At 44.8% G+C, this 72089-nt stretch overlaps 3 protein-coding genes across 9 annotated transcripts in view; 1 reads left to right on the forward strand and 2 right to left on the reverse strand.

Annotated features, from left to right (window-relative positions):
- The first annotated feature begins 4514 nt into the window (after positions 1-4514).
- On the forward strand, positions 4515-17636 carry RAD1 (RAD1 checkpoint DNA exonuclease). Of its 2 annotated transcripts, none has more exons than XM_078594557.1 (8): positions 4515-4611; positions 7126-7303; positions 10179-10329; positions 13054-13165; positions 14104-14301; positions 15169-15267; positions 15773-15893; positions 16802-17636. In XM_078594557.1, exons 1-8 carry the CDS (start codon positions 4529-4531, stop codon positions 16889-16891), a joined length of 1032 nt encoding a protein of 343 aa, XP_078450683.1. In that variant the 5' UTR covers positions 4515-4528; the 3' UTR covers positions 16892-17636. The 2 variants fall into 2 exon arrangements, with proteins under 2 accessions (XP_078450683.1, XP_078450684.1); XM_078594558.1 differs by lacking the exon at positions 4515-4611 and adding an exon at positions 4646-4733.
- Positions 17637-19520: 1884 nt separating this feature from the next.
- LOC144718930 (gamma-sarcoglycan-like) lies at positions 19521-51944 on the reverse strand. 2 transcript variants are annotated; one of them, XM_078594560.1, is made up of 10 exons: positions 50983-51944; positions 45951-46079; positions 40006-40047; positions 33639-33830; positions 31533-31634; positions 30913-31000; positions 29788-29907; positions 25370-25442; positions 24809-24932; positions 19521-23727 (listed from the first exon to the last, which is right to left on the reverse strand). In XM_078594560.1, exons 4-10 carry the CDS (start codon positions 33828-33830, stop codon positions 23542-23544), a joined length of 885 nt encoding a protein of 294 aa, XP_078450686.1. In that variant the 5' UTR covers positions 40006-40047; positions 45951-46079; positions 50983-51944; the 3' UTR covers positions 19521-23541. The 2 variants fall into 2 exon arrangements, with proteins under 2 accessions (XP_078450686.1, XP_078450685.1); XM_078594559.1 differs by lacking the exon at positions 40006-40047.
- A 6183-nt stretch (positions 51945-58127) lies between these two features.
- CLN3 (CLN3 lysosomal/endosomal transmembrane protein, battenin) overlaps positions 58128-72089 on the reverse strand; it is a 24820-nt gene continuing 10858 nt past the window's right edge. For 4 of the 5 annotated variants that reach the window (XM_078594564.1, XM_078594562.1, XM_078594565.1 and 1 more), the window contains 8 exons: positions 70562-70705; positions 68437-68585; positions 66782-66831; positions 66063-66131; positions 65140-65195; positions 63404-63497; positions 62644-62814; positions 58128-62236 (listed from right to left, as the gene is read on the reverse strand). In XM_078594564.1, coding sequence (XP_078450690.1) covers positions 62120-62236; positions 62644-62814; positions 63404-63497; positions 65140-65195; positions 66063-66131; positions 66782-66831; positions 68437-68585; positions 70562-70705 — 850 coding nt within the window. In that variant the 3' untranslated portion in view covers positions 58128-62119. The remainder of the gene's footprint in view (positions 62237-62643; positions 62815-63403; positions 63498-65139; positions 65196-66062; positions 66132-66781; positions 66832-68436; positions 68586-70561; positions 70706-72089) is intronic. The other variant, XM_078594563.1, reaches the window with a different exon arrangement.

Genomic DNA, 72089 nt, shown 5'->3' on the forward strand with positions numbered 1-72089 from the left:
GCATCGTTCACGCAATTACAAAAATAATCCTTCACCGCATCATTCATGACCCACAGGATGGGAGTTACAATTTGTCAAGGGCGGTAGGTGGCGCATTGGGTGGGAATTCTATAACTAAAAAAATACCCCAGGTAAACGGAACAAGGCCATATATTTGGACCTTTATAATTCAAATAAGGATCCTAAAGTTAATCCGGAACTACACATGTGACCAATGTTAATAGCGCTTGAATAGAAGTGATGTGTTCAGATGTATTTGTTCTTGTTAGAACTGGCAGCAGCGTTTTGTACAAACTGTAATAGACAAAACACAACTAGCAGTACCGTACAAGAGAAAATAACATTTCAATCGTCAATCTTTGATGTTATAGGAAAATATCCGTCTTCAGCATCTGGCAGAGACAGAATCAAACTCGGTGAGGAAATATTTATTCAGTGAAACAAATATTTTAGTTAAATTCCTAATATACGGCTCTGGGTCAAACAATGTCGCCTAAAATCCTCATCGTAGCCCTGAAATCAGAAGGAAAAACACCCAAAGACAGATTTTAGACAGATTTGATCTATTTCAGCAGGAAGGACCCGATAAGCTGTTCAGCTCAATTTCATAGGCGCTTTGCGACTGTACAGATATTATACAGTACAGATCTTTTTGTCTGAGTTTAACATTAAGACTAAGTACATTTTGGGTCAACGACTCCTTGCGTGGAGTTGTTTTTCTCTTACCCTACCTTGCATTTGGCGAAATTCAAACGCGTGTGAGTTTGGTTGCTGGGTTTGGTGAGATTTGACGAGCGCAGACGCCGGTAACCTGCGGATCAGGAGCCGCATGCGGCTTTTGAGGAACTGCTTCGTGGCGTTATTTATTAAGTAGCGTCTCATATTCACATGCATTGCGGCTCTTCAAATATTGCGTTTTTTTTGTTATACAGAATTCGATATAAATAGTCCTTCTTGTTATTTTAGTTACTGACCCCTGGGCCGAGCGGCAGCATGACGCGGACCAACTCTGACAAGGTAGTAAGGGGTGGCGATTCACTGTCCACTATTCACTACATGAAAAGTATATATTATTGTCCACCATACTCTCTGCGATGTACCCTCTGATCTAGAAATCAAGAACTTATATCATATTCCAAGCCAACCTCGATTCAGTGGATGATCAATCGTTTTCAACCGCTGTCCCTGATATCTGCAATTTGCTCTTTCTAATGGCTGTCTGCACTGCTCACTCGAGTCCGGGCTTAAGACTTTCCTATTTCTCATCCATCAATTTCCAGATGAAATGGCTTGATCATCAATGGAATTACATCCACAGCACATTGATATCCATGCATTTTCTACTACAAAATGAAATCGTATTTTCTACGACAAAATAAAATCGTCTTTTTCCACGATTGTATTCACATCTTTTTTTTTGGACATTCAAATTTCATTATGTTGTATTGAGTGTACACACCACTGACACTGCCACCGTGAGATCAAGATGTCACTTCAAAACCCAAAAGCAAACAATATGACAGTTTATTCTTAAATAATTGCGGATGTGACATACACAATCAGACCCGAGCATCTGCGCACACAAAACAAAACACGCACACCTCGTGCATTCACTGCCTTCTTTGTCGTTGCCATGCTCACACACGCGTCACTCACGCACACGTCACTCACGCACGCGTCACTAAAACAAGCGGACAGCTTCTTCACAGGCCCCCAATAGGGGCTAGAGTGAAACGACCAGCTCACACATTCACATGCTCTCAACGTCACATCCATGAAAATTTTACAAATAATTTGAGATCGTATGATGTGGATACCAGCGTTGGCGGAATGATTGACAAAAATGTTTAATTCTGTTTTGTTTCATTGTTTTCGTTCCATTACATTGAAGGGTCAAAAGACCATCTGACATATGAAAATGACTTCGGACGAGGAAAGTATAGCTCAACTTTATGGTCTATTTGCATCTTGACTTAAAGCTTTTGTGACCGAAGGAATTCGCATTCTTTGGGTCTTTCGGTAAAGTCACGTAGATAGGTTAAAAGAAAACAACAAAAAACTACGTTTCGATCGCAGCACAAGCGTTCGTCATCAGGAAGCTAACCCTTTCAGAACAGGGGTCCCCAACCCCCGGGCCGTGGACAAAGCATCGGTCCGTGGCCTGTTAGGAACGGGGCCGCACAGCAGCAGCAGGTGAGAGCGGTGAGTCCGCGCGTGGAACCCGCCCCCATCGTTTTATTATTCACCACTTCCATCCCCGCCTCTTTCCCGCACTGCGCGCTTGGCTCAGTCACAGTGTTGGTAAGCCCACAAGCTGCTAACTCCTAGCCAAAATGAGTAAAAAACAAACGTGACTGGAGAGCTTCTTTGAAAAGGGGAAAAGAACCAATGATGACCCCCCCCCCCGTCCGTCCGTGAAAAAAATGTCTTCCACGAAACCAGTCCCTGGTGCCAAAAAGGTTGGGGACCGCTGCTTTAGAAGCTAACCCTTTAGAAGTAAACTGAGTTTACCTTTAGAAGATAAACGTTGAGTTGTATAAGGGCACCACGGGGTGACCAGCCCCTCCCCACCCAGCCCCACCCCTCCCCACCCCACACCAAGCCCCACTCTCCTCACCCAGCCCCTTCCCACCCTCCCCACCCAGCCCCTCCCCACCCAGCCCCTCCCTGCACGATAGACGGACGGACACAATAATCCCCTGTGGGCTGGTGTAACCAGGAAGTTCCAACCAGTATTATTTTAATCTTCTGGCCTCTTCCCTTTGCACCAATCTGATTTTAATGCTTCGATGCCTTCTAATCAGAGGGGTGTGGTGGCGTCGCCGACCAAGTCGGTTATCAGTGGCTCTGCTACTTTTGAACTTGGCCTGTCTGTGAAGTCGTTAAGACTTCTGGCAGTCTACCCCCCCCCCCCACACAGACATAGGGTTAGCCGTCAGGCCTAACCCTGACACATGTGCAGTGAGCGACTTCACACACATGTCTAGTAGAAGGCTTCTCATTTATTAAGAGCACACAGGGATGTTCTAACACGCAGCTCATCTCCGTCCTGCGCTACGCTGGCTGGTTGACGAGCGTAGCAGCGGTAACGGAGCTGGTCTTGCAGAAGAACAACCACGTGGTCGAAGACGAAGGGATGCCTTGAATAAAGGTGTCAGTTTTGTACCAGTTTAAAAGGGTAAAACCCTACTACTAAACAAATTACAGTTACATGTACTATTACTTAGCAAGTGATGCTTGCCTATGTGCAGTAACAACACATATCTTACTAATGATGGCTTTTACATGCATTGTTTACTGTGATTTAGACTTCCTGCACTGCAACCCGATGTAAAAAAAAATGTGTTTACATTTTAATAAATCGCGGTATCTCACAGAATGTTCTGTACGAAGAACATTACAAAGGTGTAAATGGGATTGCTCATTGCAGCCATACATTCTATAAATTAATATCACTGTACATTTTACACCATTAGAGATTCTAGGCATTCACAGCACTATCAATTAAATTTCTTAAAGTCACAGTAATCTCTCCTTGTATTCATCTATTAAATCCACTGTGTACAGATTCATAACCTCTATACATTGTAAAGGTGCAATGGGATTGCTATTCCGTAAAATAGATCCACAGTACTATAAAATTTATATACTATATATATTTTATATATTCACATTTCCGTGGAGTCTACAGTTCAATACCACGATAGATCACATACACACCACTATATATTCAATAATTAAAATAACTTGTTACTGTAGATTAAATGTTCTATAGATCGACACCACAATCAATTGAATGGAATTACATACTAAATATTATATTCACATCCTTTGGGTCTTTCGTTAATATATTCACACTCCAAAGCGTACGGCATCAACACTGGAATCTGCTGTGCTGCCCGTTTCTGTTGTCCAACACGTAGCCCTATCACAGCCCATAGCACCTGGTATGCATGGTGGTTGCCCATACGAGCACTTATCCTATCTCCAATAAATTTTGCCGGAGCCAATTTTTGCTACTGGAGGTGCGTTTTAATTAAATATTATGTTTGTGCAGTTTTCGATTTATTCTTTATTAATTTGGGAGGGGGGGGGGTGCTGATTTCCATTTCCTTGACTTGCCCCACTTGTTGACTTTGTCTTATTGCTTTTGTCATTTTCGTAACCTAGCAGAGTCGGGTCCTGAAATAAAAAAGGGGCTCCCCCACCCGCTCCTATTTGAACAACAACAAAAACCCCCAATTCAATGTGTTTCATCGTCATCTTCTTTTGGACGGCAAGGTTCAAATCTGCAACAGCATCCGTGTACATCGAAGTTATAAATAGCCCTCGCGGTGTGGACATCCAAGTTATTAATAGCCCAGCGGTGCGTAGATTAACCGATACATATCAACGGCATGTCCCAATACTCTGGGTCTCAACGGGGGCACTGGGTGAGTGGCTGGGAGATAGGAAACCTCGACCCCACGGGGGGGAGGAGGGGGGCGGGGGGAGGTTCCAGATGCGGGGTCTCGTGACCCACGGCGTTATGACGTCACGCGGCTATGTCGTCATGTCTCTTGTGCAACTTCCCGCCAAAAAAAAAGTTCAACCCTCGGCCCTCCCCTGCAGGTATTCCGGCATTCATTTGCGTTACAAACACATTCCGGTGGAGCGTTTCGGCGGTTAAGTTCGCCTCGCTTGAAATCGCCTTCCCCCATACAGGAGATCTCCTCGCTCTGCGGCGGCCCGGGGTTAGTAACGCGCGGCGGCTCTTGACGCCGCGATGCGAGGCGAGGCCAGGGCACCCCCACCCCGTAGGCTCCAGAGTGGAGAGAAACCAAAACAACAACATTCGTGTCCAGGGTGGTGGTGGTGGTGGGGGGGTGGTGGTGGTGGTGGGGGGGGTGGTGGTGGGGGGGGGGGGTGGTGGTGGGGGGGGGGGGTGGTGGTGGGGGGGGGGGGTGGTGGTGGGGGGGGGGGTGGTGGTGGTGGGGGGGGGGGTGGTGGTGGGGGGGGGGGTGGTGGTGGGGGGGGGGGGTGGTGGGGGGGGGGTGGTGGTGGTGGGGGGGTGGTGGTGGGGGGGGGTGGTGGTGGGGGGGTGGGTGGTGGTGGGGGGGGGGTGGTGGGGAGGGGGTGGGGTAGTGGTGGTGGGGGGGGTAGTGGTGGGGGGGTTTGAGGTTGGAGGGGGGGTTTAGGGTGGGCGGTGGTGGTGGGGGGGGGCGGTGGTGGTGGGGGGGGGCGGTGGTGGTGGGGGGGGCGGTGGTGGGGGGGGGGGCGGTGGTGGGGGGGGGGGGCGGTGGTGGGGGGGGGGGGCGATGGTGGTGGGGGGGGGCGGTGGTGGTGGGGGGGGGCGGTGGTGGTGGGGGGGGGGCGGTGGTGGTGGGGGGGGGGCGGTGGTGGTGGGGGGCGGTGGTGGTGGGGGGGGGGTGGTGGTGGGGGGGGGTGGAAATTCCTCGTTGCGAACAAAGAATGCGTCGTCGTTGTGCACTCTTCGTGAGAGTTGTATCCGTAAGGCGGCCACTGATGTGTGCTGCCACGATTTAGTACCAATTTTATCCCTATCGAGGGAAAGGGGATATCGATTTGTCTGTGTCAATCCCCTTGGCCCAGCTTTCAACTACAGTACTTGTTTTCATTTCTCTGTATTATGTACGTGCGTTTGTTTACGTTTAAGAACAATACGTTTGCTAAACTTTACTGGACTTACTATGTAACATTACGTTAAGTCATTACAATATTTGAGGTGTCGGCATCTCGCGTGTAGACAAAGAGGCTTGGGATTAAGCATCGTTCATTGCCGTGTACCTGGCATGCATTGCAATGCAAAACAATCACGCGGGATATACCGCCTCCACATATCTGTTACTTCCACGTAAAAAAATATAGATATTTAATCCTAGATTTGAAGCTTTCGTGACTGCAAGGATTCATATTCTTAGGTTATTTCGGTAAAGTCACGTAGGTAAAACATTAAAATTAATAAAAATAAAATAAAAATCACGACGTTTCGGAGGCAACACAAGCTTCCGTCTTATTAATTTTAATGTTTTACCTACGTGACTTTACCGAAAAAAACCTAAGAATATATTTAATCCTGTGCATAAGCCATCAGCCGCACGGCATTCAAAGAACGCATTTTTCACTCGATCAATTTCGCCATGCAAGAGCCTCATCAGCAGTCAGGCTCTGACTATATTTGAACACAACACAGCGACGTGGCTTATACTGCAGTAATAATAGAGCACGCCTGAAAGTCATATTGAATGTCTATTTGACACACGTAGGCTTTCGCGACCAATATCCATAATATAGTTTTTTTTTGGTCAGATCGCGTAAATGTGTCACGTAAACAGAACATGACAATTCGTTACTCGTATAGCACACCGGTGTGTTGAAGAGCAAATCCACATGTACAATCTGGTTTAACGACACTTTTATAATTACGCGATTTCTAACCCAAAAAATAACGTATGGATCACATTGAATGTGTTGTTTCTCCTAGAAATGTAGATCACATACTGAATCTGTCCACGCATAATCGGAATTCTTGCGGAAGTGTGGATGTTCAGAGTATCGAATAATCTCTTTCGTTCATGATTCAATTGAGCAACTATAATTTTACATATTGCGTTAGGAGTAGTGGAGTGTATCGCTGTGATATTTGGCTGATGTGCATTTCCAGGTGATAAGCTACTTTATTGAGCTCTTATTTGTGGCCAGGTCGCTTCTGAAAATGAGCTGTGTTGCTCAGTGGCGCTTGCCCGGTAAAATAACAACAGTTTGCTTTTCATCGTGTTTTTTGTATTTCTGGATCAGGCGATTGTTTGTTCTGGGTGACCAGAATAAGGCCACTTATAATCAAAGAAAAGGGCCACGGAAAAGAGCCAGAGTATAACCATACCTGTTAACCACTTATCAGTGCCTACATTATTATTACAGACCAATTCACACCTTATTGGTCTTATAAATCACCACGTTCATCCTACAAAGTCCCGTCACGAGGGAGAAACACAAACAAATAGACATTTTGAAACGGCTGTACAACCGTATGGACCTGAAATCTCTATTTCCCTGTATAAGAATACGGGTTGACCGGAATATGTATATCGACCATATAATGAATGGCTTGCTTCCTATCGGCAGGGCGATGACGTCCGGAGGGAGCGCGGTGCTGTCGGCGACGATGGACAGCGCCCGCACGCTCGTGTCGCTGTTGCGCGCCGTGCATTTCCGCGACCACGCCACCTTCCTCGCCACGCAGCACGGCCTCAAGGCCACGGTGGAGGACACGCGCACCCTGCAGGCCAACGCCTTCGTGCAGGTAAGGTGCCTCTACTTCTTCTTCTTCTTCTTTCCCAAGGCAGCCTGGGCGGTTCTGAGCAGTCATTAATATTTCAGTCCTAAGTGGTCGTTTCTTTTTGATCGCATGTTTTTTTTCTCCCATAGGATTCCTATCGGAATTGGTACTCGTGCAGAGAAGTGCATCATCACTGAATGTTATAAAAGCAGAAATCAGACCTACTCGGTGGCTGAAAAATGGGTCTAATGTACAAACACTGATTTATAAAGTACACGCATCAATAAGAATCGCCTTATTAAATATAGTCACCTTTCACAATCACATTTTCATATAATTCCAGAACCTTTTTGATTCCTTCCAGAAAGCAATTATCTTTCAACTCATTCAAATACCTTAACACATACTTCATCCTAAAAGCACTTTCCAACCAAAGAGTATGCTCCTCATTGTATTGGAAAACTGCTGAACTTCCCTGGGTGTCAGGTCTGGAGAATAGGCAGGATGTGGCAGTTCCTCACTGGTGGCATTGCTTAACAAAGCTGCCTTTGCAACATTTGAAGTGTGTACTGGGACATTATCATGCACAAGCAAGGGTGTGGTTCACATCTTTCCATGGAACTTTAATGGCCCTCATGCAGTCGATAGGACAAGTCTGTATAATATTTACCTCGCCACTGTGGTGACATTCTAATTACCTCACCTGGTATACAGGAGGTTGTGGGTTCGATCCTGACCCTGATGCCTGTATATATGCCTGTACATTTGGAGTTTGCATGTTCTCCCCGTGGTCGTGTGGATTTTTCTCCAGGTTCCCCGGTTTTTATCACCACATTTGTAAACATGCATTTAAAGTATTAGGCTGCTATAAATTTCGACATGATAAGCGACTTCGTTGAGCTATCATTTGTGGGCAGATTACTTCTGAAAAAGAGCTGTATAGCTCAGTATAATTTAAGTTGTAAAATAAAAAATACAGGCAGTCTCCGGGTTACGGAATGGTTAGGTTCCCGAGAACAATCCGTAACATGATTTTTCCATACATTTCAGAAATGAACAATTTTCCCCCAAAATCAGGATAAGTTTCCATATTCAGAAATATTTATGCCTCCCCGACCCGATTACTAGTTCGTTTTCTCTCAGTACTGTATCGTGTTGTTGTCCATTCTCTATTGCTACCTGTATCCTATCGCGATACATACTCTTTTCACTTCCTATTATACTTTCATTTCATCGAATATTTACCCGAACACTACCCGTAATGAAACTAATGGAGCATACACTGTTTCCAATTGTTTATGAATGCCACAAAACATGTTAATATTAATTGTTAACAGAAAGCAGTCACTTACAAATGTTAATTTGCCGTGCATTTGACTAGGCCTAGACGTCTCTGATCGCTGTTGGTATTCCAGAACAAGAACCTTGGCCTACATCCTAAAACATCTGCTTACCAGGCAGTGGTCATCACAACACATCTCTACAGCTGCGAGACGTGGACCTTGTACAGTTGCCACATCAGGATGCTTGAGGCCTTCCATATTAGGTGTCTTCAATGCATCCTGGGGATAACCTGGCGTGACCGAGTGTCCCATACTGAAATACTCTGCAAAACCCACTGCATGAGTATGGAGGCTACCATCATGCAGTACTAACTTCACTGGCTCGGTCACGTCATCAGGATGCCAAAGGCGGTCCTGTATGGCAAGCTGCACCTAGGCCACCGGCCTACAGAGGGCCAGAAAAGGCGCTACAAGGACCAACTGAAGATGGCCATGAAAAATTTCAGTCTGAGCCCTACCCAGCTGGAGGACACTGCCGCAGAATGCTCCGTCTGGTGCCAGTTCTGCCAGCAGGGAGTGTTGAAGCTCGAAGAGGACCGAAGTGAACTATGGAAAAGGCAGAGACATGATGCCAGAACCATACCTACACCTCCAATCAGCGACTTCACCTACTCTGTCTATAGCAGACGCTGTGGGTCGAGGATTGGACTTTACAGTCACACAAAATCCCACAAATAGAGGCAGAGGAGGAAGGTCATCGTCAGATACGATGGACAACTTGAAGAAGAAGAAGCAATCGAAGTGTAATTGTGTTAAATAAAGTATATACAGTAAATAACTCATGAAATAAACTTAAAATATAGAAAACTTGCAATAGAAAGTTACGAGACGATGTGGTGCGTATACGCACGGTAACAGCGTGACGGTATTCATCCGCAACCTCGCACGCTGCACTACTACTTGCGCTTAAGTAAATAACGAAAAACTTTCCGCATTTGATTTTTTTACATTATTTATGGGAGTATTTCCATAAGGTCAGATTTCCGTAAGTCGAGTCTTCCGCAACCCGGGGACTTACTGTAGTTTATAGTTCAGTTTATAGCGTCATATGCACCACACTTCCCAAAAAACCGGTACACATGATCCTCTTGCCTGTAGAATGGTCTAACTTAAGTTTCTTGGGTGTTGGAGAAGTTGGATGTTTAGACTGTATGACCTGCCATTTAGCCTCGGGTTCATAATGGTAAATCCAGGTCTCATCACCTGTTAAGCTTGTCCCAATCTGCCTTGATTATAAGGAAAAGTTATCAGATGCTCCCTATTGATGTCACGTCATTCTGAGCACTCAGTGTGCACACATCTTGTTTATTCTCACATGATCATGTAACATTTGTTTCTACTGATTCCACACTAATGCACAAGCTGTCAGCTAACTGCAACAGTAAGAGCAGTCTTCAAAAACTACGTCATGCATAGGCTTGATGTTTTCCTCATGTCCTGCAATTGCAAGCCCCGTCATGTTTGCATGCCCTAGTTTCCTGCATGTAATCCCTTTTTTCGCATTAATATGTATCCAGTACGTACCCATGTATATCTATCCCCCACCCCCCCCGCAGACTTCACTTTTCCACACGTATTCCCTGCTTGAGAACCCAGTGTCGTTTCGCGTGAACCTCACGGCATTGCTCAGCTGCCTGACCATGTTTGGTGGCTCCTCTTCGTCCACTGCGTCGTCCTCATCTGCATCATCGTCATCAGCTGTGAGGGGTACAACATTACCCTTAGAGGCACAACTTACATTACAGCTTCACAGTGCATGGAGACTCACAGTTCTGCCATGGAGACTCAATCAGAGTCCACATGGACTCATACTGTGTGCAGTCAAGTGGTTCACTGGTCACAGAACTCAGCTGTAATTGCTGAGGTCCTGGGATTGAATCCAGGTTTCTGCCACCTATGATTAAATTGGGTTCTCAATTATAGCTAGCTGATCTCAGTCTGGACTCAATTGACTGCACGCAAATCACATTATTTTAACTTAATTTAGCTGAATTCCAGATCTGAGACTGAGAAAATTGCAGTTATAGCAGGCCCTGAGGGAAAGTGCAACAGTGTGTAAATATCACCACTGGGGAGACAAAGGCGGCCGGGCGTGGTGTTGGCCACCCACCCCCTCATGTGCCGTGCCGACCTTCATAGGTGCTCGGTAACAGCACTTGCCCCAACAGTCTGTTCAGGCTATACAAGGGATCTTTGTCTTGTGTGTTTGCCAAAAAAAACAACCCCTTATCTCCTCAGTGGTGCCTCACGGTAACGCTGTAGTGGATGTGAGCAATGCTATGGGGGGGGGGAGGCCAATTCCAATTTTCTGTTCCCCTCATGGTGCTCTTAGCCACTACAGGGGCCAATGAGGGCTGTGGATGGGTGTGAGGGGCTGGTAATCATTTAAGTGCAGTGCTTCTTTAACATGTTTAATCTCACTCCTCAGACTTTCATCATCTGAGACTTTTTTAGCCCGATCTATGAGCATCTTAATGAGAGAGGATTTCTGTGCGGGGAGATATGACTGCTTTCAAATAAGCATCAAAATGCGTTTTCTTTCGGTAAACACAGTGTGTTATTTAACAAACCTTATTAATTGGCTATGTCCGGTGGAAGTGGGTTAACGATACGTTTATATTTACGATTTATATTCCATTAAACCTTTATTATGAATGACATAATTAAAACAAAATCTTTTATTAGTTAAGGCCCACTGAGCAAAAAAATATATTTTTCACAAGTGAGCTGGCCACAAATGATAACTCAATGAAGTGGCTTATGGTGTGGGAATTTCTAGCAGCCAAATACTCTAAACTAATGTTTTTAAATGTGGAGGGAAGAACTGGAGGGCCCGGATAAAAATACACGCGACCATCGGGAGACCATGCAAACTCCAAATATACAGTCATCAGGGTTGGGATAAAACCCACGTCTTCCTGTATACCAGGTGAGGCAGTTAACGAAGGGGCGGACCGCACAGACTGTAATAACTACAGGGGCATCTCCCTCCTCAGTGTGCCGGCACACATGATGATGGGCAGGCCTGAGTAAAGCTACGTGGCCAGGAGTCGGAGCCATTCCTTGTTCACATTGGAGTGCGACAGGGATGTCGCCTCTGGCTCCCACATTATTTAACATAATCTTTGACTACGTAGTTCCATCTGGTACAGATACAATGGGAGGCTGATCGATGCCTGGGTGCAGTCAAGGGATGGCTCCCTATTAGTTAGCCATGTTATGTATACTGATGATCTGGTGATTGCTGCTCACTCAGAGGAGGAGTTGGAAGCGCTGATGCTGAACCTGGAGCATGCCACTAAGAGGTGGGGTCTTACTATCAGCCCTACCAAAACTATGCACCTGCCTGGGTATTTTGTGCCATCAAACACACCATCCCTCAACTCACTATTGGTGATGGAGTGGTTGTGGAGAGATTTCCATACCTGTGCAGTGTGCTTATGACCAGCTCCGGTTTAACAGCAGAGGTCTCGCTCTGAGTTAGTCGGGCGGCATTATCTTTTCATCATGTACATAATGCTGTGTGGAACCTACGTGATCTGTCACTCCACACAAAGCTTCGGGTCTTCTCGGCCACGGTCATGCCCTCCCTTTATGCTTGTCAGATGTGGACCCCTCGAATGAAACATCTGCACCAGTTATAAATATTCAGTCTGGCCTGCCTACGATCCATCCTGGGTTTAACCAGGCTGGATTGTGTGAGCAGCACACAAATCCTTGAAAGATCTGCACACGTTCCCATCAGTGACCCCCGGCAGGGATGGCTGTGTTGGCTAGGTCATGTAGCCCACATGCCCACCCACTGCATGCTCAAGCAGCTTTTCTTTGGCCGGATAGAGGGGGCTAAATGGGCACAAAACGGGCTGGAAAAGAGATGAACTGATGCAGTAAAGGATGTGGAACTGAGTGGACTTATTGAAGACTGGTACCAACGGTGTCAAGATCGGCCTCCATGGAGGAGGCTCATGAAGGACACTGCTGAGCAGTTGGAGGCAGTCGCCCTCCAACAACAACGGACGGCAGAGGAGTGACGCTTACAACAGCGTGTGATGCGCTGGGCCACTAAAATGCAGCAAGTTGGCACAGTAGGGGGCACAGCTGGTGCATCTGCCAGTTATCTAAGTAATTTAAACCATGGCACCTGGGTCTGTCCCGTGACCTGTCAGCGAGCCTCCATCACTTCTCGTGGCCTCAAAGGGCACCTAGCCTGGCACAGGCGTAGTGGTGATGTCACCACCACTTTGTGGTGAATGGCAGCTGTTGTTGTTGGTGACAGTGCCTGCCTGTGTACCTATACAATCTTCTTGTGTTTTTGAAGTGTCCATTTCAGTCATGTTACTGCTCAGTTATGCTCGATAGGGTGTGGCCGCGATGGTCACCCATGAGGGAGTGTTTCCTTCCCAATGCATGTACATGTGTCGCGCTGTGCAGGTGGGGCCGCACGCACAGTGGCACCTCCTGTGGCTCTGAGCCTGCGCTACGGGGGGTACGGATCTCCCCTCATCCTGTGCCTCGAGGAGGGGGGTGTTGTCACTGACTGCAGGTCATGCTTGGCACAACACGTGCTTGTGTGTGAATGAATGTGCGTGTGTGAATGCATGCCTGTAAGCGTGGGGAGCCATAGTATTGCGGTTAGAGCGATGAATCAAGTTAAGTTCCTGCTCACGGCCAACACCAGGGACGATTATCTGAACCGGTCTTCGGCCTCCCCTAGGTCGACTCGTCCTTAAATGTGTACCCTGGTGCAGTGTGTAAACATTGTCACTGGGGAGACAAAGGCGGTTGATCGGGTCTGTGGTTGGCCTTGTGTGCTGCACCGGCCTTAATAGGTGCTCACTAACAGCAATTGCCCCAAATGTCTGTTGAGGCTACAAGGGGGATCTTTATTGTATAGGGCTAGTGCAGTAACAGGTTCACATACAACACTGATCTTAGTGATGGGTTTGATTCCCAGCTTTGCACATCATAAATGGAAAGTGGTATCTGAACTGAACCCGAGTCTCCCCTGGTTTGACTCATCCTTATATGAGTACCTGGTACAATGTGTTAAATATTTGGTCTACCCATAGCTCTGACCACCAAACCCTCCAATCCACCGTGTCGCCCTTAATATCTGCTTGCCAACAGCACTTGCCACGGCAGTTATTTGGGACACTTTCTGTATGCCTGTGTATTAGATGTGTAATTATTCACTCCCCCAACAACAAATCAATGTATTGTAATTTTTGGAAGTCACCATTTTATATATTTTTTAAAATACCATATATATTATATTAATTGTTTTATTCTGTCTCACGTAGTTTTCTTTTCAAATAACATAAATGCAACAGTACAGTATTTTGAATCTGACTTATTTGACCCATTGCGTGTATCATGAGCATAAGAATCGCTGACATTATGCATCATGACATACCTATTCGTGTATGTCTGTGATTGTCTATACATTCATGTGTTGATACTGTACTTGCCTGCCGGTGCCAGCCTGAGGACGCAGGAGCCAGAGGACCCCCTGGATTTTGAGTTTGGGGTGTCCAACGCAGACGAGGACCAGCAGACCCCCAACAAGGTTATCTTGAAGGCAGAGGGGCTGAAGGAGGCATTCGCCGACCTAGAGCTGAGCTCGTCCGGCGCTGAGGTGTCTGTCCACATCACCATGTCCCTCGCTCGGCCACACTTCCGGTAAGCTGCCTCTCCACACTCTGCGGTTGGTTACCTCCTTGCACAAGCCAGACACTTACTGCAGGAATGTGCCAAACGTCAAAATGAAGGATCCACTTGAAAAAGACCCTTACAATTCACCGAGGCTTTCATGGCTTAAGGGCATTATCAGAATCTTTATTTATACTGGAGGAATCTGATGACCTATGAAGTTATGTTTCCACATGTCCAGTAGGGGCGGATCAGCAAGTTTATATGGGACATGACAGAAACCGTCCTCTGCGACAACAGGACTGTTGATGTTTCTATTACCATGGGCAATGCAGACTCCGCCAGTGCAGTACTGGACTAGGAGGCGTGTGATAACACCTGTCTTTATTCGATGATTTGGGGTCACAGTTCAATTCATTGATTATTTTGCCGTCCCTTGTGTTAAAATCTCTAGTGGCTGTAGGTTTGACATGAACCAATTACATTGTTACAAGCATGATGGATTGTGTATTGTGAGTATAAGAATCGATTTTAATGGATGAATCGATGCATCGGTTCATGCTTTGTAACCAGAGGGATTCAGCACTCCACTGATGCAATGAATTGTCATTATTCCATCCCATTTTAGTCTTGTTTTACAATCTGTGTATATTTTAGCTGTCTTCGCAAGATGCATAAGAATTTCGTTTAATAATTAAATCCTACATCGTTACGTGCCTAGATAGCGAGCACTGACCAAGAGCAGCATCAGGGCCCATATCTGTGTCCCCCGAGCTCTTTGGCCATGAAGCTCCATGGGCTGTGCTTGTATCCGTAAATTAATATATGTCCTTGCTTGTCCCTGTGTGCATCCATGTACATCTGTGTGTCCACCCTTATTTGTTCTTTCTGTCTCAGGCTGTCCACGTTCGGACCGCTGGGAAGTACGCACTGCGACTTCCCCAGAAACTCAGACATGGTGGAGTCGTTCCACTGCACCAAGGCACAGACGAACCGGTACACTACCATTCATGCTCATAATACGTACATACTCATGACTAACCTTTAACACACTACCAATCCCAATTCTGTTTGTCTATCATCCTGTCTGACCTCTGCTGGCGGCTGGACAATAGGAATCTGTGGGCCAGTCATTACTCTTAACTACTCTTATACGACCAACTCGTATCACACCAGAAACAAGTACCTATTATCTTCACATTACCAAACCCCAGGCATTCACTTCAGTAGTTATATTAAATAAATTTAACAACACACAAAGGTGCCCTCACAAACAACAGGAAGGCACATCTGCCATCTGTTTCCAGCCTGCATTTCACCGTCGTAATGAGTTTTTCTCACAATTTAAACAAAAGTATTCGATTTGAGTTATAGTAAATGTTTTATGGGTTATTTTTCAAGTAGCTTTTTTCAGATGTCATCAACTACATTATGGAGCGTGCAATTTTTTGTTCTCATTTGTTGTGCTTTAAAAAAAAACACGGTTTCTTTGTATTTAAAGGTACAAGGCATCGTTCTTGAAACCTAGTGTGAAGGCTTTGTCCCAGGCAAGCAAGGTATCTGTGCGCATGGACTGGCGGGGTCTCCTATCGCTGCAGTTCATGATCCCAAATGACGGGGAGGTGAGAAGGGATACAGCACTCGTGAGCGCTGTTACCATATTAATTAAGTCATATTGAGCTTAATACATACAGTAACATTTGCACGGTTGGCTATGTATGATACGAAATAAGTAAAACATACATAATAAAATACTACGTGTTATTTCCACCATGTAAAGTCACTTTTAAGTCTTTCAAATTTGGGCTTCCTAGAACGCACTCTGATCATGACAAAGTCAACACAGAAGCAGGCTATGTATACCAAAACAATGATGGTGAAAACTTTAACCCAGGACCATATTGTGGTGCAATAAATTTCTGTTTAATGTTTACTTCGTGAAACAGACATTTATGACATATATAATAAGGAAACATCGTTCTCCTGGGTATGTCTTTAATTCATCAGCTATGAAGCAAAACAATTGTATTTCTTAAATTGTTGCCATGTCAGCAAACAGCCATGGAAAATGATTCCGACTTCAATCGGTGCTTCATGAGGCCACTCTTGCATGACATGAGAGGATGGTTCTGGATGCTCCAAGTTCGCTATATGGCAGTCGGCAAGCTATTGTAGTCCCAATCACTTTTATTTGACAAATTGTAAAATGAAAATGTTTGCGGGTTCGTTTGTCATTAGTGACTGAGCTGATATGACTAAACTCCATTAGACAGAGTAGCATGAATCAGTCATCTTTTTGTGGGTGAGAGTCCGAGGCTCAAGTCAGGACTTCTACTATGAGCCCCATACGTCACCCTGCCATCTGTTAGATTCCCATAGATTCTGGACATCACAAGCTTCCATCCCTGTGTGTCTACTGAATGTAATTCATGTGAGTTGACCTTAGTGGTGAAGGTACAAATCCTTCCATAACCAAGCTGTTAGAAGGCAATTGTTGGCACCCTGTGAATGACAATGTATCTTTTTGCAGGTCAGCTTTGTCGAGTACTACTGCTGTCCTGATGATGTGCAGGAAGAGGATGATGATAATGATGATGTAGTCAATAGTGACGACGATTAAAGTACCTGCTTTTAGAAGAACCACGGTGTATTCATAACCCATGTTCTTTAGCAATTTCAAACAAGACTAACAGGACTGGTCTTTAAAGGGTTTTTTAGACAAAAGCCTGACAGAGCAGTCTCTTAAGGAGTCTTTAAGATGGACTGACAAGACTTTGCACTCTTGCAACCTGCAGACAACTGCCTGTCAGTTAAGTTGGCTAACCAGTCTGAGTATATTTTACTGTTTACTCGGTTTTCCATACAGTTGTAATGAGAAGCTTCATATAAGCCTGTATCAGTTCCCTCTTGTTAACGTACGCTATTGACGTGTTTATGGTGCGTTTTCTCGTGAAGTAATTTGGTCACCAGAATAAATAAAAAGTGTATCACTTTCTCAGCTCACCTCTTGCATGCGTTAAAATATTGTCCAGAAATGGAATAGAATTTGCTGCAGGCATTACTGGCATGCCAGCAATGTGTTGATTTGTGGTGGGCTAACCCTCGGTAACTTAAAAAAAAATTGTCACCTGTATTATTGTTCTGTATATAAGTTGACAGAACCCTGTTACAACCCTGCTGCAGTGGTTCAAATTCTAGTTGTGACATTGGTATCGTTATATTTACCGTTCCAACTTTGTGAAATCTGAAGCTTCATGTCCAAGAAGTTCTTCTGAAGGCACTTCAATCGGCCTCTATTTACAGTAGACGGTTCATGCCTTTTAACTTAAAGTGTGTAAATATGTAATAAAACAATATAGATGCCACTTGTGAATCTTGTAATTTTCTGCGTGGGTGAAAGATGTGTATACGAGAGCGTGGGGCTGGGAGAGTAGTCTTTGTGCTCAACAGGGTAGGTGAATTGTGGTGACCAAGGATGATGCAGTTCATCAATTTTGATTATGCTCAGTCCGAGTTACAGCACGTAAGAATACGTGTTTTTTTAGTTTACACGCTTTTATTTAACTCACTCCGTCTGTTGTCGTATCCTCAAAAAATCTTGTAACTCAAATGTTACCCACTTCCCAATGTGCTATTGACTGCAAACTTGGTATACTTATGTCATTCTGATGACAATACTATATTCTATCATAAAAACTCAAATGCTTTTTTTTACATTTTACACGCTTTTATTTAACTCAGTCTGTTGTCGTATCCTCAAATTTTGTAACTCAATTTCAACCGTCTTCGCAATGTCGTATCGACTGCAAACTTGGTATAGGTATGTCATACTGATGACAATACTATATTCTATCATTAAAAATATATTTTTTAAACAATCTTTATTACAGGTCTAATTGTCCACGCTCAACTCACGTTGGCTGTAAATCACCACGGCTCCTTACGTTGTGGCGAGTTTCTGGGCCACTTCCTGGAGTCGTGGAGTTCTGCCATTACTCGTACTAGTACATTTCATAAAAGCGTGTTTTTTTTAAAAGTATTTTTAAATATTTTAATTTTTTACGATGTTTCTGGAAATCCCGTTGTAAATCAGACCCTATTTTCCCATAGACTGTAGAAACAGAAACATATCTTGACGATGTGGTGTTTTCCTTTGATCAGCCATATTTAACAAGGTTACATAGGTACAAAAACACTTCTGAACAAAAGCTCCACGCCAAATTACATTTCAAACCAGCCTATTCAAATGTGCTTGGAGTCATGTCGGAAGATGTCGTAAATCAATCCATGGTAAATATGGACCGTCGTAAACCGGAGACCCTATTTGAAAGATGTGCAAACTACTTGCGTTTTTAAAAACCAAATACTTCAATTAAAGAAATCCGGTGTTTTTGTACTGCATGCAGCAGTGAAGGCTGGAAGTAGTGAAACCACTGGAACCTTTGCTCAAGGTTCAAGAGCGCTCTAGTCACCTCTGCTTCGGTGACCCCAGCTCCAGGGAATACAGAAAATTGGCAAACTGCTCTAACTGCAGGGCTTCGGAGCTTGGCCAAATTTAATATGGTGCAAAATGATTTTTGATGTGGTATTATCCCCCGAAGGCATCCTCTTGTGTCCATTTACTCAACCACAATGGAGCCCCTTGCCATAGCTAAATGTCTCTTGGTGAAGATGTGAATCCCGGTGGTGAGGCATTATCTACATCGTCTGGTTTGCAGGTTTTGGGTTCGATCCCAGCTTCGACGCCTGTATATTTGGAGTTTGCATGTTGTTCCCCGTTGTCGTTTTATATTTCTTTCCTCCCAAGTCCCCCGGTTTTCACCTCTACATTTACAAACAGTTGTTTAAGAGTATTTGGCTGCTATAAATGGACACGGACCGCTTCATTGAGCTATATTTTTTGGCCAGGTTGCTTCGAAAGATACTTGTAAAGCGCAGTGGGCCTTACCTGGTAAAATAAAATAAAAGTGTAGTTAGAATTTCACCCTTGATCCAGAGATGAGATTTTTTTTTTTGCAGTCAAAATGGCTGAACCAGGTGACCATCCAATACAGAAAGAACCCTTGCATCGGCCAATACAAAGACTTCATTTTATTGGGGTGCCAGTTTGATCGGTGCTCACCAATTTCCTCTTAGCTGTAAATGGCAGCCCTACAGGGGATGGATATTAGTTTGGGAATGACTACTAATGTGACCAGTTTTAATATCATCCAACAGTGTGTGGGTTCATGTGACAATACAAACTCGACACAAATGCACAACACTTTAATTCTTCAAAATATAACCGGCATTTTCATGGGGGTTCCCCCACGTTTTTAATATGCATTATTTTAGCAAAGGCTTCTATACAATATCTTTTCAAAATACATATTTTACTACATCCATTGTTTTTTTTATCCCTTTTTAGCAGTCAAAAACATTACTATTATTATTTACATAATTTGCCCACTTTTAAACTTTAAAACCCTGTCTGGTAAAACTGAGCCCTGTGTGATGCTGTTTGTAAATTCGTACCTATATACTGCATTTAAACCACCCATACGGCAATGGTAAGAACGCTTAATTCGGAATCGTGTTCAAATCTTGCTTGGTGCCTGACTCAGCCCATATTCCTACTGGGATTGACAGTAACCGCAACTTTGCGAAGCCAGCAGTTGGCTCTCTCCTATTGTCCTGTCATAGCAATTTCTACCACAGGCTCAGGGCTGCCAATGATGATGAGCACTACTTCAAGGTTGTTTGAGCAAGGATACCCTTTGACTTGTGTAAGATTTAGGGCCCGTTTATCATCCGAATAGAAATTTGTAAGATATTTTTAGATGAAAATGTGCCAATGTTAACTAGCAAAAATGGGGAAATTGGCACTGTTTTTGGGCTCATTTTAATCTGCCACAACAGTATGTGCACAATGAAGTATAGTCTTGTGTATAAGGCTGCGACTCAAAGCTATGAATCCCAATTGAGCCAGAGGGTCCCAAAGGGTCCCATTTGAGCACTGTACTACAAACCTTAACATTTGCAGCCTTATACACCGACAGCTTGTAATTCTATGACTAATAATGTGATAACAGTTGAACATCAGGGCTTCAAATCCTGAATTGAGATAATGGCCAAATGTTGATTTAACCCCATCATCATTCCCCAAGGGATTGATGAAGTGATCTGGTATCGGAGGGGCTCCATCGCTGCATGCAGGGACGACGAGCAGTGGCTGTCGTCTTCGTACTCCCACGCTCAGTCGTGGAATTTCCACCACCGACCAAGAATGGCAAGAAGGCCATTCTGCCCAATGAGCAATGAGACACTTTGCCCTTTAAATCATAATAAATAATGTCATATGAGTGACTAACCATAACCATTATAATAGTAACAGCAATAATAACAGGAATACTAGTATTTTAAAATACATTTGGTTTTGTATTGCGACACTCAACAGCTTGCATAGATTTTTTTTTTCTTGCAACAATGATGGGGGGGGGGGGGGGGTGGGAAGGCAACACACACCAAGCACTTGGAGGGACAAACTGATTCTCCAGTCAAGTGTAAAAGCTGTATGGTTCATGTCCAATTTAAAACGAATTAACAGCGAGTGGAGTCAGCAGGGTGGCTCTGCCTCTCGGGGCACTCAATGGCCATGTTAGGAACAGGGAGTCGTAAGTTTAATTCAGTCAAGCCTGCCTCTCGGCTCATTTGAGACATACATCACACTTGCTAACCCCACAGGGTCCAACATTCTGTGAGACGGAGTGAAAAAGTTTGGGGAAAACCCAAGAAACTGAGACTCAGAACTGTAACTGCAAGGGCGAGTACACTTTGATAAAATTGGGGGTGGGGGGTTACTAAATGAGTTTCCATAGTAGCAATAAGCTAATGTGCACCACTTCGTGAACACCCCCATAGTAAATTAAATAACCTTGAATAGTTATTACTTTCCTGACTTTTGAGCCGACCCTCACATAAGACCTGAAACCATCAGCAGCTGCCGGTGAGACACTGCAATACATTGGGCCGAGTATTAATTTCAGGTAAACAAAACGTGAGATTCCACTGCAAGGCCGTGAGACACTCAACATTGTGAAAAACGAGTCTCCTTGAGACTTGACATGATACATGGAGAGAACCACACCTCCACATAGCTGCAGCGAGTGCAACCTAGCATTGGTAGAGACCCATGAAGGCTGTTTTTGACAGATAAGCATGAAGTACACTGGTTGTCCACTGCAGATGCCTGTGATGTCAACTACGGATAATTGTGAACACCTAAGACATCTAGCCATGTAGATTGAACCAAGAAACTCCAATCTGCTGCTTCAGTGCTTCCAATACAGCCATTAGGAACCGCCTGACAGAGGGGGAGATATGCAGCTTCATTCATTGAGTCTAGGAAAGCAGGTGTTGATCTTAGCGCTCCAACATGGCCATTAAGAAGCTTCTTGAACCACCTGGTCACCTCTCCGAGCCAGTGTCACAAAGGCCCTGGGGATCGGGTGAAATGCGTCTGGGATCGAAGATTTGCGATGACAGAGAGCGACAACACCATGACGACCGGGGAGACACAATGTACAAACACGTGTTTTACAAGAATCGTATGTGTGTGTGTGTGGGTACGTGTTATGAAGTACAAGTGGGTTACGTGTATACTATGTGTACGTGTCTGAATGCGAATGAACCAATGTGTGCATGTGGTGGAAAATATTTATGCGTGTATGAATATGTACATGTTTGTGTGTCAATGAGATTACAGTATATACATGTATGCATGTTTGTGTACGTGTAAATGAAATGTCGTGTGTGCATGAAATGCAATGCACAACCATCCTGACATACCAGTTTGATTTCAGGAACCGTGGTAGTAGGAATCAAATTTGGTCTGGGCCCATCTTAACTTGACTCAGTCTACAATGACTGCATCTGGTGCGGCGTATGAACATCATAACGAGATATAAAGGTGGCCAGGCATGTCCAAGTGCTGGCTCGCACACCTTTTCATGTTATGGTGACCTTAATAGGTACTCGCTAACAGTACTGGCTCCAACAGTCTATGTTAAATAGGGATCTTTGTTATGTGCATGAGCAGAGGCATAGCGGTTTGTGCAATAGACTGCAATCCCAGATGAACTTGGGTTCAATTCTTGATCATAAAGCAGATTTTGCAGTTGGTAAGTGAACTGGGCATGAGTCTCTCCCCTAGGTTATCTCAGCCTAAACTAAATACCTGGGGCCTTGAGAATATCTGCTTGGGAGATAATGGTGGTTGGTTGTGCGTGGTGCTAGCCACGCCGAATCCTTCCCGTGTAATGCTGTCCCCTTTAACAGACACTTGCTAACTTGTGATTGCCACAACAGTCAATCCTGGACAAATTAGGGATTTTTGTTAATTTAGTTTTAAATATAAATGCAGAACGTGTGCTGGTCAAAGTGTCAACTTTCATATTCCTTTCAGCAAAAAAATAGTTCCCTTTTTAAAAAAATGTTTTAATAACACTATATATGTACGTATGTACACTCTTATGTATTCATGAGTGGGTATGCTATTCAACAAATGTAATTGCGTGTGAACGTGCATGTATTTGTTTAGTGTATGAACCAGTGTCACATTGTATGTGTATATGCCTGTATGCACGTGAGCATATATGCGTAAACAGATTTACGAGCGCAGTGCGCGAGTCCCTATATTAGTGCTTGAGTGTATGTGCATGGTAGTGCATGGTGTGCTTGAGTGTGTGCAGACTAAACGTCACGCAGGAGCTGTAGTGGTGTCACCACCTCTAAGTTTGTTGTGTTTGTGTGTACGAGCACCCAATTGTATCTGCATCTCTGTGTGTATATGCATCTATGTCTTCCCACATATCTATCTGCATGTGTGCATGCATCTCTGTGTACACATTGAGTATAAGGCTGCATGTGCGTCTCTGCCTTTGTGTGTGATAAAAATGTGCTCATCTGTGTGTATCACTGTGTACATCTGTATCACTGTGTGCACATCTGAATGTTTCTATGCATCTGTCTGCATGTGTGCGCATAAGTTTAATACTGTGTGCGTTTGTGTGTTCCATATGTCTGTGTGCATCTGTAATTGTGCACATCTGTGAATTTCTGTGCATCCCTGTGTATGTTTCTACGTGCACCTTACATGGTACAAGCGCCGTGGTGACGTTACCGCCACTTCGCGGTGAAAGGCAGTTGTTGTTATGTGTCTATACCGTGTGCATGCACTTGTCCATGTGTGCGCAGGTTTATGTGTGTGTGTGCACGCAAACACATTTTGCGCTATTGACAGATGCCACTTTGCTCCAGGCAGGTGGAGCGGGGCCCAGCCTCTGCCAGGTACAGCTTTCCGTTGGGGCACGAACAAAGCTCGTACACGGGGCCCCCCGCACCTCCCACTGCCCCTCCTGACCCCCTTGTGCCCTCGGGCAATTTCGGCAGAAGCACGCGTGCAGCATCGAGCACCACCTGTCACAAGCAACACGTGCCCACCACGGTCACAGCCAGGCAAATCCTTCCTCCAGTGTACCTCGCTTAACCCGGTGTGTATTACCAAGAATTTTAAATCAGTGCCTGTTAATATTATACAGGTGAGGACCCAGCAAGATGCCGTGTTTGATCATGTATTTTGCAAATATGCACCTAGAATATGCCTCGAGGCCATCAGACCTGGGTTTAAAACTTAATTCATGGGGTGGGAGGGGGGGAATGGGAAACACCTTAAAATCGTTTACGGACACAATTTAGTGACATTATTTTGTATGACTGCTGCCCTCTTTCACGTGATGTTACAGCACTAACATCACTAGATTGAGCTCCTTAAAGGATATTTCAAAGCTTTAAATCCTTTGCTGGACAGCGTGGGACACAGCCTAGGGCACACAGTCTGTGACACAGTCTGCGACTCAGCCTATTTACTTAGCTACATGAGCTGTTTAGCTGCATTTTCCTTTAACGAGATGAGGCCTCTTAACCCGATTATAACCCAATTAAGATTCAATATTCATAATCATACTTTCATATAATTAGATTCCGCATCTTCATCCACATCCACTATTAGTCTTAACCTGATCCCATGCATACAGAGGTGTGCACGTGCCTACTTGTGCACACGTGTACACATGCAATAACATTTGGATTTATATAGAATCTAAATGCAACAGCATATCAAGACACTGCATAAAACAGCGGAACTTGTGCATCACGGAGAGATTAAGGCGTATCTATGTCGTGTATAATGTCTAGAAAGACAGTCAACCATAGGCAGAGCAGAAGTGCGAAGGTCTCAAGCCTGGAACAGAGGCAGCACAGATGGCTGGGTCAAGGCAGTTGCAGACCAAACGGGCAGCTGACAGAGCAACTCTCACTGAAAGAATGTTGACTTGGGGCTTCGAGAGAATGCCATGGGCTGCTGGAGCACAGAGCGGTGGGGCATGGTGCTGGTCACCGAACACCTCGTGTGCCGTGACGGCCTTCATAGTTATTCAGAAATAGCACTTGCCCCAGAAGTCTGTTAAGGCTATAAGAGGTATGTTTGTCTTGTGCGTACCGCGCCCTCTGTGGACTGCAAGGTGATGTCCGTTCGACACATTGCCTCGAGCCCGCCCGCCTCGGCCCGGATGCTGACTCCCTTGGGTGCATCCATGGTCAGAGACCTCGTCGGGGCCTCCAGCCTGAGGCCAGGGGGTGACACCATTATGGCAGCATTGTGGGCAACATCGATGTCGTGACAACATGTGTGAAGAAGCATTAAATCGGCCTTTGGTATTTCTATATTTTATCAATTAAGTTTTACGTTAAGATTAATTAATTTTCAATGCGTTATCACTTGGTTTATTAAACTGAGATTGGGTAATTGAAGATTTTTTTACTTGAGATATGTTTGTTAAAAATATATTGAATTAACAGGTGTTTATTAAATCGAGATGTGTTAAATTGAGATGTTAATCCAAGATCCAATTAATTGAGATTAGAGTAGATTAAAGTTGAACAGATCAAGATTCGTTCAACACGTTCATTAAATCCAGTCACTAAATGTATCATCTTTTCAATGAAGGCCCATTCTTTCAAAGTTTCATCGTCAACTCCTGCCACCTCATCACGCTCGTACTTGAGTTCGTTGAAGGCCTCCGCTCTGATCTGTGGCGTCTGTACCGAGTGCTCGAAGATGGCTCCCTCGGCCCCTGGGTAGCAGGGTGTGTAGGGAAAGGGCGCAGTGTGAATGACGCGACACATGCGACTCGTTCACGCATGCACGTAGCGTCGGCACTCACTCAATTTACATCACAATTGCAAGAGGCCTTTATCTCGTCTGAAAGGGAGATCCCAGCATTGGCAATGGTGTTTAAACACAAGCTGTTGCCCGTTCCATGCATGGCATAATTTCCAAGAGCATATATGTACATACATATCCAATTGTCACAATGTTGAAGAGCCTTACTTTCCAAAACAGAATCTCCATGGGTGCATCCTTTTATTTAAGAGTATAATGATGTGATACAACTTCTCAACGCTTCCTGGTTACAATGTTGTAAGCTGTCTTTTCAAGGATGATATATCGTTTTAACCATGATAAGGAATGAAGAGTAAAGTATTCGTCTCACATTATAGCGACATACTGCAGGTGCCCTTATCACTGCACGCATATGTTCATGCCTTCTAGTCTAGCCCAGATATCCAACATTTAGAAGCCATTCAATACAATTTTAAACCTCGTTGAAGCTGTCTAACAATTTATCTTCTCTTAAATTATGTCTGTTGGGTAAAGACCCGCAGGAACTAACTTATTTCAAGGTGTTGTTTTCCTTCATGTTTGTTTTAAAACAGACAAATTTGTAATCTTTCATCGCTGGAAGCAACGTCAGCCTCCCTCCATTGCATTCTGATGTAAACACAATGTATGCAATTCATGCATTGGAACGTTTAAGCTGTAGGGCAGTTAATGTATACATGTATGCTGTAATCGGAGGTGCGGGAGAAGGACAACAAACTAAATACAAAAATCAGTTCCAAAGAAATCATTTTCAATCTCGATTTTAAAGTGAATAGCTCCAGTGGCTTCCTAACATCGGAAGGAAGAGCGTTCCAGACGGCTGCAGTAGCGCATCTGAAAGCACGCGATGCAGTGACCGTCTTTATTCGATGGTGAGCCCAAAATCGCTGCGATGATGACTAGAGTTTGCGTGATAGTTCATGCTTCTTAACGAGTCAAGAAGCATGGCATTATATTACCTGCTTGCCATTCACATCTTCGCCTCCCTTTCCACATCTAAGATAACTTAAATTCAGAAAGCCTCGTTTGTCTGCTTGCACATTAAATCAATCCCATTGATCCCCACTCTCTTCCACTGTCTACTTACATCACAACTTTTGGTTTCCATTTTTTAAGAAGTATTTTTTCATGAGAATGTTGCACTGACAATTGTTTGAACATCTGTACCATACACACATATTGACACATGCCATGTTGCTTTCGTGAAAAGCAGAATCTTTATTTATACAGGAGGAATCTGATGAACTATGAAGCTCTTTTTCACAGGTGTCCAAAGATATGAATTGAATCAGCCTTCTGGTGCTGCTTTCATGCTCCTATTGCTTGATATGGTATCTTTAATCGTGTTTGTGTTCTGTTTTCCGATTGTTTCTCACCCTATGTTTTATCATAATAGAGTTTGGAGTATGCTATATTTTGTTTGGCATCTGTCTCTTTTTTAGATAATTCATCTAAGCTTGTCTCTTTATGTTTTCAGATAATTTATACCTTTACACTAATTAGTGGTGAAACATTTAATTACGTTATACCTCAAAGCAATTGCATTTGCTACTGAAATCGGCTACCTCCTAGGCTAGAATAATGATGTCAGTGTTGTATTTGCCTGCAGCTTTGCCCTCTTATTAGCTACGCTTAAGTGCAACTTGCATCACACTGGTCTGACTGTGTCCTGTGTTGATTGTATTGGGGACAGACGTGTCTGACAAAATATGGATTTGCTCATTGGAATAATGTTCGTCTCATTAAAAAAATTTCACCATTTGGACTACTCCACTTCTTTTTCCTAGATTCATTTTTGAAAAAGGTGTTAATTATTAACATAGTCTTTGCTGGATGAAAACTGTCATTGCTCACTCCTTTGGCAATTTTACCAAATTACCATCTTCGTGTCTGCACATTTGCATCATCGTCACCCATTAGAATACTCATACTCTTTGGGTCTTTCGGTAAAGTCACGTAGGTAGAAAAATAATACATCACGACGTTTCGAGAACAACAAAAGCCATCGTCCTCAGGTGAAACAATACAGCAGGCGGACTGCTGAGGCAAGAGGAAATGTAGCGAGAGAGCTACTGCCACCTGAGGTTATATAGGTTTGTGGTGGGTACACCCAAGGGTAAGTGGACGGGGCCAGGGATAGAATTTGTCAGTAAAGGTAAGACTAGCAAACAAGGCTAGCAAGCGTCAGCTAATCCGAGGGGGGGAGGGAGGAGAGGGGCTGCCATAACGAGCGAGCGGGTGGGGATGCAATTTACAGAGGGATCGGCGGCAGGAGGAGAGAGAGGGGGGGGTGGGGCAAAGCTAAGAAAGGGGGCTGCGTGTGATGCAAGGGGGAGAGAGAGAAGGGGGGGCAGCAGGAGGAGAGAGGGGGGGTGGGGCATAGATAATTGGTGGCAGGGGGAGAGAAAAGCTGTGTTAGTGAATGTGACTCAGAGAGTCGAGAGAAGGTGCTAACAGAGGCGGGCAGGAAAGGGACATCACAGCCAGTTATGACTTAAATCAGTTAATAACGTCCTTCCAATTATTGCTCAGTTTGTGCCCATCTTATCGGTTGAAATTGTATCTGTGTTTATATATCTGGATGGCTACATGGACAAATCTTTGATGGTAGCCCGAAGGTTTGCAGAGTACCTTGGTCTCGGAAAAAACAATATCGTGTGAGCCCACCGCGTTAAAACAGTGATCAGCCACGGCAGAGGTGTTGGTTCTGCCGTGCTCCAAATCAGCCTTGTGTTCGCGAACACAGTCCGAGACATGTCTCTTAGTTTCCCACATGTAACTACTGCCACAGACACAACTTAGTTTGTAGACACCGGGGTATTGCATGTCAGGAATCACATCCTTCACAGATGGAATCAAATCACGGATTTTGTGTACTGTGTTGAATCGAACCTGGATCTTGTGTTTGTTCAAGATTTTGGAAATCTTTTTGGTAACACCTGCTATGTATGGCAAGGTGATGGTTTTGATTGGGTCCTCAGATGGTTGTCTCCCCATGGTTGGGGATACAGCTTTGCGGATTGTGCGGTCTGAATATCCATTCATCTTGAGGGCCTGGTGTACGTGCTCAAGCTCACTGGCTAGGTGGTGCTGGTCGGAGATGCAACGTTACAATGTTTATATACATGTTAACCTAATTTAATAGTTTATTAATGTTGGTATAAATATGGTGTACTTCATCACGAAAGTTTGTTGTTGGAGAATGTATTTTAATTATCATTAACTTGAAGTCAATCTAGAGCCTGATTGTTCATTGGACAGCTCTTTCCAATGTACTCTTGAAAAAAAAAAAATCTATATTTGATGACCGAAGAGACTAAGAATCCCAATGCGCAATAATTTTTGTCACTCTTCCTCTACAATAGGAAAGGTTCCTAATGTTCAGAAGTAGTATGAAGTTTTTTTTCGTTGGGTTAAATGGCGTAAATATAAACGTGTCGTTAAGCCACCACCACTCGACACAGCCAATTATTAAGGTTTTTCACGAAAACAAAACGTGACAATTAGTTACTACCTCAGCACACCGATGCATTGGGGAGTAAACCCACAACATTTACTATTGGAACACGACGTTTTGCTGGTGATTAGGACCAGCTTCATCAGGCGATTTGCCAGAATTATGGAAGTAACTCCTTGTATGCAAATATGAGATATACACCAAGCACGGCGATCCATTTTAGTGGATCTCAACAGGCTCCACTATGTTGACATAAAGTACGAGTCCCGTCGATTGGTAGAAGTTGTTTTTTTATGAATTCATTTTTAGTTCGGGATGTTTATTTGTCATCAGCCAGAACGAGAATTATTGTCTGCTGATGTCAGTATTCTGATGACAGTATTCTGATGAGTCCCGAATTCCGCAAAGCATCTTTTGCGATCCACCCGTGAATCACGATCCACAAGTTGGCCACCAGTGCACCATTAGATGTGTGTATAATGAGCAAAATTAACATTTTTTTCCATGTTGAATCAACACCTACACGGTGACCATTGACCCCTTGTACCGGTCCCCCCACATTGTCCTGTGCTTTACATGTCTCTCCATGACCCCTTGTCTCCCTGTGCCCCCTTGTATTCCCTTGTCATTCTTGACTCCCCTGTCTCATGTCTCTCATATCCATGTAATCCATGTCCCCCATCCTTACACTATCTCCTTCGACTCCTGCATCTCTCCATACTCCTCTGTATCCATTTGTCCCACTGTCTTTGCATGTCTCATCTTCCTCCCCCGTGTCTCCCCATGTCCTTGTCCTCACCGGTAACCCGTAGGCGGTCGGCCCCGACCACCACCTCGTCATCAGAGGCCACAAACAGCGATCGGCCCTGGGGCGAGGTGATCTCGAGACGCGAGCCCTCGTAGTGAAGCGCATCCGCTCCTAAACAACCACACCGTCGTCGCATGCCATAGCCGACATCGTCATCAATGTACAGCCTAGCCAACTTCAAACACATCATAATCATCATGACATGGCATAACTAATAGCATCAACATTATCACATCACAGACATCATCATCGCGTGGCATCTATAAAGACACAACACACATAAATCATCATCATTGCTAGAAACGGCCAGCATCACTCTCGTCACGATTCGTTTCAGCACAACTCTTTGTCAATCCACTGCTGATGATGGCCACCCAGCATCGTGCAAATCCTGGGGGATTTTTAACCACACTGCACCATGCCAGTTGGCAACAGTGGAGACTATGGATGTGGGAGCATAGCAGTAAAGCACAGCAATGGATTTCTCTGCACTGCTCTCTGCTACCCACAATATAACCCCACAGCCTATAACAACCAGCTGCGCAAGGTGAACACCGTATCCAGGCAATATCCAGGCTCAAGACTGCTTAGCTTTGGCGATCTGATGAGATAGGGCACTCATTCCGGGTGATTTGATTACCAACTACAACTGTAATTACGAATACAAACTCTATCAATATCATAAATATCAGTAAGACATGTAACCACCACCATCAAAGGCAAAGATCCCCCGTATAGCCTTAACAGACTCGAGGGGCAAGTGCTGCTAGCGAGCACCTATAAAGGCCAGCACGGCACATGAGGAGTGGGTGACCAGCACCACGCCCGGCCGCCTTAGTCTCCCCAGTGGCGATGTTTACACATCACACCAGATACTCATGTGAGGCTGAGTCGACCTAGGGGAGGCCCAGGGCCGGTTCAAATAATCATCGCTGGTGTTGGCCGTGAGCTGGAATCGAACCTGGGTCTCCAGGTTAGTAGCGCAGCGTGATAATCGCTACACTACCGCTCCCCACAGGCCAACACGACCACCACCACCATCACAATTGCATAACATTGTAAAGCAGTAGGTGTCTCTTTCTCTCTGCCGCTTTGTGTCTCTGGGGATTGTCTCACCCACTGTGAGTCGGCCTGTCACGTGCCCATCCGAGTTGCGTGCGTTCACCGTCACGTTCCGAGCTGAATGCATGAGCAGTGGGCTCTCCTGTACATTTGCACACACACACACAGAATCAGACACGTACAAGCAGACACAATGACTAAGATCCCCTGTGAAGCCTTTCATAGGCTGCTGTTGTTGTGGCAAGTGCTCTTAGCCAGCAGACATCAAGGCCAGCATGGCACATGAGGGGATGGATGGCCAACGCCACACCCGACCATCTGCCTCCCCAGCGCTGATGTTTACACACCTCACCATATACGCGTTTAAGGTTGAGTCGATATAGGGGAGGCCCAGAACCAGTTCAAATATTCGCCACTGTTCTTAGTCGTGAGCAGGAATCGAACTCGGGTCACCGGGTTCATGGCACAGTGCATTAACCACTGCGCCACCACTACTCACAAGCAGACACACATACATATACAAGTACACACACACGTGCCCAAGCACAGGTACACACCTGCACATATATACACAAGCAGGCGCACACACATGGAAGTGACAGAGAGATGTATGCACACACAAGCGCATGCATACCCACACATAAACGCACACACACATGCGCACACGTGCACACCTTGCGTGAGTGTATCTCCTTGGCATACAGGGGGAGCAGGAACTCGGATTCTCCCTCGAGACGGAGGCCTTCCTCGGACATTCTGAGATGGCCCATCCCATCCTGCATGTGAGACACAGAAACAGCATGGATATCTAATGTACAAACACTCGTGCTTGTTGAGCTATCATGTGGCCAGGTTGCTTCTCAAAAACAATTAATAGCTCAGTGGGCTTTACCTGGTAAAACAAAAATAGTTTAGTTTTCATATATTTATTTTTAGTGATTTGTTTACTTTTCCGATACTTTGCACTGCAATTTTTTTGCATAGTTTGTTGATGTAACTTTCTGACCTGCCCCTCCTGGACATGTGTGAAAAAAAGCTTCATAGCTCATCAGATTTCTCCAGGATAAATTTGTGATGCCAGTGTTCATTGTGTCAGTGGTAATTATGGTGAGGAAGATGACGATTGTGGTGAAAATCAAGGTGAGGATGCTGTTGATGGAACAAAGCGATTCAACTCGATTCTTACACTCACAATACGTGCATCAAATTTTGCTCGTGAGAAATTCAAATTTTGAGTTCATGTATGTTGTACATAATAGGGTTGTATAATCCTTGCAACCAATAGAGGCGCTACATTCACCACAATGTAAAACATTTCATTCTTCAATCAAACTTCGACAATGAATCGTGATAATTTAACCGTAAGGGGGGAGGAATCGTTAAATGCCGAGTTTTGACGTCAAGTGTGTTCATGACAATGGTGGTGATGTCAATGCTGACTGGTATTGATTTGCGGTTTGTTGGGAACATTAATCAGTGTTAATTATGATGGTTTTATAATGTGTTGATGACTATAATACTCTTATTATAGTCATCAGACACGGAGCCACAAAGACAGACAGTCTGTCTGTGTGTCTCCGTGTCTGTGTTTTGTCTCTCTCTCAGGTTTAGTTCTGCCTGATGACGGTTGCTTGTGTTGCAATCGATACGTCGTACTCGATTATTTAATTTATTTTCTTTCTACGAGACTTCACCGAAAGAACCAAAGAGTAATTCCTGCAGTCACGAAAGCTTCAAATCAAGACTATAATACTAATGGTGTTGACAATAATGCTAATGGTGTTGATAATGCTAATGGTGGTTATGCTAATGTAGCTGATAATGTGGTCAAGGCTAGTTTCTAAATACAACTTGAGCCCTTATTTATCCTACCACCAGGGAGTGCATTTTCCCTCGTGGGAAATTGACAGTCCAAACAAAATGGTCACTTCTCAAATCGAATTGACCCATTTGCTTTATTTGTGAATTGTTGACCCTGCTGAGACCATTGACTTGCTACACTTGAAACTGCAGTTTAATCATCTACTCAGCGGTGCTGGCTCAGTATTCTGGCCCGAGCTACCTCAACACCACCTCTCTTTATTGATGGTGCTGTTTGGTAGCTATTAGTCTTCAGGATTGGCGATGACAATGGTGGTCACATTAATGCTGCCAATGGTGGTGATTTTGTTGATAATGTTGATATTTAATGCTGGTAATAATTGGAATGCTTAATGAAGGGGTGGCGCAATTCACTCCCTGAATCCTCATGATCCAGGGCTGAAAATGTATTTAATAATTAATTATTTAACTTTGTGTTGAAAGGTATCACACGTCTGGTTGCTGCAGGGTGACCTGAACCCATTACGTTCAACATCTAGCATCCGAAACACATTTTTATTTACACATGCTACTTGACATATCTACCATGAATGTGTCATAATAACGTGCGATCCCGAGCGATAACCGTGTTATCGCGCCTTTGTCAAGGCGCCCTTCCCCCTCCAACCCAGCTTAAATATACGCTGCCAAGCTCGGTGGTGTTCATTCAGACGCTGTCTTTCCGACAGACCTGTTCTTCACAAGCAGAGGACAGCTGCTTGCGTTATGGCCGAAACGTCGTGAGAATTGTATTTTATTATGTTTTAGTTTTATTATTTTATTATTTTCCTTCCACGTGAATTTACCGAAAGAACCAAGAAGATGAATCCATGCAGTCACGAAAGCTTTAAATCGAAAGATAACTGTGTTGTTGATGCCGACGGAGATGATGCCAATGGGGCTGTTGTGGCCCTGCTCACCAGGTTGAAATGCATGACGCGGAGGATCCACATGGTGAGCGCGAGGTTGACAATCAGGATAACTGTGAGCAGCAGCACCAACAGGTAGAGGCAGCGCTTGCGCCACCCGTAAACTCCCACGTGATATTCGGTTCCCCCGGGTCCATCGACCCCCCGCTGACTTCCCGCTCCGGGGAACTCATCTCCCGCCATCTGACGCACGCACACACAAAAGATCACAGATTCGGCTTCAAAGACCGTAAGAACAAGAGCTTTTTAGTGAACGCTCGTCGTCAAGGCAGGAATGGTACAGGTGGTCGTGGTGGTGGTGGTGGCGAACACCACACCCAGTTGCTTTTTTCTAACCAGTGCTGATGTTCACACACAGAATGCACCAGGTACTCATTTAAAGCTGGGTCAACCTCAGGAAAGCCCAGAACAGGTTCAGATACTCATTCACTGACCACAGGTTGGGAATCGTACCCATAGCAAAGTGCATGAAACCCCTACTCAACACCTAAGGCAAGCACCTCCCCTATAACCTTAATAGACTGCTGGGGCAAGTGCTGTTAGTGAGCACCTATAAAGGCCGGCATAGCACGAGGGGGTGGATGGCCAGCACGACGCCTTGGCCACCTTTGTCTCCCTAGTGGTGATGTTTACACACCACAGCAGGTACTCCATTGAGACTAAGTCGACCTAGGGGAGGCCCAAGACCGATTCAGATAATCGTCACTGGTGTTGACCATGAACGGGAATCGAACCCGGGTTGCCAGGCGCAACACGCTAACTGCTGCACTACCGCTCCCCACTCATCACCTGACACATACATATAAACATAGTAATTTACAAAAACATATAAAACGTAACATAACAACTGTTCTTCACCACTAAATGGCAGTGACGTCACCGCGGCACTTGTGTCATGCAAGATGTACTTTGAGGCTGTGTGGTGTTGTGAAGTTTCCGTGATAGCAAATTAAAGGACAGGCCCAGGTGTTATGGGTTCAATTACTCCGGTGAATGACAGACGCACCAATGTCACTTCCCACTCTGCCAACTGCCTATGGTTTAGGTGTTCGATACACTGAATCTTGTTACAATCATGGGAAAACTTCTGCACCTACTCAAAGAGACAAAGATTCCCTGCATAGCCAGAGACAACTGAGAGAAGCAATATTGGCGAATACCTATTACAGGCAGTGCTCATCTTATGCACATCCGCACTTAGGAAAAGCTTCCATGAGAAATTTATTTTTTTAACATCGACTTGCAAACACGATCTCGCACTTGCAAATTGAACCACAGAACTTTTTTTTCAGCGGAGCAATCCTCTCCAAGATATGACTCCAGCACACCGCTGGGAATGAGTGTATGTATATGTGTTCGTGCATGTGTATTTCAAAGTGAGTGTATGTGTGTGCATATGCACGCATGCCCCGTGTGTGGGGAGTAGTAGTGCAATGGTTAGCGCACTGCACTACCAACCTCGCAAACCAAGTTCGATTCCCGCTCACGACCAATACCATTGACGATTATTTTAATTGGTTCTGGGCCTCCCCTCGGTCGACTCGGCCTCAAATGAGTACCTGGTGTGGTGTGTAAACATCGCCACTGGGGAGCCAAAGGCGGCCGGGCATGGCGCTTGCCACCCACCCCCTCGTGTGCCATGCCGGCATTCATAGGCGCTGCTCCTCAACAGCAATTGCCCGAAGAGTCTGTTAAGGCTATACGGGGGATCGTTGTCGTTGCTGTATGTGTGTGCGCGAGTGACTCCGAGTGTTTGTGCAATTCCGACAAGCAAGCCAGCATCAGGACTCAAGGTATGTGAAAATAAAACTGATATTTTTCTATTTGTTACTTTATTTTATGTTTTATATACATAGATACAGTATTTATTACAGTATTACATGCAAATGTACAATATGTATTCTTATTTGTGAGTTTAACAATGCTTCCCTTTTTTGTTGAACCGTAACACATTTTATAACACTAATCGTGTGCATTTAAATACAGTGTATTACTAGTTTATATACCCGGCGTTGCCTGGGTAAAACAATATTTCAAACCTACTCTTAAAAATCTAACAGTAGTGCATACCGACTGTGGTGGTACCTGCTATCACTACAGGAGTACATGGTGACTCTATAGCAGTGTTTATCGACTCTATAGCACAAGGTACGCACTGGACAGATTGGCGTGGTGAGGCCTAGTCCCGTGCAGAGCCTCCGGCCTCGCCTAGATTGTCCAGCCGGCCGAGGTGGCACCTTGGCAGGCTGGGGCTGGGCTGCTACCCCTGACCCCCCTACCCCAGCCACGATCTCCCCGGCCGCTCTGCAGTAATATCTACGGCCTATAGTGGTAGCATCTACCGACTGTATATAGTAGTAACTGCACGCATCGGGGTGGGGGGGACATCACACAGTGAAGAATTTACCTGAGCGTTTAGTGTATTTGTACAGCATTTTTAACGCGAAAAAAAATGTCCCCCTCACTCCCACCGAAGGCGTGCGACTTGGCATGGGCCGTCCCCCCCCACCAAAGGTGCGTGAGTTGGTATGGTCGTGCATGCGTCATAAATAATTAAATAAAAATCTCACATAATCGATAATTAAACTAATTCAATGTTGAGGGATGTGAAAAAGGAATAGCGCTTGCTCACGGCGCGGCTTAAGGCGTGGTATCTGGCTATTTTTATTTTATGTAACCCCCACCGTTGGAGAGCCAAATCCTTCGCAAGCGTGCCAACACACAAACCCCGCCACAAACCCACAAACAATTTTTGACTTTTATATAGGTTAGATAGAAGATTGTGTTCCGACTTACGAACCGTTCGACAGGAATGAAACCCGTTCGAAGTCGAGGGCTGCCTGTACACACAGACATTACAATGTACACTAGGCAAGTGTTATTTGCAAAACATTGCTCATATAAGGGCGAGATGACCTCAGAGATGCACAAGCCTATTCTGCATCCATCTCCTACTGATGAGCATGAACAGGCATTGAACCCGAGTCAAAAGGAATCATAGTCCAGTACAATAACTGCAATATCATTTCCAATTTCTACATACACACTGTATGTGCTGTGGGGACAGTGGGAGCGAGTCGTGTATTTGTGTCTCCATGTGTCACTTCATGAGAGGATCAATGTCGCTCTTTAAATAGAGCTACCCCCGTGAGCCCAACAGGCACTCGCACATTCTCACACCAACAGCCTCAGACGAATTCAAAGGTCCGTCATTTATCTTTACAGACAAGAACAAGAGCTATTCGTGAGCACCGACTAATGCCGGCACAGTGCACGAGTGGGCGGCGTTGTCAGAACCATTCCAGACTGCCGTTTATCTGCCCAGTGCCATGTTCACACATCACACCAAGTACAGTAAACCCTCGCTCTGCGCGAGTTCTGCATCTGCGAGTTTCGCATATACGCGAGTTTCAGTATACACGAGTGTACGTGCCAGACCAGGGTTGCGCGCAGAGTTTTACATCCGTGAAGATTAGGCACGCACCCTCGGCTAACCCGCTTTGTCCTCAGTCTCGCAGTAACCCTGGTCTGAAATCGCTATTGTGCATTTTTACTTTATACATACTTACAGTCAATTCGTTGATACGTTTTGGTATAAACGAGTCGACTGCGAGGTCCACTAAAAAGAGACGCGAATTCAATCGGGGAAAGTGTTACGGCTAGCGCTCCCCAGTGTTAAAAGGATAACTGCTGTGCGTTATCAAACACCTGCATCTCTCTCGAGAAGTCATCCTCCTGAATTCCTCATCATCACCACCACCTCCATTGTCAAATCATCATCAAAAGTGACAAAAAAAACACATAGCGATTTATTTATTTAATTATTATCGCAATTGTTATTAAACATTTACCATTTCCCCCATATATTCACTCGTAGAGGAACTTAACCCCATTTTTCCCAGCGGAACAAGGTTTCTGCATTCGCGAGCTTTTTCAAGAACGTAACCCTCGCGAATGGAGAGTGTTTACTGTACTCGTCAAATGGCGAGTCAACCTCAGAGAAGCGCCCTAGCTGATGTTCATATATACCACTTGTCGCTTGTGTTACAACTCACGACCAAGATTCAAACCCAGGTCATCACACGCACATGTAGTAGGCACATGTACAAGGAGATGTAGACGTGAAACCATGGCATAAATAACCTTAGTAAGTACATCCTGGGAGAGTATTTCATTGAACTCGCAGAGCAAATAGCTTCAATGTACAAAGGTCATTACGGCCAACACCTTGTCATCATCACCTTCGAAAACATCTCAATTGCAGTCGACACCAAACCTCTGAGATTTGCTCTTACGGTATAGCTAAAATTCGTGATTTAGGTCTCATCTTTGGTTGCCAATCCACTCCGATCCCTGTTGTGGTATAACCCGCTCTCTTCCATCCTGTATATGTATCCCAGCCATCACAACCTCTTCTTCCTGGTTTCATTAGAATACTTTCTTGGTTGTTCCAATTCAAATTTTTCAAGCTGCTTACCCCATCTTTCCGTATCTTTCTGTGAGATTACAATCGTGTGCACGTGCATTCAAACGAAGCTATGCATATTGTGCGAGAATCGTAAGCATGCATGCGAGTTGCATGTACGCACGAAAGCATTTCAGGTGTCTATGCGAGTCATTGTTAAGTCTGTGGACGAAATTACACGATACGTGAGTTGAGTGTTTATATGTTACGCGAGTTACGCGTGCATGGTGTGCGTGTACGAGTTGTACGTGAGCTAGCGCCGTTATACTACATGCGGACGAGGTTGTACTCTGTGTGATTTACGTGCATCTCCCCCCGGCTTGTGTAATGCGAGCTGTGCGTGCAAGGGTGTGCATGCGAGAGTTAAGGGTTGCGCATGTGCGGGTGTCTCTAAGCCGCAAGTTCTATTTTGGGCAGGCGAGCTTTACGTTTTATAATTGGGTTCCTTATCCCTCGACAAAAAGGCATCTGATTATTTATTTAAATTCATGATACAGTTTAAATTCATATTCTTTAAATCTTTAATGCCATCTGTCACCAGCGGGACGTACTTTCAAGTCCACGCCTGAACGTGACGTTTATCTGAGCTGTGATGAGTGCTCGAGTGTATTACCATGTGTTTTGTGTGTATGTGTCTGTCTATTACAATGCGTTGTGTGAATGGCAGAATGTGTGTCGGTGCGTGTCATTGTAGGTTTTTTTTTTTGCGCAGGTCTGTGTGCATTAAAATGTGTGTACACGAGCATGCGTGTAAATCCGTGTTTGTCTACAGAAAATCGGAGTGTATGTTATTATGTTCTTGTATACACATTTATGGTTACAAAACGTTGCGTTTGCGTACAAGTCACGGTGTGTGTACACGTGTGTGCATATGGCATTGGGTTCAAAGGTAGATAAGTACTGTATACGAGTGTGTGTGCATAAACGTAGTCATGTTATGAGTTTCAATGGATATGTATGAAACAGCAATCTGCATTTCAGTCTGCACATAGATATGCATGTGTACCATCAGTGTGCACTTGATGAGTTAGTTGTTCATAGGCATGCATGCGTGTGAACCATTGTACACGTATCACTAGTGTTCTATTTCCATGAGTCAACGTGTGTATACAAGTCTGCAATTGTGTATGAATAATCACTGTAGACTTGCTGCCATATGGCGATAATACTCAAGTATATCATATAAAATCAGGTTCATGGCAATTGTATCATCCGTTTTGCTAAATTGTTGTTCATGTCATTGTTTAAATACCTTATTTCGTGACATGTCAACTAAAACGATTCTAAATAGCCAAATGACCATTTCAACATTTTTGTTTGCCTGCATAAGAGTTTAAAAATAAGCCTGGGCTACAGCAGAGATGTGCCTAATTATTTATTTAATTATTACACACCTGCCGGCAAGTATATGCAATAAAAGCATTGTAGATAAGAAGACATATAGCAGCTTATGTTCAGCAAACTGTATTCTAACTGGAAGTAGAGCAAAGGGTAAATACGATATAATAGAAATGTGACGTACAGTCACAGAGTATGAAACATTGATAATTCGATAATTGTCATGTCGTGAAAATATATATCGTGTTATGAAAAATATATAACGGCAACTCTAGTGATCGGTAGTTTGTTTATGTATGCGATACTGTATGCATAAATGTGTGTGCATGTTTAATGCGTGTGGAAATGCCACAGTGTAATAATGACAGATCCCCCAAGATGCAATGAAGGTCGGTATGGGACCAAACAGCCTAGAGGCATCGGCACGGCAGTGCTATACCTTACATACATAAGCTTCAAATCTAGAACCTTACATACACTTTGCCTGCATGTGTGTGTCTGCGCGTGTGTGTCTGTGTCTTTGTATGGGTGCAGTAACACACATCACTTTCCTACCTTGTGTCTAACGGTGCTCCGTGCTTCTCTGCTCACCAAGTGCTGTGGAGTGGACAAGTATTTTCAGGTTGCGGGGGGGGGTACAGGGCTCTAATGACAGGAGTTATTAATATCACGGCAGGAGGAGTGAGCAAGCGACAAGTGAACGCAGCCAATGCGAGCTGCGAGTGAGTGTAGGGGGCAGCGTCTCTCGACTAATCGTGAAATCGATTAAATCTCGGCAGCGCTCGCAATGATTCACCGAATGGTCGCAAAAAGTGCCGTGTCTAATTTAGAGGCATTTCATTAACAACACACGTTGTTTTGGGATTTGTAGAATAATTATATATGATTGCGTGGATTTGGCGTACATATTGAGAGCCAGGCTAAGGCCCCCTACGTTGATGAGGGTTTTGTATGACATGAGAAGAGAGTTGTGTACCATACAAAGACAAAGACCAACCCTATAGACTGTTGGAGCAAGTTCAGTCATCGATCGCCTATCAGGGCAGCCAGCGCACAAGAGACTGGTGTGGCCAGAAGGACACCCTAAATGCATTTCGTCTCTGCAGTTGCTGATATTTATACATGGCACCAGATACACATTTAAGGCCAAGTCGATGGAAGGGAGTCCAAGGCAGGGCTGACAGATTGTGTTGGTAAAGAGCAATTACACCTCTGGACAAAAAACGTCCAAAAGCACCCAATTTGCCAAAGTCGAGCTGAAAAAGAATCACACGTTTTTTTTTCAAGCTTATTTTTTTCTCAACATTTCACAGCAGCTTATACAACCCCCCATCCTCCAAATTGTGCACAAAACCTTGCCATTTGACAAGCCCAGGGCCCAGGACAGGATCAGACACCGCTTTCCACTGATGTTAGCAGGAGCCAAAAATCACTCCGATCACCAGCTTCACAGTGCAATACACCCACCACTACATCAATGTTCCGAAGAACGCACACACACATACAGTGCATATACATAAAGATCCCCTGTATAGCATTACAGACTATTATTTGGGTCTTTTGGTAAAGTCACGGAGATAGGTTCAAAGAACATAACAAAAAATAACAAAAAACTACGACGTTTCGATCACAACACAAACGATCGTCAAGAATTAGCCTTGCAGACTGTTGGAGGAAGTAGCAGTTACCAAGCACTTAAGGCTGGAAAGGCGCACAAATGAGTGACGTGATGGGCACCACGCCGGACCTCCTTTATCCCCTTGGTGCTGAAGCATACCCACCACATCACGTACTCATTTAAGGCCGAATCAACACAGGAGAAGCCAGGGTTGGTTCAGGTATTCATCACCGATGTTTGCTGTGGTCAGAAATCGAACTCACGTCTCCAGGTTCAAAATGTAATGTGATAAGCACAACACCACTGCTTCCTACACGTAAAAAGACAAACAATCCCCTGTATAATAGCCTACACAGGCTCCTAGATAATTGCCGTTAGCAAGCATTTATGAATGTCAACATGGCACACATATTAGTGGCATGACAGCACCTCATCTATCTCCCTTGAGTTAATGCTGACATACAACACCATGTCCTAATTTAAGGCTGAGTCGCCCTAGGAGAGGCCCAGGTAATGCATAGGAACACATTCCTGCGGAGGGAGCTGGTAGGAACGTTGGGTTGCTCGGTCAATGGCCAGGGTCAACGGCGGCGTGGTGTATTCCGCAAATATGGCCGACTGCGAGGGCGGGCACAAGCCGGCGTGAGTAGGTTAAACGTTGAGTGTTATAAGGGCACCACGGGGTGACCAGCCCCTCCCCACCCAGCCCCACCCAGCCCCACCCTCCCCACCCAGCCCCTACCCACCCTCTTCTCTCCACCCAGCCCCACCCCTCACATTTTTGGATGCACGACGGACGGACACAATAATCTCCTGTGGGCTGGTGTAACCAGGAGGTTCCTACCAGTATAAGGGTTCCATATCAGATGATACAAGGGTCATATATCCCAAGTCAACTTGAATATGCAACTAAAATAACAGTTTGAATGTGTATGTTCATCTCTAGATGTGATCCTGCATTAGTGGTGGAAAACACACATGCCACTTTGCAGAAAGCACACAGTTGTGTGTTTATAGATGTTCTAGTCCCTACCATATGAATGAAGTTTCCATCAATGCATCAGGCCTGCCAACATAGATGGGCACCTCTCAAAATCCACATGAGTATTGGGAGCGAACGGTGACTTTGACTAAGCATTTTAAACAGTGCATCCATTTGTTACACTGAAGCAGCAATTGGTGTTCAATATATACACACTAATGCTGCAATTCGTTCGTGTTAAAAACGTTTAAAAATGGGGCTTGGGTTATCGCCGCGGTTCAAGCTCGGGATGAGGTGGGGGGGATAGTAGAAGTGCTCGAGTTCGAGGTCTGACAATTGTGTCGATTCATTTCCTCATCTTCACGCAAGGTTCACGTGCGTTGCATATTCTTCAATACGCAAATGTTTAAATAGGCATATGTTGCAATTGGTTTACTAGTGGCTGCTAAATGAACTATAACTGATCCTTAAATGGAATCGCAACTCTGAATTATGACAACGCATTGAATCGCCACCTCTAATTACTAACACTTTTGTTTTTTAAATGAACATTAGAGCTGGAGCTTGTGTTTGTGGAAGGATTACGTTTTCAGATAAGGTTAGGGCAAGTGTTCATATCCAGGCTACAGCTAATGGGTACGTTGGAGATTGGGCTAATGCTAGTGCCAGGACAATGGTTAAAGATCTTCTCCTTACACATTGAGGCTGTGTCCCTGGCACATGACATGATTTTGAAGCTCTTTTAACATGGGAAGAAAAAAAGACTTGTAAATCAGAGCGAGGCACTTCATCATAGCGCTCTGGTGACAGCATCACATTGATATTGTATTAAAAAAATATGGGAGTGATGTAACGGTGACATCGTTAAAGTGTAATAATGGAACATCTGACTATGCCAATTAAGTATATATTTTTATGATTAATGAACCTTCAAACTCATTGTCCAACAGCCTGGGCCACACAGCTCAGGTTCATATTGGTCCTAGTATACGTGTTAAAGTCAAGCCTGGCTTTAAACTAGAGTTAAGGCTACAGTTCAGGACTGGGTTTGAGCAAAGGTGAAGGCTAGGGTTAAGAGCCTGGGTTAAGTATAGATTTTTCCTCGGGTTTGTGCGAGGGTTAAGGCGAGGGTTGGGGTCTGCACTTCAAAGTAACGCCATTGTAGCATTATCGCTCGTTTCCGACTCCTCGTAATTCAGCAACGGAGTGCAGTCGTTTAAGTGTTGTGCTCTCCACGGCTCCGTCTAAGTGTGTTTGAGTGACTAACGTTCACGCGATCAATGACTTCTTGCTTGTTACCACAGTCGGGGAAGAGACATTGGCCAGGTTCTTAAAGACTCCCATTCTCACCTCACAATACTTAAAGTATAAGTTTGAGTCCCTGCTTAGGCTGTTGATCACATATATACATACAAATGAGTGGTAATTTGAATGAAGGCTTTTAGCATTCCACCTGGATGTGTAGTGGTTAGCGCACTGCACTATGAACCTGGCGCCCCTAGTTCGATTCCCACTCACGGCCAACACCAGTGGCGATTATCAGAACCAATTCTGGGCCTCCCCTAGGTCGACTCAGACTTAAATGAGTACCTACTACGGTGTGTAACCATCGTGACGAGGAGACAAAGGCGGTCAGGCGTGGTGCTGGCAACCCACCCCCCTCCCCCGTGCCAGCCTCCATAGGTGCTAACAGCACTTGCCCTTACAGTCTGCTACAGCTACACGTGGAATCTTTATCTTTGAATGTGAAGTTAGATTAGTTTGCGGACACATTCACACTCGTAAGCTCCTCCAGCAGGCAAGGCTGCCTTGGCTGGGTCATGTAGCCCGCATACCCAGCCACCGCATGCTCAAGCAGCTTCTGTTTGGCCAAATAGAGGGGGCTAAACGGGCATGGCGCAGGCTGCAGAAGAGATGGACTGATGGGGTACAGGGGGATGTGGAGCTGAGCAGACTTGCTGAAGACTAGTACCAGAGGTATCAAGGTCGGCCTCTATGGAGGAGGCTCGTGAAGGAGGCTACTGGGCATTCGGAAGCAGTCGCCCTCCAACAAAAGCGGAGGGCAGAGCAGCAACGCTCACAAAAAAGAGAGGAGCACAGGGCGGCTAAAATAAAGCAGGGGGCACAGGTGGTGCATCTGTCAGTCAGTCAACTCATGGCACCTGGGTCTGTTCCGTGACCTCCTGTCAATGAGCCTTTGACACTTCACGTGGCCTCAGAGTGCACCTGGCCTGACACAAGTGCCATGGTGCCGTCATCACCACTTAGTGTGGAATGGCGGTTGTTGTTGTTGAATGTGTCTGCAAGTGTGTGCATTTGTCTCTCAGAGAATTGTGTGGGTGTCCATGTACACGTCTGCGAGCGTGTGCCTGGCACCCGGGTCTGATCTGTGACCTCCTGTCAGCAAGCCATCAACACTTCAGCTGGCCTCAAGGTGCACCTAGCTTGGCACAAGCGCCGTGGTGACGTCACCACCACTTCATGGTGAACAGCGATTTAAGTTGTGTATGCAAGAGAGTGTGTGTTCTTGTGTCTTAAGTGTAGTGGGGGTCAGTGAGGTGTGGAGTTTCAGCATGGAGTTGGGATTTCAGCGCATTCTCATGTAAGGGCTGTGCCCATGTAATGTATCTATACATCTCTCTTCTGTCTTCTCATTACTTCTCTCTCTTCTGAAAACATCTCCAATCTCGCATATATATCTTATGAATACATCTGTAATCTCCAAGGCTATGTGTATGTATGTTGAACTTCTTTCCCACGGTACGTAGCAGACCATGCTAATCAGAGGTAAGAGGAAAGGACAACAAACGTCGCTGTTCCATGTATATGCTAGGTTTTACACTTAGTTGCTCTGTGTATTGCCAGGGCCTAGCTGCTTCATGCATCCAGGCTGCACATTGGCACAAGTGAGGATCATCCCTGGGCTAACCTCTAACAGATCAGCGACGTCTCACAGGGCCTTCTGTCTAGTCTGAATGCCATGTGGGAATCGGGAAGGAACAATCAGGCCAATCCCTTGCGATCGACATTTTCCATACGCACGGTGATACCACTACGTCAGCAAGGCCACGTAGCCCCTCTCTTTATCCCATAACGGTACACCGAGCTCCGTGTGACCCAACCCCTCCACAGGGTACCACTGAGATGTTAACTACCTCGCCTAGTATACAGGTCGTGGGATAGATCCAGACCCTGACGCCTGTATATTTGGAGTTAGCATGTTCTCCCCGTGGTCGCGTAGACTTTTTTCCGGTTCCTCCAGGTTTTCCCTCCAAATATAGAAATATGCATTTAGAGTATTTGGCTGCTATAAATTTCCACATGATAAGCCACTTCGTTGAGCTATCATTTGTGGCCAGGTCGCTTCTGAAAAAGAGCTATGTAGCTCAATGGGTTGCAATCTCAGGAACCCATTCGAAACCAGATTCAATCCCGAGGATGGAATTGCAATTCCAGGTTATGATTTGTGAAAATCGCCCAGCTCATGATGATGTCTGCAAGATTCACCAAAACCACCTTTTAAAGGATAAGGGTTTGCATTTATTGAGCTCTTTCAATGCAATGTATTGCATCGCAAAGCACTTTACAAGACAAATGCTTCACAAATGCCAAGGGAAAAAGAAAACGTGCAACAAATTTCAAACATCGGACAAGTAAACCACTACAAATCTGTGTGTACACAAATGGCACGCAATATCCATCAAAGTACAGAAACCGATAAAATCCAACGTGATAGTCAATTGTCAAAATATGGGATGAATGCCAGTCAAGTCCACCAACCATTCTCCCAATCACACCCACCACACCACTGTCCCAGCACGCTTCCTACAATCTCAACAGAACCACCACCACGTAGACCAGGCAGGCCCCAGGAAAACCCCCGCTGTGCCAGTGATGTACCTCAAGCAGGGTGCCGGAGAAACCACGCACCGCACGATGTGTCCCCAGAGCCCCTGCGCAGTCGATAAAACTCTGGCTGGCCCAGAAAGGCCTCCCACAACGCCACGATGCAGCTCCAGCAGCTCAGCACTTGGGTTAAATGGAGACATGTAAGAATACATCGATTCATGGATTACAATCCATTCTTACACAGTCAGCAACAATATTTACCTTATGATCAGGTGAGACCCCGTTGAGCCTACACGTTTATTTTGCAAGGGTGCGCTAAACTACAGTGTATAAACATCATGTGATAACATTTAGACTAAAGGCACAAACAAAACTATACAAAAGATGAAAAAAAATGCAACGATACAAATTAGATGGTCAAATCTTTCCCAATGTGGTTGTTGAATTGAATCATGGGGAGGGGGTTGTATCATTACATAGCCTCGATACAGGCTCACCACTGCATTAGTTTGCATGGAAGGGGTGCAGGTGGACTTGAACAATGTTATAATGAAACCAAGCGTCTCGTGCATCTGCTATTGGAGCCGACACTGAATATTCCTTTTCAGAGATGGAGGATTCAAGGAGCAAAACGGAATGCAGAAACCGGGACATCTATCGAGCCCAGGGGCAAATGAGGTCAGAAAGGACGACGATAATTGCTTCGATAATTGAATAATGAGGGGGGTCGAGGGTCAGGATGGATGGGTATGCAGGGGTAAAGAGCTCAATCGATCAATTAGTCAGCACTGGTCAATTAAATAGAGGTTGAGTAACGAGTTGAAGGGGTAGAACTCGCTCAGATGTCTTCTGCCCAGGAAACAGATGCTTGAGTGAGCAAAAACACACGCGCAAATATTTGGCATGAAAGAATAATACGAATGCCAAATATTTTCAAATGTGGATGAAAAAGGGCATTCAATAGTGCATTCACTGGTACAATGCAGAAGCTCACTGTTACACAAGCAGAAGTTGTCAACAGGGACCCGACCAAACATCCCCAAATGGAAGACTCTTCAGCAGAAAGTCTCGACAATCATCAATACTTTATCGGGCAAAATAAAATGAATAAATAATAACCACCTTAACCAGCTTGTCCCTTCAAATATGAGGTCCTCTTTAATGCTAATTAATGCAGTATGACCATAATGCACATGCATAATGTACGTTGACTCAGTAATCACCCCCCCCCCCCCACTTTGCGCAAGAGCGCAGAAGCGTGGTCACCACATCTACGCCTCTATATAAGGAACGAAACAGGTGGACTTCTCCACAAATCTGGCTTTCGCCTGATGACAACATTTACAATCCGTACTCGGATTGTAAATGTTGTGGCTTGGCTCTCCAACACACCGGTGTGCTGTACTAGTGACGAATTGGCCACTTTCTGTTTACGTGACAAAGCTATCTCGTTGGCTGTGTCGGGTGGTGTCGGGTGGTGGCGGGTGTTAACGACACATTTATATATTTACGCGATCCAACCCAAAAAAACCTCTATTATGAATGATATTGGTCGCGAAAGCCGACGTGTTCAACTTGAGTGTGACCAGTTGCATAAAGATGACCTCAACCAAATCGCTCTCAATGTACCCCATTTCATAATGCTGCCGAAAGCCAAGAGGATCTAAGCTTGGTTAGTACAATACTTAAATGTGAATCTGGGAATACCAGGTGTTTTATAGGCTTAGGTTACAAGATGTCCAGATGGCAGTACAACAAATAAGTGCTTTACGTGTTAATGCCTCACTGGTATGCGTGGGATTTCTCCAGGTGCAGAGTCCTGGCTTCCTCCCACAAGCCAAACACTCATAAAATGGAATTGGCTAAATAGCACAATGAAGGACCCTCCCAAGAAAAAACGATCTTGAGACTTAGTGAGGCTTTAACTGGGTAAATAAGGAGGCATAGTTATTGTTCATGCAGGTAATCGTGATTACCAGACGAGCACCCAACGAGATGAGACGAGTCTTTTCAGAGACAGAAGGCTGTGTTCATTTGCTTAGGGCGACTTAAGCGAAAGCGTTTCGCTTCACAACTTTAAGCAGCAGCAGAAGGGTAAACTAATGCACATTTTGTCTCCGCGTGTTTGTGCAACCGGCCAAGAACTCCAGTTGTGCCAAAGAAAAGCTGAAAAACTAAATAAGTAAAGCCAAATAGGTTTGCAGATTGTACTCATGTCCAGGTAGTATGTAACCACGTACCGGCATGATACAACCACACGTTCACATGTTTAGTCATGCCACCATTATACATTCGCAACCACGATTGCATTTACTGTAAAAACATTGAACAAACATACGCACTTTGCGATAACAACGATCACAACACGCATGGCACATTGGTTCAATGCAGATACACAGGCATGCAAACAAACTGATAACTACACACACGTTTACTCTACTGACACAATCACGGGCATTCAAAAGCAGTAGCCACAACCACGAAACAATTAACACGACAAAACACCGATAACCAAGATCACACATTGTGGTAATTACAGTCATAACCACCACACACAATCACAGCCATTATCACACACATGACCACAATCACCAAGGTGTGCACATTAAATATCACACAGCCACAAATTAAACCCATGGCAACACATCAAGATACCGTACCTACAATAACCAGCATCACACCAACCACAACCGACACAATCAAAATTACCACCACACACAATCATCAATCACAAAAAATCACCAGCTTACAATCATCACAGCCATCAAACACGGTCACAAATACCGTAACGTACTATCCAACACACGCATGAACCCAAAACCGCCACCACCACTATCGTTAAAACAATCATATCCACATATAATCCAGACGAAAAAAGTAAACACCAACACAACAGTGGCATACCTATCAACCCATACGGTTTATCTGCATTCTTGTACAGGGAAATTGAGCTTTCAGGTCCATACGGCGTACAGTCGTTTCGATACGGGCAATCAATTGTTTGTGTCTATTTGTTTGTGTTTCTCCCTTATGATGGGACTTTGTAGAATGAACGTTGAGATGTATAAGGGACACGGGGTGACCAATAAGGTCTGAATTGGTCTGTAATAAGGTAGGGGCACTGATAAGTGGTTTACAGGCTTGCAGTAGCCAATATCACATGCAATCCACACGCAATCACAAAATCAACACCACACCCATCACAGATGATCATACGCAAGTCACCATCACACCACACAAGTGAATCAGCACATCAGCGGCCAGAGCCAGCAATGTAAACGTGACCACCCGCACTGCCATGACCAAAACCATTAAAATGTTTGAATCGAAGGCAACAATCAACCAAATCACAATGATTAGCGGCATCACAAACAAGCGCAAACTGGCACGCGAACGTAGCCCATCACAACCGCACGCGATAAAACGCCGTCTCCACACTCAATAACACCACGAACCACGGGCACAATCACAACCACCATTACACACTCACAACCAGCATGAACAAAATCACAGCCACTGTGATCACAAACACGTTGCACTCACATTGTCGGAAATTACGTACGCGCACAATCACCCCCTTACACGCAACACGGTTACCACAACCACCATCACAAAATCAACACCGCACACACACACATTCATCATTATCATCACAATCACCACCAACAAAGCCACAACCACTATCAAGACATCAGCCCCGCACACACACACACATTCATCATTATCACAATCACCACCAACAAAGTCACAACCACCATCACAAAATCAACACCGCACACACACACACACATTCATCATTATCATCACTATCACCACCAACAAAACCACAACCACTATCAAGACATCAGCCCCGCACACACACATTCATCCTTATCACAATCACCACCAACAAAGCCACAATCACTATCAAGACATCACCACCACAATCATCACCACCACCACAATCACCACCAACAAAGTCACAACCACTATGAAGACATCAACACCACACAATCACAGCCACCGTCACAGAATCAACACCACAATCACAGCCACCGTCACAGAATCAACACCACAACCACAACACCAGCACAGAATCAACACCACACAATCACAACACCAGCACAGAATCAACACCACACAATCACAACACCATCACAGAATCAACACCACAATTACAACACCATCACAGAATCAACAGCACAATCACAACACCATCACAGAATCAACACCACAACCACAACACCAGCACAGAATAAACACCACAACACCAGCACAGAATCAACTACACAACACAATCACAAAATCAACACTACACAATCAGTCGCCATCACAAGATCGACACCACACACATTCACAACATCACCACCACACATACATTCACAACCACCATCGCAGAATCACCACACCTACATTCACAACCACCATTACAAAATAAACACCCACAATCACCAGCACACAATCACAACCACCATCGCAGAATTACCACCCCACCCACATTAGCAACCACAAAATCAACACCACACGCATTCACAACCACGATCACAAAATCAACACCACAATCACAACCACCATCACAAAATCAACACATCAAACACAACCACCATCACAGAATCAACACCCACAATCACATTACAAAATCAACACCACAATCACATTACAAAATCAACACCACAATCACAACCACCATCACAAAATCAACACCACAAACACAACCACCATCACAAAATCAATACCCACAATCACATTACAAAATAAACACCACAATCACAACCAACATCACAAATCAACACCCACAATTACATTACAAAATCAACACCCACAATCACAACCACCGTCACAAAACCAACATCCATGAACACCACATCACAAAACCAACATCCACAATCACCACATCACAAAATCAACATCCACAATCACCACATCACAAAACCAACACCAACGATCACCACATCAAAAAATCAACACCCCGCAATCACGACCACCGTCGCAAAACAACAAACTACCATCACTCATGTTCAGAATTCCCGAATTTGCCAGCACATCCCACAAAAAGCCACGACCACAGTCCACGCGCACGGACATTCACAGGCCCCACACCCACCGCGTGGCAGCCCCCGGGGTCTTGACGGTCACACGAGATCGCCTTTAACCCTCGATGTCAACATCTCCCCGCGTCTCTTCCTCCTCCCTCCAGGTCCCCTCGATCTCTCTCCCCTCTCTCTCTTCAGACACCCACCACCACCACCGCCGCCTGTCACTGAAGCCCTCTTCTCTTCTTACTGTGCGTGCCAATTTACCTCGATTTCACGCTTTGGCTCCGTTCTTCTGTTCCTCCTATCCCTCCATCTACCTTCCCCTCCCACGATATTGCTCCCCTCCTCCCTCCCTCCCTCCCACGTATCTCTCACTCTCTCCCCTGCACGTCTCTCTATCCCCTTATTCCCGTCTCAATGTCCCCTCTCTTGTCGCTCTGACTCTCTCGCCTACTCCCCTCCTCTCCCGGGTCATGCCCCCAGAGGCCCTCCTCGTTCCCCCCCCTCCACACCTCGCTCGCTATCTCCCTGCCTCACCTCGCCTGCCTCTAACCCACTCTCTCTCCTCTATATACCCCACACACTCTCTCACGGTCTCCTATCCACTACCCGTGTCTCCCCCCCCTCGATATAACGCCCCGTGTCTCCCCCTAGCTCCCCCGTGTCTCCACCCCTCTGCCTACCCCCTCTATCTCCCCTCCACCCCTCTATCTCCCCGTGTGTCCACCCCTCTGCCTCTCCCCTCTGTCACCACCCGCCCGGTGTCTCCACCCCGGGCTCTCGCTCTCTCTCTCTCTGCGTTGACGCCGTCACTCGAGCCAACAGCGGCGGCGAAGCTCTCGCAGCCTCCCCCCCCCTGTCCCCACCTGCCCCCACCGGCACCACCGCCAACACCACGACCACGACAGCCGTGGGGACAGCCAACACCACGACCACGACAGCCGTGGGGACAGCCACCAACACCACGACGACCACGACAGCCGCCCGTGTCGCTTCGTCCGCGGCTCGTTCCACTGCTGCTGCTGCTGCCCCCCCGCTCCCCCCGCTCGCCCCTCCCCCCGTGGCCGCCAGCACCGCGAGCGCCCATTGGACGCCGAGAGGCGCCCCAGCCACGCCCAGCCATTGGTGGTCCCGGCGGCCGACGCCAATGCCGCGCTCCCATTGGATGAAATAAAGAGAATAAGTTTAGACAATGCATTTAACTTTTTGTTGTTGTTGTTGTTACAATTGATGTTGCTGTCGTTTGGGGTGGGTGTTTTATTAGTTGAACGTGTAACGGTGGCTTAACGTTGGGCGTTATCGCTGCCACGTGCACGTGATGATTGACATGCTCGATTTGTATTCGCATGACAAGGACATGTTGTATAATGTTGGTGATGTCACATGGCCCCACACACACGTGGTAATGCCGTGCGTATTTCAGAAGGGGCATTTACCACAGGCAAATTTCATCAAAAATTCTGGAAGAAATACAAATACACAAGCACGTGAATGTATCGGAGCTCGTTTGCGCATATCCGAAGTGTGTCCTCGTGCCAAACGCGTGCGTGTAACGTCAGTGTGCTTATATCCGAATTGTAGCTTATATTCGAAGCGTGATGATTTCGAAGCGTGATATCTGAAAGTGTCAATCGTGCGGATATGAAGGTACGATGAGAAACGACAGCAACGAAATATCTTTTACTGAAACTGACGATTACGATTATCAAGGACCTCGTCGTATAGAGGAATAGAAAACTACAAACAGCATCTGAATCTGTATTTATCTTGGATCAATCCGATGAGCTCTGAAGCTTTTTTCCCACAGGGTCAGAGAGTTACAACAATACAAAAACACAATAGGAGTGCAAAGTATAGTAAAGGAAGGGCCTTTGCTATTGATGCCCCCAGGGTCTGGAATGCTATTGCCAATAAACTGCAACTTGAATCACTACCTATGAAATCTTCACTCAAAACTGCTCTAGAGGAGTTGTACACCCCTAGCTGCCACTGCAATTTAGTGGCCTAAAATACAATGTTTCGCTCCGGATGATCGCTGCAAAGTATTATCTGTGTTTAGATTTAGTGTGCTGATCTTAAAGGTGCATTGAAAAATGTTGATACTCCGTCTGATGCTCCTGCTGTTGTGGAGTGACTCATGCAGCCAGCTATGGCTGCAGAGTTTGGTAGTACATGTTGTTTATGTCGTTTATTGTGAAAATTCGGTCACAGTTCCTATGACCACTGTTTCATTGCTTTTATGGCTTTATTTTGGTGATTTTCGAAAAGTTTTTTGGTTTGGCCATGTTTGTTTGTTGTAGTACAGAGTTAGACTGATGGCCTTAATCTAAGTTGCATTGTGGTTGTTGTTGTTTGACTTGCATCCGACTGGGATTTTTGCACACAATGTTGGTGTACGGTGCTTTTTCTGCAATATTTTGCTGTCTTTTCTTGAATTTTCTGTTTGCACTCAGTCACATATTCACTTTAAGATGTTTTTTGTTCATGTTTTTTTTTTGTTGCGGTTGCACCCGATTCAAGAGCCGAATGGCTCACAGGGCTATACCTAATAAATGAACTTGAACTTAATCGTAAAAAAAAAATACCTAAAATAGATAAAGTAGAGAAGTCAAATTGGAAAAGTACAACAATTCCCAACCTTGGGCAATTCAGCAAAACAACAGCAAAAACAGTCCCAGACCACACCAACACAACTCACGGCCCCTCAATGAAATTGCACGTTCAAGATAGAATTGCAGCACACTGACTCTCTCCTGAAGCCCTCTCGTCTTGGCCAGCAGACCTCCTCGTTGGTTGGCATCTATCTCGTGAACACATTGCCGCTATTCACAATAATGGGCTAGAATGGGAACAGCGTCTCCCTGTATCCCTCTCCCCGGTAGAGTTGGAAATGTACACCTGTGACCGAAGGGGATATTCGTTCAAAAGCGGGTTTATGACCTGCCTGGCCAGGTTGTTTAGTGCAGAGGTAAGAAGATACAATTAGCCGAAAGCACTATACACAAAGCAGACTGTACACTTTACCACGGAATTTATATGTATATGTCATATACTTTGATTGTTTTTAAGGTTGCTTGTGGCACAGACTTAACGTAATTATTTTGTGTAGTTACTTTCCCCCCCCCACCCCCGCATATACGGGTTGAGCTTCATGCCACTCATTGGCACTTGCGTCGAAGCACAGAGACGCTGCTTCTCCGCGTCCTCCTGCATCCAGATTAGACGCGTTGTATCATTATTCACAATTGTCACATTTTATTCCATTTTCTGCCTAAAATGTGTTGTGCGAGGTCATGAATCAATTTCAAACATCAACGTGGTCACCCACTCAACAGTCCATTATTATTAGTCACGGGAAATGAACGATTATCACATTTAACCCTGCGCCATGCTATGTCACACGATTTGTGTTCCTGGGTAGTAAGTGTTATTTTCGAATTGCTTATGCCTCAACAGTATGGAAAATGGCTATTATTCCCCACAAACTTTGCTTTTGTGACCAAGCCTTTATGTGAAGGAAATACACAAATCCACACGCTTTCTCATTGAAAATAGGTACATTTCAAAATAGCACTGTCCTGGTCACAAAAGCAAAGTTTGTGGGGAATAATAGACATGTTCTGTACTTTTGAGGCATAAACAATTCGGAAATAACACTACCCAGGAACAAAGAAAAACATGTTTTTGTTTTAAATAGCGGACAGGAGACTCCGTACCTGTTCTGCAAGCAGGCATGTCTGTCGGTCGGGGGAGATTCTTGGTTTGTAAAGTAAAATCCAAATTGAGTGATTTGCCGATAATTCTTCTAATTTACCAAATTTGGACAAGTTTGAATATTCAAGGCCCACTGTGAAGCAGAAGGCGCATAGTATTTTGTGGTTAATACAGGACACACTGCAGTATTAACCAGGGAGGCCTGCTGTAAGTGAACTGCCAACATCTGTGACAAGAAGCGAACGCGCTGTCGCTGGATGATATTCTGCCTTTGATAATATTTGCCATATTTTTTAATAGTCTGCTGTAAGTGAACTGCGAACATCTGTGACAAGAAGCGAACGCGCTCTCGCTGGGTGATATTCTGCCTATGATTATATTTGCCATATTTTTTAACTAAGGAGACTTGGAGTCCTATCTCTGATCATAATTTCCTACACTTATACGTAAAAAAACCGCACCTGGCTCTCCGTACCAATTACAGAAATACGTAGCAGTGTGCACAAATCTACGTGAAATTCATCACATGTAAGCTCACACCGGCTACACTTGCCAGTGATAAGGAACCTATTGCTGTCAGAAACGTGGAGTTTGAAGTAGGATTATCAAACGAAAAAAGCTGTTCCCTGTGTTGCGAGTTCTGACGAGATTCAATGCTGTTCTTTGGGTGCTGAGCATGCAAAGTAATGCAAATGTCACACGCGTTTTTACTCAGGGTTTGAAACGTCACCAACTCTGAGGAATTCGATTATTTATCGCGATTCTTTCATTGGGGGTCGTCATTATAGAAAAAAATGTAGTTTACATTGTGATGAGTGCAGCGGCCTCTAAGAGTAGCAGCCTCTAGTGGTTGCCGGATCTCACGAGAATTCGAACAAACGCTACAGGAAAACCTTGCCCAACCCGGCTTATCGAACGCATTGTTTCGGCTATACATTGTTCACCTACCGAGGTATTGTTTTCCGGAATACGGGGGTGATGTTTTTGGCTGTACGGTGGTTTTGACGCTGCTACTAAATTCTCATCTCCGCGTCAAAAACGAGTGCCCTGAGACTTGCCCCATCAGTTGTGGCGCTGCAGGGATGAGTGGTGGCCGCCGGCTTGCTGGGGAGATGGAGTCTGCCCCAGTAGCCAGCGATCAGAAATACCATCAACAAAAGTGATTGGCAGCACTACAACTATCACATACCTGTCAGCCCATACGGGTTGCCCCTTATTCTTGTACAGGGAAATTGAGTTTTCAGGTCCACCCGGCGTACAGCCGTTTTAATACGGGCAAAAAATAATATTTTGTCTATCTGTTTGTGATTCTCCCTTGTGATGGATGGGATTTTGTAGGATGAACGTTGGGGTTTATAAGGGCACGGGGTGACCAATATGGTCTGAATTGGTCTGTAATAAGGGAAGCACTGATACGGGGTTGACAGGTATGCTGTCATCATCTTTAAGGGAAAGAAAAGTGCTCCGACCCCCAGAAACAGGTCTGCAGGTTTGCAGAGCATTTCTATGAGGTCTTGGAGGAGGAGAATTCCCTCAGCCGAGACAACCCTGCTGGAGCAGCCGTGCCTCAAATATTGGCAGAAGTAGCCGCCCCTTGTGAGTGGTTGTCTGAGGTGCCATCTGCGGAGGAAGTAGTATTAGGGGCAACTGGAGTGTCAGACCAGAAAAAGCGCCGGGCAGATATCATCTCCCAAGTTAAATGCTGAGGGTGGCGACCGTGTGCAGACTGCCCTATATGACATCATCACAACTGGTTGGACCACAGGATGGGTTCTGCAGGATTTGATAGATCCCCTGGTGGTCCCACTCTTTAAGACCGCACAGATTGTAACAACTACAAGGGCTTCTCACTCATCAATGTGCTGGGAAAGGTCCTGGAAAATATTATATATTCAACATCGCCTTATCAGGTGAAGAGAATTCCACAAGACCTACATATCACCCAACCCATGGCACCTGGGTCTGTCCCGTGACCTCCTGTCAGCGAGCCTTTGATACTTCACGTGGCCTCAAAGTGCACCTGACCTGGCACAGACGCCGTGATGTAACCACCACTTAGTGGCGAATGGCAAGTATTATTTTGTTTAGCACGCGTTTAGGTGTGAAAACGGCCTCCTTTCCACTGGTTTATGTCTTGTTTGCCCTCTCGTATCGAGCCTGCTTTGCTGAGTTAGAATCCCACTCACGATCAATACAGTGGCGTTTATCCAAACTGGTCCTGGTTCCCTCCCTAGGTCTACTCAGCCTTAAAATGAATACCTAGTGTGGCAAGTAATGCTCGCTACTGGTGAGACAAAGGCGGTCGGGCATGGCCCTGGTTATCCACCCTTGAGTACATATCATATTTGGTCGTGGAAAATTGTAATAATTCATATATACATTAAAATATATATATTGTTGTTCTGAATGAACCTTATGTTCAACATGAACTGCCATAATACCATTACCAAATTTCGCATGCTTAACCCAGATCTTGTGGCATATATATTTTAATAACAGTGATTGTTGTTAAAACCATGCAAAATAGTCATCTTAAAAAAAAACGTTTGACCCTGGGCTTGCATGGTCATATAGTGTTACATCCTATCATCAAATTGACAATGTAGTACCATGATCATGGGACCTCCTTTGCCAGTACCAAAATATGATAATAGGTTTTCCCCTTTTTTCTGGCAACAAAACAGGTGTTAAGATGTTAAAACACCTAACTGAACCTTTAGTACTATAGTAATCGAGCAAGTACAGAATCACTGAACCGGAATTGATAGCTTGAAAGCAGTTAGCACGGGGCCCTTGAAAGTGTGGGGCCCGTAGCATATGTAGCTACTTTTGCTACTGGGATAATCCGGCACTGGCCATGGGTACTTTTAAAACAGCAACGTGTCTGTTTATGGCCTTTCTGGTCGTCTCTGTGCTCAATAAAGAAAAGAGTTTCACATGGTTGTGCCACTTACAATCATCCCAAGCCATCAAGCCTGTTTTGTTTTCCAACTTCTTATTCTGCTGCTAATTGGCCTTTGCCCAATCTGTTTTTTTCAACTCTCGCAACGTAATGAACACACAAAATAAATGTTTACAGGGAACTGTGACATTCAAAATAGACAATATCACATGGAGAAAACACATTGGAAAAGGCAAATATGCAACGAAGTAACATTGTTCGGGACAAGCGTCGGGCTGGGAATTCAGCGTCAGGGGCGAGTGCTGGGCGTGAGTGCCGCGGTGGGGAAAGAATCATCGACTGGGGTTTTGGTTTGAGGTGACAATTTAAAATAAAGTGTAAACACAAGAAATGGAGAGCGAATTTTATACAATAAAAAGGGCGGAAATCTTGTAGAATTACTTAAAACAGTTTAAGAGGGAAATAAACCCCATTTTCCCCATTTAGTCTATTATTGGTTGAACGCGGTTTTCCCCAACATTGCATTTTACAGGAATGTAACCCTCGCGTTCCGCGACGTCTGTCTGTATACAAATGAGACGTGATTCGATGCATGTGTGAACTTAAGAATTTGGTTTAATCAATGCATTCACACCACAATTTTAAGAGTGTAACCTACCATTTAGAAATGTCTGTCTTTAAACGTCACTGAAAAAGCGAAATCAGTCGGATCAGTTTCTGTAGCTTTCAGCACCTGTGGCTAAGTCGTGTTCACACCGACATTGGGCATCTGTGGCAGTCTGTATGGTGGCACACAGTAGGGATGGGACAAATTGCATCAGCTCGTGTACAGGAACTCGATGGATTTTTGCATTGCAGGACCATTAGAAGTGATGGCTTTGGGATGACTTCATCCCGCAGTGGATAAAAGCTGAATGTAACAAATCATGACATTTTCAGTTTGCCAGCAAGTTCCCATTACTGCAAAGCATCTTCCCCCAAATTAGTCCAATGTTAATAGGTTTACAGTTTTAATTATAGGCAAAAAGAAAGAAACTATTTCCCAGTAGAATTAAGAATATAAACATGAACGCTTTCTCTTCATAAAATCGTAACTTTATTTTCAATGCATTTTAATTATCACCGACTTCTTTAATAGCTCAAATGCGGAACCCATCGCAGTGCATTAAAAAGTGAAAGCACTGAAAACCCAAAATTATTGGAGTGGGGGAAAAAAATTTCACACCAATAATATAATTGACACCAAAAATCAAGAACCCCATGTATAATGCACAGCATGTACATAACATGGCATTTATGCCATGTAATGTACATAATGTATGTTTCCAAGAGCAGACCATATAAACGATATAAACACAAGTATATTTCTATGAATGAACCTGAAATGTAAACTGGCAAATATTACACGTTTTGCTTACATTTTAATTTGCGTGAACCAGAAGTCATGATTTCATTGTTTATCGCCTCGTCTCAAGCCTCCCATTTCAGGAAGAACCTCAGATCCAATCAGAGGCCACTCTAAAGTGGAACAATCACCAGCTATCAGCCGTCTCGCCATCAGCATTCATGTGTTCATCAAGATTAAATTACATCACTTCTTACATTTTACACAAATCATTCAATATTATTAACAAAGCGGCCGCATACGATGGCACAGGATATTCCTTCTGATATCTGAGCAGGGTTTTAAATGTAATCTTTTGTTGTTGTAATCTCTGACACTTCAAAATAAACCTAAGAATTGTAAATGTTCTCGTATGTCTATTTAAATCTTGGGTGCGGTAAATTAAGCTAAATACTACCTATGGCTTATTATGTTTTTTTTTAAATCTTGAGTGTCTATTAAACCGTAAGAACCTTGAATCACCATTATATTGGCTCCAAGTCTCAAGCACCTATAGAGCACAGTGATCTTTGGATATCAGGTGATTTATTAATATTCACGACATGCACCTTTGTGAATACAATGAGAGCATTAACCATTGTCACGATACAACGTCATGAATATTAATGAGCTCCCTTGGCTGAAAACAGCGGCCAATTTATCCTTGGTCCCTGGAACTTGAATTCCACGAGATGCTGCAAATTGCCAAAGGTGGAAAGCATATGTCATTGGCAGTCACTCATAGTTGAGGATGATACTCGATATAATAAAAAAAAAACATTTAATATACTCAGAAAACTTTGAAAAATGTAGTTCCCAGATGAAATGCATGTGACCAGAATTGCCATGGCACAACTCCACGGAAAAAAAATATGTACACCCCATAACTAATAACGTACGTTTATCCTACGAGGAAGTGCTGCCATTAGCATCTCACGAGTTTGTTTAAAAAAACATAACTTGGAGGCATGTTTTGCCACTTCAATTACACGCCCCTACATCCAGCATGGCATCCCATGTGAACAAGGTCCGCTTGACAGTGTTCATGGTCGGTTTACATGTAATCGTTTGTGATGGCGACAGGCAAATAAAAAAGATGTCTCTTCAGTTATCATTTAGTCATCACAGCAATATTTCAAGCAATCGCGTGTGCGATTGATCGTCAGAAGAGAGCAGCACCCTGTTCGTGAATAACAATTGCACTGGGACACATCAGCCCACTAAAACAGCGACGATTACTCCTCATTCTATATTTACATTGTATTTAAAATATTTTCTCTCTTGGGTCGAATACAGCAATGGCTTTATTTAACGAAGTAAAATTATAAAAAGGAAATTCCAAAATGCATTTGTGGTCATCGTTAATGACAGTAGCACTGGGACACATTAGGGACTAAAACAGTGACGATTAATAGTTTTATGTACATTGTACTTGAAATATTTGATCTCGGAATCGAATACAGCAATGGCTTTATTCAACTAATCAAGTCAAATTATGAAAAGCAAGGGAATTCCAAAAAGGCATTTGTGGTGTTGACAGTTCAGTTAAAGGTGTCAGTTGGCAGTGAATGTGATCATGGTTGTTGATGTTGAAGGTGTTGGCATATATGCTGTTGGTGGTGCAGTTGCGTTGTTTACATGTTTAGTACAACCTCTGGACAGAGCAAAGCCGTAGAGGCTCCCTGGAAAAGAAAAAAAGAATCTCTACAAGGAACACTGTTGCAATGGTAAGCTGTGTTCAGCATACAGCGTTCTGCATAAACTAAGTCATAAGTTAAGTTGGCAACTGATTGAATAAATGTATTTCATTTGCTTTGAGATTTCCAAAAGTGGCTGAGCCAAGATCACAGGCTGCAGATCACGTGACAGACCCGCGAGTGAACACGTGCTCTGCTAGTGATAACCTTGCACACTCATTTATACATTTTCTAAATTTCTGTACATGTTTTTTTCTTTTACAATTAAATATTGTTTTACAGTATATTCAGTATATATGTTTTTGGAAAATAAATTTAAGAACATTAATATTTTTGTTCAAGTAAATATTCCTATCCAGTGCATTTATTAGTAAACACAATGGAAAGTGCCTTTCGAAAGTTCCACATCAATTAAAGGAAGCGTACCAATGTGTCTGAGGAAGAGAGATTTCAATCGGTGCATACTGCCAGCTGCGACATACGCATCAGAAGAAAGGAGACTGACAAAGAAACTGAAACAAAATGTGAACATTGAACAGAGGCATGGAGAGATGCATGATTGGAACTACACCGATACAGAAACAAGAACACATGGATTAGGGAACAAACACAAATCCTAAATTTCGATTTAAAGCTTTCGTGACTGCAGGGATTCATCTTCTTGGTTCTTTCAGTAAAGTCACGTAGAAGGGAAAGAATAAAGTAATAAAACATAATAAAAGAAAAAAATATATGTAATATAAAAAACAAAAAAAAAACTATTTTATTTATTTTATTATGTTTTATTTTTATTATTTTATTATTTCCCTTCTACGTGACTTTACCGAAAGAACCAAGAAGAAGAAACACAAATCCTACTTAGAGGACAAGGGGCGAGACGGAATGATGGCTGATGGACGAGACTGCTGACGGAATGGCAGCCACGACTAAGAGGATGACCACCGCATGGTAATAGCACTGTGGAACGGGCGCAATGGCGATGGCATGGGGAGGCCTTCATCTAGCTGTGGATAGATCATGGCTGATGACGACTGCATAGTACTTACTTGTAAGAAGATTGCTGATTTCGTGAAGCCCATAATAAACACTACTAAGCCATCTGTCTCTCTGTATGGTGGCAAGCAACACAGATTCAACTGCAGTTATATTTGCAGTATAACTAGAAATGAAAATTTAGTAACAGTTGTTATATAATAGTTAAACGTAAAGTACATTTAAGTGTTACACATTAATTACAGGATGGCTTGACATCAATCACCAGAAAGGATCTGCCCCTAATTGAGCTTTCAGAGTTTTTACTCTGTGTCGCAATGATGTTATGATGAGGCGGTGGTGGCCATGTTTTATATCGTGGGGGTTCTGAGGCCAGTAGAGGTGGTGGACATAGTGGTGTTGTGGTTGTGCAATGTTGTTGGTGCTTGTTCTGTCAGCCATTGATGCTGGTATATTGCAAGGTGATGTGTAATGGTCCCTGAAGATTACACTTTTAGAGCCAATGAAGTGAGGGGTCAGAGGGCACATAGGTAGTCGTGGAGAGGAATGGCAGTGGCGCCCGACAAGGCGATGCCCAGCGTGTCCGCCACGCTCGCCGCGCCTAGCGAGAACTCACGGCGACGCTTATCCCTCTGGCACGAGACACGGAAACACGCACAGACACAAGATACATGAGCAGCAAGTGATGAGAATATGAACAAGTGAATTGACAAATAACAACAGTTTAACCAGGGTCCCCACTACCCTGTTGTGGGTGCCTGCCATTGGCCTCTGACAGGCTCAAGCATGGTGGCGTATGTTCAGATATCCCCCAAATACAAACGTCTCATTGAACAAAGAAAATAGCAGACTAGTAAACAAGCATGTGGAAAAAATGAATGTAAGAATGCACCAGTAAACGACTAAATGAATAGATGACTTTATAAACAAGTGAATGCCTCAGTAAATTACACATGTTATTGAGTGAATGAGTAAACAGTGTAAACACGAGCAAGACTGTTCACGAGTGAACACGTGAAAAGCAGCAGCGTTTTAGAACCTCTGCACTGATGTTGAGGAACGTGTTGACATAGGCCGCCCCTCCGAGCAGCCCCTCCCACAGGATTATGGGTAGTGCCAGCCAAAACGTGGGCAGCACCGTGAAGAAGACGAGGAAGAAAAACGCGATGAGGTTGATGACCTGCAGGGGTGGGGGACGGTGCATGCACGACTGTGTGTCGTCGAACGCCAAGTCACCATCAACGCATTCACGCGTTTGTGCTTGTGCTTGGCTTTAGTCACGGCGTGAGCCCATATCGAGCTCGCACTCGCAAATGAGTCTGTCACCATGGAGTAGTTGATGGTTTGATTCCATTTACGGCCTCACCCTAATGATCCTAGCCCTAATGTTAGCAGATGTAGCCGGAGGCTAAGTCCACCTAAGCCCAACCTTCACTGCTATAACCTGAGACAAACATGCGTAGCCCTGAAACAAATAAACTTTGCCAACCCTCTCACAGGCCCAGCACTAACCCTGCCCCTAACAAGTTTAGCAAATCCCTGACCAGCAGAGCACTCACAGTAATAATAATATATTTAACCCTAATAGATTTAACCCAGGAACACACATAACAGATAACAAGTCTGGAAATTGTACTTCTGCACTAAATTAAAGGCCATTTCTTCCTGAAATTTCAGATTTTAATGATGAATGGTGTAAGTTGTTGTAAATAATAGACTTCAACAATGCAGTCCCTTAGCTCTTTTGTTACAGATGAATGACACAAAAGAGAAAAGTGACGATGAGTTAGGCGAGTTACCTGCAGCAGAGCGAGAATCCAGGTGCGCGAGATTCGGATCCACTGAGCTGACGAGCGAGACATGAATACCCCCAACTGATAGGTCGCCTGGTACCTAACACACACACAGACACACACAAAAATAAACACCAACATCCCACACGAACGCTTATAGATGTTTAGGGTAAGTGCTGTCAGTGAGCACCTATTAAGGTCGACGAGGTGCATGATGAGGGGGTGTGGCCAGCCCCACGCTCGATTGCCCTCGTCTCCCAAGTGTTCGTGCTTACACATTGCATCAGGTACTCATTAAAGGCCGGGTTGTCCTCGGAGCTGTACAGAACGAGTTATGACACTGCTCACCAAATGGTATTTTCCATGGCTGGGAATCGAACTGAAGTCACGGGGTTCATATCACAGTACACATAACCACCGTGACGCCGCTCCACATATATACAATAACAACTACTGTTCGCCACTAAGTGGAGTGGCGGTGACGTTACCACGGCACTTGTGCCATGCTAAGTACACTTTGACGCCACGTGAAGTGTCGAAGACTCGCTGGCAGGAGGTCACGGAACAGACCCAAGTGCCATAGGTTGACTTGAGATGACTGGCAGATGCACCATGTTCCCCTCTGTGCCACCTCTCTGAATTTTAGCCACTCAGCACTTTGGTCATTGCTGCGAGCATTGCTTTTCCACCCACCGTTGTTACTGGAGGGTGGACTGGCTTCACAAACCTCATACAAAGAGGCTGATCTTGACACCGCTGGTACGAGTCATCGACAAGTCCAATCACCTCCACATCTTTCTGTATCACATCAGTCCATCTCTCTTCTCTAGTCCGTGCTTCGCCCATTTAGCCCCCTCTATCCGACCAAACAGAAGCTGCTTGGGCATGCAGTGGCTAGGTATGCAGGCTACATGACCCAGCCAATGCAGCCTCGCTTGCCGGAGGAGCTCACTGATGGGACTTTGTCCAGATTTTTCAAAGATCTGTGAGCTCCTCACACAATCCAGTGTGGTTAAACCAGAATGGATCATACGCAGGCTAGCCTGCATGTATACACATACTACATTGAGACGTGTAAAACAAACTTTTTTTTTTTATTTCTAAAATTCAAAATGTATCCTTGCTTAAACAAACATAAGTTGGTGCTAATCATCACCAGGGGTGACAATTCCACAATCCCATTGCAGAGGCGGGTCTGCTTGTTGATTTCCTACAAAGTAATTCTCACTAAATATGATCTCCCATCCAAGAATTTAAGTCATGGCCTCATGAATATGACTCGAGCATTGTAACCACAGCATGATAGCCACATTCGCATGCACATTCATACATCGACTAAGCTAGGAGCAATTTTCAATGGACCGTCACGAATTAGGGTTGCTATTCTATTGAAACATCTATTATTGTTGACTTAAAGCTTTCGTGACTGCAGGAATTCATATTCTTTGAAAGACCCAAAGAATATCTACGATTGTGTTAATGTGGTGTAAGTAGCATCTTTAACTGCTGCAATTTCAACACATACATATTGAAAATAATCAGTCTTTACATGTGTAATGTTATGCATGTAGCGTGAGCTTGAGCATAAACTGTAACTAATGAATGTGGATTGACAAAGAGCTTTAAATTATTATCATTATCATTTGACATGCACTTACATATACACATCCACACATGCCCAAAACATGAAAACACATTGATATTCATACACAGTAAGGGGTGGAGTGTGAATGAGGTCTCACCAGCGGTACTGATCCCCATGACTCAGGTAATAGTTTGGGAAATAGAGCAACTCAAACTGTAATGAAAGAAGACACAACCACACGCACATCAGCCATGGGAGCAGCCCCAGGCAGCTCATAATCAATCTAACCATTGATCGTTGGAATTAAACCTGACGGAATAAAATAATGAGCGAGGTGGCTACATAGCCCAGGCATCCAAGCATTCAGCACCATATTCTTTGGGGTCTTTCGGTAAAGTCACGTAGATATGTTCAAAGAAATTAACAAATAACAAAACTACGACGTTTACCCCTCTTCCTGATGACGACCGCTTGTGTTGCGATCGAAACGTCGTCGTTTTTTGTTAACTTCTTTGAACCTTTAAGTCAAGATTCATTCAGCGCAACGAAGATCCTGGATTCCTATCTGGGTTTCAGCCACTCGCGATAAAAACGCATTCTTAAGTGTGGCAGATTGATGGTTTCAGCCCCGACACACAAATGACTGCGCAATAAAACATCGTTTAATTTTTGTGAAATCTCCTTATGTGGAGTGTTCTCTATTGATGGGTGAGGCAGTACACAACTGTAAGTAAAAGTTGTCAGTAAAATCGTAGTCAACAGCGAATCATGTCGTCGTCACTAACAGCAGTTTGTACATATTGATGGTGTTTTGCAAAGGAAGCTATTTTAGCATTTGAATGGTTATTATTACATTAAAAGGAGACAAAAAAATTGCTGACATTTAAATGGAGACAAGGGCTCTAGACACTAACACGTAAGGGTTCTGTATACTATCAATGATCATGTCCCGCTCTGATGGTCAACTACATGTGTATTTCTAGTATTCTTGTTGACAAATGAAGAAGACGTATAGTTCCTCAACTCCAGAGGAATGCGTTTGTGTTGCGAGGACCAACGGTCCCTGACCGGCAGACTCACCAAGCCCTGGTTGATGAAGTATTCGGCAAAGTACACAAGAGCAAGGGGGATGGTGAACCTCAGCAAACTCTGGAGACACCACCAAAAGCAGCATTACCTTCATTGCAATTACCACAGCAGCACGATTGTCACTAATGTCATCATGCAACTAGATGGCGCTGTGCTTACAGCGTTCAATTAGCCTTTAAAAATGCAACAATACGTCAACATTCATCATTATTATACAATTTACGATATATACAAATGGTACACTGTATTTAACATTCTTATAAACATCAACACGATATGATTAACAGTATCAATGTCATATTCTTGGTTATTTCAGTAAGGTCACGAAGAAGGGAAATAATAAAATAATAATAAACCAATTTAATTATCACGACGTTTCGATTGCAACACAAGCAATCGTCATCAGGTGTGAAAACCACAGCAAGAAAATTTGAAATGCCATTACAATGAAAATCATAACTAGTTCAAAATTACTGTCACCATTGTCGATATTATAATGACCATCAACAATTTCACAATCACATCATCACCAATATAATTATTATCAACATGATTAATATCACCGTAAACATCACCTAAATTAAATCGATTTCTTCACCACAAACAATGAAAACTAAATTCACAATAACATCATCATTGACATCTGCTACAACAGCATAATCAACATCATCTCTTATCAGCATCACGTTGTCACTTTCATATTCTCTCACCTTCACAATAAGCCACTTATCCTTAAAGGAAAGAATGTCATTTTCCAAACCTGTGAACAAAAATATGACGAGTGACTCCCCACTTATGGTTTCAAGTTATGGCGATTCGACTCAAGAGGGGGTTGTTAGACGAAATCATAAAAACATCTAAAAGTGCCCCAATGCAATGCTTCACCAACAACTGATAAGCAAGGTGGCCCGAATTATGAACTGGGCCTTGTTGGGGTAGGCACCAACAGGGCCATGCAGCCTACTAATAGAGGGCCGCGTCGCCCACTTAACCTCTGAACCAGTTATGGCATCACGGGTCATTGCAAATCAGGTGGACGGTTATTGGTGTCTCTCAATTAGTTTATTTCACGAAAGGCCCATTGAGCTAAGAAGCACTTTTTCAATGGTGACATGGTCAAAACAGTAAGCAGGTTACATGGGAAGGGTTTACAGGCAATGCATAATACAGAATCAGGGACATGTTATAAACATAGCAAATAAACAATAATAAGAAACAACCAGAACTATGTGCAATGTTAAGGTTAGGTTTGTGTATTTACGAGAGAAAAAACACGATCCCGAAGTGAATACAAATAATGAAGAAACTTTACCTTAGAATAGTAAAACCTAAGCCTGCCATTTAACCTATTTTTATATCCTTTATATTAAGTTCGCTTGCTTGCTTAGGACCATGCAAATATTTTGGTCGTTTTTTAACCCACTTCCCGTGATCCAATCGAGCTGACATTTTGCACACAGAATCGTTGTGCGTGACAATGAATTTTCGTGAAATTTTTTTTCCAAAATTGTACACTGTTTAGGGAAAAAATTTAAATATTTAATTACCAATTGTTTAATGCTGCCAGACAATCATCTGACCCATAGGTGGCAGCCATCTCAAGCCAGAGGACGAGAGGACTCTAGCCGCCCCTATGCCACGCATATAAAGGATTTATAGTGAAAAACTTTGTTTTTACGAGTTATTTTTTTGTTTTTAACTATTGTTTCCCTCCAGCTGTGGAGGGAAAAGATGGGGTGGGGGGGGGTATGGAGTGGGACACGCCGGACTCGGTGCCGCGTGGTTCTCGCAGCATTGTGACAAGGAACGAGTTGTGCTGGTTCCGTACCAAAAACAGCTCAGCACGGCTCGGCTACAACTTCTAATGGCCATGGACACATAGCAAGTAGACTTGGTGTTCATTTTTCTTGGGTTTTTTTCGGTAAAGTCACGTGAATTTACCGAAAAAACCCAAGAATATGAATCCTTGCAGTCACGAAAGCTTCAAATCTAGAATTGGTGTTCATTTATTGAAGTGGCTGAGTTATTTAGAGGGCTCATAATGTTGGAGAATTAAATTGCCACCATTGAGATCCTAGATTCATATCCAGGTTTCAGCCACATGTAAATTAAACTGGGTACTCAAATATAATGAGTTGATCACAAAGGACTGCACAACAAAGCAGTTCAGATTTTAAGTTAATTCAGTCCGGCTCAGCTTTGAGGGCTGACATTTGTAAACATATTGAATGACCGACACACAAGGTGACTCACGATTTACACGGCCTGATTTAGTGTCCTCGAGTGTTGAAGAAAAAGGCCAATGAAAGAAACTTGCGATTGAATTGCTCTACTTTCAACTTGTGTTTTCCCGTCGTAGTTTTACCATAGTGCTCGTTGTTGGGGTCAGGGGCCAGATCATCGGAATCTGTGCTTAAGAGTGGCCGTTGAGACTCCTCCGCGGGCCGCAATGAGCAAGTGTTGCCACATTCTCTTTGGCTCCATCCGGGCGGGAAAACCAGCAGCAACCAATAGCTGCACACACACACATGGACAAAGATCCACTGTGTAGTCTTAACAGACTGTTGGGGAAAGTGCTGTTGGTGAGCACCTATGAAGCAGAGGTCGCAAACGGGTTTTGATTCCTTACCCGTACCCGGCCGCACCAGGGTCGCAATCGGATACCCATACCCGTACCCTACCCGATACCCGGCTACCCGTACCCGGCCGGGTATCGTGTAGGGTACGGGTACGGGCACCCAATTGCGATCTCTGCTATGAAGGCCGGCACGGCACACGAGGGGGTGGGTGGCCAGCACAACGCCCTCCGTCTCCCGCGTCGCGATGTTTACACACCGCACCAGGTACTCATTTGAGGCCGAGTTGATACACACACACAGACACTTACACAAAAACAAAGAATCCCCAGTACAGCCTTCACAGACTGTTGGGACAAGTTCTGCTCGCAAGCACACACCAGCAAACAAATGCAAAATCATGTATGTTGAAGTTCGTTTGTACCGTACATAGCCAACCGTGCTAATAGGAGGTGCGGGGGAAGGACAACAAACTAAACACAAAAAGCGGTTGTAAAGAAATTAGTTATCAATCTAAATTTCAAAGTGCATTCCTCCAGTAGCTTCCTAATATTGGAAGTGTTCCAAATGGCTGTAGAAGCACATCAGAAAGCGTGTGATGCAGTGACTGCCTTTGTGCGATGACTAGTTAAAAGCCTCTGCGAGGATGACCGGAGTTTAAGTGATAGTTTATATTCCCTGATGAGATCAGCAAGGTTTTGTTGTTCATTTCTGGCAAGCACTTTGTGTGTAACGAGTGCAACCATATAATGTGTTCATTTAGCAACCAGAAGCCAATGTAGCTCAGCGAGCACTGGATGGGCATGGTCGGATCTTGCAGTACCCGTCACGACACGTGACAAACAGTTTTGTAAATGCTGCAGCTTGTTAATGTTTTTGGCAGACGTCCCATAGAGTAGTGAGTTGCAATAATCGAGCTTTGTTGATGCTATGCTGCATGCCACCATGTTGGCTATGTCACGACTCAATAGCGGTAGAATGTGTTGTAGAGCCCCGATATGAAAACTGCAGGACCCGACTATCTTTTGCACGTGGTGATCAAACGACATATTCTGGTCGAGTATGGTGCCGAGGCTCTTTAAATGAGTAGAAAAATTAATCCTGGAGTAAGCGACCACCGCACCCGATCCTCCCACAATTTTTTTCGCCTGAGCCTGAGTGCCAACCAGCAGAACCTCCGATTTTTATGGATTAAAATCATGCACATCCTGTACATGTGAGCACAAAGATAAAGACAAAGATCCCCCGTATAGCCTTAACAGACTGTAGGGGCAAGTGCTGTTAGCGAGCACCTATGAAGGCCGGAACAGTACACGAGGGGGTGGGTGGCCAGCACCACGCATTGTCTCCCCAGTGGCGATGTTTACACACCGCACCAGGTACTCATTTCAGGCTGAGTCGACCTAGAGGAGACCCAGGACCGGTTCAGATAATCGTCACTGGTGTTGGCCGTGAGTGGAAATCGAACCCGAGTCGCCAGGTTCATAGCGCAGCATGCTAACCGCTACACTACCGCTCCCCACATGTGAACACGCACACAGACACACACACATGCGCAACTTCACAGAGGCACATGCACACACAGACATATACACGTGCTTGTGCACATATGCACACATGCTCACACATGCGATTTAGTGATTTCCATGAAACGGAAACACAAACGTTTTATACAAGAATCGATACTCTTTACAAGAACATTGTGGTGAATGTCGAAAATCAAAAATAATTTATTTGCACACGCACAATTGTATGCGCGTTATCATGCGTATAATCAATAATAATCAATTAATTGATGCATGATTACAGGCCCACTGCAAATGATAACGTTACAGGTGATGTCATTGGTGACTGCTGATAATGCAATTGACGACGGCAATGAGGAGGCCGCTGCTGTAGGTGCCACACTCTCACCTGGCAGCCATGAGAGGGGGCACGAACAGCATGATGAACAGCGTGGAGCTAGGGCTGAGTCCGGCCTGGGTGAAGCCCAAGTACGAAAGGGACCCAGCCAAGCCGGCCGCCCCCGTGCCCGAGGACCAGAACCGCAGGACAGAGCTGGGAACACACAGAGATGCATACAGAGACACGTGCACAGGCACGGCAACGTGTGGTGGAGACAACGGAACACTCTGGAAGACGCAGAACTCACATCCCAAATCACCAGTCATGGGATCAAGCTTGGGCAAGCAGGAGAGACAGGGACGAGATGGCACGGACAATCACAAGTGAATCAGCGGGAGACACGGCGGTACAGGGTACACTGGCATATGTGGAGACAAAGCAGAATAGGGGGACACACACATGAAGATTTGGATATGCAATGCCAAAGTGACAGAGGGAGACATGAGGACAAGCAGGGATACCAGGGAAATAAAGATGGATACAGGGACACTCGGCGAGGAACGGAGATGCAGGAACATGACCGGATGTGGGGACATGTAGGCACAGACAAACAGAGACACATGGGTCGACACAGGGAGGACCCAAGTAGGTATAAGCCTACATGGGGGTATGAGGGATGCAGAGACACTAAGCCACAAGGAGACACATATATTTTTTATAGATGTGTAGTGAGTCCAACTGAGTTTCAGACGTTGTCTTGGTAGCAACACTATTTATTACATCAACTCCACACAACATAGCGTAACCTACACTTGGGTGTTGAACGCCCATCTAGCCACGCTACGGCAGAACTAGACACGGTCCCACTATCCCGATCCGGACCACGAGCTGGGTCCCAGACCGTGTGGCTAGAGGCTTCTTCAACCCGACGTGGATCTTCATCACCAACAACCCGAAGAACCCAGAGCCCCTCACGGGGCCCCGTTATATCCCCCTGGGCTGGGGCTGGCTCCGCCCCTCGCCCCGCCCACCTTCTAGAACTCTCGAGCTCTTCCCCGAAGGCTCCCGAGAGCTCCTTTATACCACGTGACCGCCCATCGGCCCCCGTCCACCGGTGGCCCCCCTCCAATATCATCCGGTCACGTATCGGCAGGTCAACCAGCGTATCGTGCCCCAACGTAACCCTGGCTGGCTGACGCTCAGTCTCACTCCCTCAACGGGAGCCCGCACCGCACACTGTACGTGGTGCTTCTGCGCTAACCAGCGCTCACCCAAGCCCCGCTAGGGCTGGTACTACGCCCAGTAACCGAGCTGCACATAATGACAACATATTATCAGCCGTGGCCTCGCAAGCCCGGTACCACACACAGTGACATTCACAGTCACCACAGATGCACAGAAATACATGGAGAGCCAAGCGGACAAATTGAGACACACGGGGACACAAATACAAGGGGACATGCACAGAAACACATCGGGACACATGGAGTCACAAGAGCCGTGTTTACACTTCTGCCTCGCAGCTGGAAGGGCCAGGGAGACTCACGAGGGTAGTATGACCAGATTATACGTCTCTCTCGGAGAGTAGGTATTCCTT

Source organism: Lampetra planeri, chromosome 5 (genome assembly GCF_965212315.1).
Source record: "Lampetra planeri chromosome 5, kcLamPlan1.2.h2, whole genome shotgun sequence".
NCBI classification, from domain to species: domain Eukaryota; kingdom Metazoa; phylum Chordata; class Hyperoartia; order Petromyzontiformes; family Petromyzontidae; genus Lampetra; species Lampetra planeri.

Excerpts from the sequence above, each read along its gene's own strand:
- LOC144718930 (XM_078594559.1), bottom strand. The coding sequence starts at position 33,830 with ATGGCGGGAGATGAGTTCCCCGGAGCGGGAAGTCAGCGGGGGGTCGAT. Across the intron at positions 24,933-25,369 it reads GAGGCCTTCAACGAACTCAA|GCTGGAGGCCCCGACGAGGT; the intron begins GTACGAGCGTGA and ends CCCTGGCCTCAG. Across the intron at positions 23,728-24,808 it reads TGCAGTCCACAGAGGGCGCG|GTGGTGCTCGATGCTGCACG; the intron begins GTACGCACAAGA and ends TGCTTGTGACAG.
- RAD1 (XM_078594557.1), top strand. The coding sequence starts at position 4,529 with ATGACGTCACGCGGCTATGTCGTCATGTCTCTTGTGCAACTTCCCGCC. Across the intron at positions 10,330-13,053 it reads ATCGTCATCAGCTGTGAGGG|GTGGGGCCGCACGCACAGTG; the intron begins GTACAACATTAC and ends CGCGCTGTGCAG. Across the intron at positions 15,268-15,772 it reads ACCAAGGCACAGACGAACCG|GTACAAGGCATCGTTCTTGA; the intron begins GTACACTACCAT and ends TTGTATTTAAAG.